Source organism: Thermobia domestica, chromosome 8 (assembly GCF_964235325.1).
Source record: "Thermobia domestica chromosome 8, izTheDome1.hap1.1, whole genome shotgun sequence".
In the NCBI taxonomy this organism is placed as follows: domain Eukaryota; kingdom Metazoa; phylum Arthropoda; class Insecta; order Zygentoma; family Lepismatidae; genus Thermobia; species Thermobia domestica.
In genome coordinates this window covers 88,481,000-88,553,088 of record NC_137461.1, presented here as the reverse complement: position 1 = coordinate 88,553,088, position 72,089 = coordinate 88,481,000, and the positions used below count along the sequence as shown (strand labels likewise).

The 72,089-nt window shown below is 36.9% G+C and overlaps 2 protein-coding genes and 1 pseudogene across 8 annotated transcripts in view; all 3 read left to right on the top strand.

Moving 5' to 3' along the window:
* LOC145693041 (glucose dehydrogenase [FAD, quinone] pseudogene) overlaps positions 1 to 7,902 on the top strand; it is a 16,909-nt pseudogene extending 9,007 nt beyond the window's left edge. The window contains exon 2 of the transcript XR_014132695.1: positions 5,428 to 7,902. The product of XR_014132695.1 is annotated as a glucose dehydrogenase [FAD, quinone] pseudogene (transcript). The remainder of the gene's footprint in view (positions 1 to 5,427) is intronic.
* Positions 7,903 to 13,190: 5,288 nt separating this feature from the next.
* On the top strand, positions 13,191 to 20,426 carry LOC145692203 (uncharacterized). The gene is made up of 2 exons (XM_081767502.1): positions 13,191 to 13,452; positions 16,417 to 20,426. Exons 1-2 carry the CDS (start codon positions 13,191 to 13,193, stop codon positions 20,424 to 20,426), a joined length of 4,272 nt encoding a protein of 1,423 aa, XP_081623628.1.
* A 1,660-nt stretch (positions 20,427 to 22,086) lies between these two features.
* On the top strand, positions 22,087 to 60,001 carry LOC145693040 (glucose dehydrogenase [FAD, quinone]-like). Of its 6 annotated transcripts, none has more exons than XM_081768712.1 (3): positions 22,087 to 22,211; positions 41,143 to 43,044; positions 57,211 to 57,350. In XM_081768712.1, exon 2 carries the CDS (start codon positions 41,181 to 41,183, stop codon positions 43,038 to 43,040), a length of 1,860 nt encoding a protein of 619 aa, XP_081624838.1. In that variant the 5' UTR covers positions 22,087 to 22,211; positions 41,143 to 41,180; the 3' UTR covers positions 43,041 to 43,044; positions 57,211 to 57,350. The 6 variants fall into 6 exon arrangements, with proteins under 6 accessions (XP_081624838.1, XP_081624837.1, XP_081624834.1 ...); XM_081768711.1 differs by having other exon boundaries at positions 57,208 to 57,347; XM_081768708.1 differs by lacking the exon at positions 22,087 to 22,211 and having other exon boundaries at positions 42,869 to 43,044; positions 57,211 to 60,001.
* Positions 60,002 to 72,089: the final 12,088 nt, after the last annotated feature.

Sequence of the window (72,089 nt, the reverse complement as noted above, 5' to 3'; positions counted from 1 at the left end):
ATTTCTCCTTGCCATCATCAGTGACCTAAAGGATGGGAAAACGACAGTATGCAGTTTTGAAGAATTAGGATTGGTTAATTAAACAACATTAAGGGGTTAAACAACCTTATTACGGTTCCATTATTTTCTAATGCTTTGATTTGTTAGTGAAAAAACACTACAAACACATCTAGAATACAAGCATTTCGTAATAAAAAAAATCTACCATTAAAAATAGTTTTCTTTTATTGTAATAGCCCTCAAAATAAATAAAATTGGTGAAGAAACTCAAAAAGTGTAACGTAACAAAGGGGTTCGGCCTTGCGTTACAAATTGTGACAAGGGGGACGAAGGGGGTAAAAATTGGTCAAAAATAGCGTTACATAATATGTGATGGCCTCTTACTCGATATTTGTCTAATAGAAGGAATTATGACCTCTTACAGAGACATTACTCAAATATAGATTTCTCACTTGGGAAAAAAAAGTAGTCTTTCATTGATTTTAAAACAAATTTTTAGACTTTCAAATTATGCTACGCAAGTGCTCGGAAGACTTATAGAATGGCTTTGTCCGTCTGCCATTTGTCTGTCGACAAGTATCAAAGCAAAAATAGTAAGAGATATCGAGTAGGGATGGGCACGTGCGAGTTTTCTTTGAAACTCGACTCGAAACAGACATCCTTGAGCTCGACTCGAGAACTCAGCTCGAAAAATTTCCTCCAACTCGACCCGAATTCGGATCGAGTTTCGAGTCGAGTCGAGCCAAAACGAGCCAATTCGAGCTAAACCTGTGTCTAGTTCCAAGTACTCTCTTCAAGTATCCTACATAGACAATATAATTATCAATGATACTACAACTTCTTATTATTAACTAACTAACTAACTCTATGGCCTATGGAACCCGGAGGTTCAATGCCGCGTTCACAAAAGCTCTCCATTGACTTCTATCCTTAGCTAACTCCATCCAGTTTCTACTTTGTATTCCAATCTCTGCGAGATCCATCTTAATATTGTCCTCCCATATGCGCCTAGGTCTTCCTAATGGTCGTTTTCTGATTGGTCTTCCAGTCAAGACCTTGACAGCGTTTCTACTTTCTTCCATTCTAGCTACATGACCCGCCCACCTAAGCCTCCTAGACTTGACGACCCTAACAATGTTGGGTAAACCATATAAATTACGTAGTTCCTCGTTATGAAGTTTCCGCCATTCCCCATTCCCGTTCCTCTTGGGTCCGAATATTCGTCTCAGGATCTTGTTCTCAAATATTTTGTCTATGTTCTTCCCTCAGAGTAAGTGACCATGTTTCGCAGCCATACAAAACAACAGGCATGATTATCGTTTTGTATATTTTAAGCTTCAAATTCCTCGACAGAATTCACGACGACAAGAGATTTTGAACCGGATAGTAACACGAATTCCCTGCTTTTAGTCGACATTTAATTTCTCCGTGAATATGATTTTCCTCTGTTAATATTGATCCTAAATATTTGAAACTATCCACTTTATCAAAAGTATTATTTAATATTTTAACGCATCCAGAATTTGCTGTATTCCGGTCCCGACGCACTTCCATGTATTTAGTTTTCTCTGCATTTACTTCTAAACCCATGTCCCTGCAAGCGTTTAATAAGATCTCTGCATTTCTTTCTATTGTTCTCCTATCATCGCCTATCATCGTCATTTACATCATCAGCATATGCCATAACCTGGTGAATACCGTTCAACTGTAGGCCCTGGTTCCTATCTTTGATCTTCCTTATAGCGTATTCCAGAACGAAGTTAAATAATAATGGCGACAACGCATATCCTTGTTTCAGGCCATTTTCGACGTGAAAGCTCGTGGACAAAAATTTTCCTACCCGGACTTTACTTTGGGATTCATTTAAACATATCTTAATTAATCTAATTAGCTTTCTCGGTATTCCAAGTTATGTAAGAACGTTGTATAATGTTTCTCTCCTAACCGAGTCGTACGCCTTTCTAAAATCAATAAATAGTTGATGTACCGGGGTATTGAATTCCCACTTTTTTTTTTCGAGTATTTGGCAAATGGTAAATATTTGGTCGATAGTTGATCGATTTCTTCTTATTATTATCTCGGATCGACAACTTATTATTATTATTAACAACAACACCGTGTATAACCATGAAAGGTAGGCAGTTTGCATTTGAATACTGAAAACTAGTTGGCTGTCGATCTTGATCGTCCAGAATTCCGCAGGGGGCAAGGACATCCATCCCGAGGTTCTGAGTTCAAGTTCGGGCTTGTCAAAAAAAAAAGTTATAGGGCGCCGGCCAAACATGTTCAAGACCGCTCGGCCCGGGTTTAGAATCGTCAACGGCTCGAGCAACTAAACTCACAGCTCATTTACTATCGAGCCGAACAAAGAAGTGACCTGAGCAAACAGCTCACCCAACCGAGTTAGCTCGAACCCATGGTTCTCCCGAACCCAGCCAGCTCGAGCTGATGGCTCGCGTGAGCCGAGTCGGTGGCTCATCCCAACCTAGAAGGCTCGAGCCATCGGCTCAATTGAGCCGAATCGATGTCTTGTCCCAACCGAGCCGGCTCGAGCAGTTCGCTCAGTTGAACCGAGCCGAGCCGGTTAGCATCACTACCCGGGTTGGACTTCTACTTGGGCTCAAAAATTTGACCGTGCATGTCTCAGCCTTGATGGTAAGAACTAATTGATGCTCACGCCATTTGAGGCTGTCTCGTTATAAAAATCTATTGTTATCTCGTTATCGAGACGAGACACAGTAAAAGTACCTCATAAGATGCACTAAAAGTACGAAATGAGATGCACCTCTATCGTGAGCAACACCAAAAGTATTCCACATTACTGCTTACATGTATCATGGCTTTTGCTTTCCAGTCTAATCAGACCATGATTTAAAAACGAGTTAAAACGAGCTAAACGAGTGTGCCATTTATCAAACTCGACTCAACTCGAAACTCGATCTCAAAATAGTGACTTGACTCGGAACTCGACTCGAAATTCGAGTCGAATCGAGTTTTAGCTCGACTCGTGCCCATCCCTAATATTGAGGTGCATTTTCTTGCAATCGATTCAGTATCCCAAGAATAGATTCCATCTCTTCCGTTAACTCTCTATTAAAATCGAAAGTGGTTCAAATTAGTCGCGTCCAGTTTCAATGTTTATCGCTATGAAACGAAAACTGCAACAGATAGCGGGGAGCGTCTGAAGGTGACGTACCATGATTACCTCGAACATTCTACCAAAACCGCAAGTGGTTCAAATTTAATATTACTTTCCGGTTCAATACTGATTTCCACAGAACAAAAAAACATATATCGAGGTGCGGTTTTCTACAACCGATTCATTAACCTCCTATTCAAAACGAAAGTGGTTCAAATTAGTAATTTCCTGTTTCAAACTTATCACTATATAACAAAAACGGTAATAGATAGCGGCAAGCGGTTTTCTGCAATCGATTCAGTGTCTCAAGAGAGCACATCGCCACAACTTGCAGCACTATCAGAACTAGAAGTAGTTGAAAATTTCTATTACTTCCGGTTTCAATACATTTTTCGTAGAGCAAAAACTGTGTGAGATCGAAAAGCAGTGTTTTGTAAAAGATTCAGCTTCCCAAGAGTAGGTTCTATAAGGTCCCAACCAAGCAAAGTGTTTCCTACTACGGTACGAATGTACAAATCTTAGAAATTTTACAAGTGTTTATTATATTACGGGCAAACTTTGGCCTCGCGCAAGACTATTTAGAGGACGACACAGTAGTAACAAACTGGAGTTCTCAGCAATAATTTGCCTTATAGACATTAATATTTTGTTTGTTTACTTGAGTGTGTATACGTATATCCCCCCAAAATGTACAATGTGCCTCATATTCACGTCGTTCATGTAGATCAGTGATTGTTAATTAATAACGCATTGTGGACGAGTACGAAATAAAAACCATGCTTGGCAGCCAGTTTCTTCCCTTCCTTCCGCCTCAGAAGCGATGGTTCACTGAATGAGCGTAAGTCAAACTTTTTCTGAATTTGTGTTCTATTCTAGGTATCCTGCTTCTTATTTCATGTGCCTAGGCCAATTAGACTCTGAGCTACGAACATTAAAAAGCAGCTAGGTAACAACAGTCGTATCGTGCAAAATTGATTTGGTAATATTTTTTTATTTATTTTTTTTTTTTTTAATCCTGGTTAAAAGTCAACTCCACTCCAGGTATATTATGATGGCCAGCTATCTTTTCCTGTTACATGTGGGAGTTAAAAAATGGAACAAATCACACTTTTTTCATTTTCCAATCACGGGTCGGGTGCAGCTCACCATTTCGTTCATCACTTATCAAGATAATCAGGTAGCAAGTTAAATAACATATGGACTCTCAAAATGATTAGAATATTTTGTAAAATCAGAAGTCACCGGAGAATGCTGATAGTATCGTTATACAAATACCATAGGCGAGATAAATAAATAATTAAAAAAAGTGAGTTTTGAGAGTAAGGATGATTATGCATCAGTTATTCAGACCGGATCGATCATCTGAATACGAAGCGCATATGTAATTTCCCACTGTGCAAACACAAACTGAATATGAAGAGCAGATTTTACTTGAAATTTTACGTGTGATATGTATAACAAAGTTATCTCATATTTAAAAGAAGTTCTGATCCCATTATTTAAGCTTGAATTAGTTGAGTTTATCATTTGCAATTAACTTTCATATTGTGCGCCTTAGATCACGGTGCCCAATACGTACACTTGAAAGATCTAATAACTGCAAATTTCCGCAAATAATGTACACTTCCATGACAACCTTATATGAGAAGTATTGCTCAAATAATGCAAGTCAAGCATTAGTCATACGTTACGAGGTTGACACACTGAAAACGAAGGAAAGAGATTTTTTTAAAGTTAGGAAATGTTCCGCACGTTATGTTACCGCTTTCACTGTAATACGAAAAATATATTTCACAGTGACAGTAAGGGATCACGACATATCTATGTGGATACTTTGAGAGTTTTCTCTTGGGTAATGAACAGAGTTATCTTTTCACGTAATATGGCTGATTCCTATCCCCACTGGCTGCTAAACTGTAAAGCAATAACTCGAAAAAAACTCGATTTTCAGAAGAGTTAAATTCCAAGTTAACAGTCTACTACCATCTTTGGTTGAGGGAATTGCTAACTTTTCTTAAACAAGTATGTATGTAATTTTATCCTATTTAATATATAATATGCTATCGATCTAAATAAAAGAAAAAAAAATAAGTATATTTCTACGACTAAGAACTATTACCATGCTTACCTCTCTGCTAAATAGCACACACTATGAACATTCTAAATAGGACTTTTAAATTTTTATTTTCTGTAACAGTAAGAATCTTTGAATCTCATTTCATCTGTATATAATTGTTTTTCTTTCTATTTCCCAAATCAAAATGCTGATAAAGTATTTTTTTTTTCAGGTTGGAACTTCAAATAATGGATTCTTGCCCTGCAGCTGCAACACAATGCCCAGGTCATGTAACTGGATTTAGTGCAATGCTATTCACTAATCTAATCGCAACACTTTCCAACAGTCAATGTAATATTGCAAATCCAGAGGAATATCCTCCAGATGTCCTTAATCTTCACCAAGAGTACGACTTCATTGTAGTAGGTGCTGGATCAGCTGGATCAGTGGTCGCTAGTAGATTATCTGAAGTGGAGGATTGGACAGTTCTTCTTCTGGAAGCAGGAGGAGATCCGCCAGTTACATCTGACATTCCACTCCTTTTCTATGCGCTTCAAAAGACTAATGTCGACTGGCAAGATCAAACTGAGCCCGATGGCAAATCGTGTTTAGGAATGATAGATCAACGTTGTAACTGGCCAAGTGGTAAAGTTTTGGGTGGGTCAAGTACTATAAATGCGATGCTGTATGTCCGTGGGAATAAACGCGATTACGACAACTGGGAAGCACTCGGTAACCCAGGATGGAATTACCAAGAAGTACTTAAATACTTCAAGAAATCTGAAGACATGAAAACACCTTCGAGGATTAATGACACGGTACATCACTCAACGGGAGGTTATTTAACAGTACAAGATTTTGGGTACCGATCAGCATTAATAGATGCAATTCTTGCGGGTGCTCAGGAATTGGGTTACGATAATAGAGATTTTAATAGTAAACACCAGACAGGTTTTACCTTATCGGATGGAACAATTAGAGATGGAACACGGTGTAACACTGCAAAAGCTTTCCTCAGTCCTATTAAATCTAGAAAGAATCTTCATGTATCTAAATTTTCACATGTAACTAAAGTACTAATAGATCCACAAACTAAGCAAGCGATTGGAATTGAATTTGAGAAAAATGGCCGTCGTAATGAAGTTAGGGTAAAGAATGAAATTATTCTATCCGCAGGAGCTGTTAATTCACCTCAAATTTTAATGTTAAGTGGCGTTGGTCCTAAACAGCATCTTGAGGAGATCAACATTCCCGTAGTACAAGATCTTAAAGTTGGAGAAAATCTACAGGATCATATACTGCCACTGATACCAACTTTTACGTTCACAAAAGATGCTATTCCACCACCCACGGCACTCCTCGATGCCGCATATGCGTTTCTACTGCATAGAACAGGTCCTTTAACTACGCTTCAAGAAACTCAAGTCACAGGATTTATTACAACTAAATATGCTCCGAAAGATTATCCAGATATTGAATTCCATATTTTTAAATTATTTGCCAACGAATCATTGATGACTGAAGTACTAATTAATGCATTTGGATTTCAACCGGAAACCGCGGATTCTATATTTGGAGATATTTCAAAAGGAGGGATACTTATGTTCGTTCCCGTTCTCCTTAGACCAAAGAGTAGAGGTAAAATATTATTAAGGAGCAACAATCCTTTAGATAAACCATTAATATATGCTAATTATTTCGACGAAGAGGATGATATTCTTACACTAGTTGAAGGTATTAAATTTGCCATTAAGCTCAGTGAAACTAAATCTCTACGAGACTACGGCGTTGAAATAAGCTCAAAAGTTTACCCTGGTTGTGAAACTCTAGAATATCGATCTGATGCTTACTGGGCTTGTGCTATTAAACATATAGCGTCAACATTATATCATCCCGCAGGGACGTGTAAAATGGGACCTGATTCTGATCAAAATGCTGTCGTAGATTCTCAGCTCAAAGTACGTGGTATAAAGGGACTGAGGGTGATCGATGCGTCCATTATGCCTAACATAGTTAGTGGAAACACAAATGCTCCTACGATTATGATTGGTGAGAAGGGTGCAGATATGATAAAGCGCGATTGGCAGAAAACAAGATAACATAATTTTGAACGGAGACCATAGTAGTGAAATATTGATCTCAATAGATGGTACACTTGGGGGCTAAGTGATGTCTACATTATATTGTTGGACACTATTAACGTACGAAATTAATTTAGGATAAATATGCTATTCATTATATATATCAGTCTTAATTGAATGATTAAAGTTAACTATGCCATTGGCAAAGGATGCGACATTATATCAGAATAATTCTTGTAGAAATTATATTATTTAAAACCATCCTCAAATATTACGTTTTTGCAATACATTTTGAGTATGTAAAGATATAGTAATAATCAGTAACTTACTAAATTGAATATTAGAAAAGACATTAAAAAAAGCTCTTTCTTTAGAATCGAGAAGTGTTTGCATCATTACGTCTTTTAAGAATATTATATAACTGTTAAGAATACTATAAAGAGTGCGACGGAAAAATAGTTGTTTGCTCGTGTGTATCTCAAACACTATACATTAATAATCAATGTTTTAGTGGGTGCGAATGTTATATATTATCTGTACATGCCGAAGAAGCAAAATAAAATGTATCACAACTTTATTCTTTATAAAATTTTAAAAATAATAATAAAAAAATGTTTCTGTTATAACTGTTACGAGTATTTATAGTAGTTGGTAAGACATAGACCAAATGTAAGGAAGACAGAGTTTCATGGAATGCATGCTATTGTAAAAGTGAGGGCACTCGGGTAGTTCAATGTTACACCGTCCTGTTTGGAAACTCAGATAGCTTATTCAGTGATACTAGAATGCACTGTACTGCAACAGCAAGCATGTTAAAGTGCATTCGAATATCTGTATGCTCCTGTATGTGCACCATTCACAGTACGGTGCACGTCCAGATAATTTCATACCTGAGCCTATCGAGTATGTCTAGCATAACAGTGCCAAATGTCTCGTTGATTCTTACATTCAGCTAGTTCACTTTTTTTTTCTTCAGGTGATCGGCGATCGGGCTATTTTAATTCATTAACAGCAACTTGGATTCTAAGAAGCCCCGATCTCACATCACTGGTCATTTTCCTCAGGGGTTTTATCGAAGGCATTGTGTACAGTGCTAAAACTAATAGTAGACCACATGAAAATTCTTTCTGTTAACATCTTAAGATTCTTCTACCCTGTCATCACTTAGAAAAGTGTTCCTTTCATCTCAGCATACGAACTACAATCATTGACTGCTGTCAATTCAGAATTACGAGAGCAAATATGTCGAGACACAATAATAATTAAAGTAGAAATCAGCATGGGAACAGCATAAAAGGCAACAGGATTTTGATGTACGTAATATTTGTGTAACCCTGTAATCAGTGTTGAATTCAGACATTTTCACCCGGGGAGGAATGTGAACTCCTCGGGGGGGAGGGTTGTTTTTCTGTATTTTTGCAAGAAAGCAGCATATTTAAACAATTCCATTCACATGTACATCTTACCTAATATTGAAACTAATTGCTGATAAATATTCAATGTGAGATTATATTTAAAAAAAAAAATCGTTTAATTTTATCTACAACATTAAATAGACTGGCAAAAATATTTTAGACTAAACTTTAGCTGCTATTTACAGTAGTTATTTTTATTATTATTTCCTATATTCAGTAGTTACTGTTTGTTACTATTGTAGAAGTTTTTTTAAAAAGATTTAAATTAACTCACATATGTTTTGGCCTAAAACAAACATACATAGGAATATCTTAACAACAAGTTATCATTCTTTCTCACACTTCTAATTCTAAATCGAGCATATTAGCCTTGGTTTCTTCACTGCATACACATCAGTTTAGTTAACGAAATCTTCAGTAGATTAGTGCTGTGTCGTGGAAAATCAGCCCTTGGGGCGAGAGTATACGACGGCACCCCCGTACATATGAGTGAGGTCGACAGACCAGCCGCGAAAGATGAGAAAATTTTTAAAAATAAACCCTACTCTTCCTTGATTTCGAGCACTTTTTATTACTTTTTTCCTTTCATTTTATATATGTGCAAATGACCACATGTGCACATGTGTTTCATTTCTCTCTTTTTTCTTTCCTTCTTTTCTTTTTCCCTCCCGAATTTTGCTCCCCTTACTTCGGCGCCCGGGGCCGTCGCCCTGCTTGCCCCTCCCGCATGGCACGGCAGTGAGCAGGATCTTCGTAACCTTCAATAGCAATCTTTCACTTATATATACTATTATATTGATAAATGCTATATAAATCTCTAACCCAGGAGGTATAACTGCTCCTCCCTGATCCCTCTGAATCTCACCCTTTAACTGACTTATTTTTAGTTAAAGAAAGATGTGTTTACATTAACAATCGTCAAACACATTTACGTCTGTTACTTCCGATGCGAGAAATGGGATTTAGGCGCTCTATTTCAAATAATGCACGAACTGTACATTTTGAAGAACTGAAGTCTGCTGGCATAAGAGATATGGAATGATCGAAAGATCTTCCCTATCTTTCCTTTCCTATCTCAACCTGTGCTAGTGCTACCTACTAATTAATATAAAATATATGGAAAGAGTATAGTACCTACTAAAATATAAACCTTTCTTCAACAGTTGACAATTTCATATTCTGCCAAACTCGGTCATAGCGTTAAGAAATACAGGTTTTATTGACTATTTGGTATTCTATCTTAGATGTTACATGTTTAATATTTATATAGAATCGGTCTGCGTCATTTATATGTATATTGAGAGATCGGATTTCATCTGCATGTGCACGGACAGAAAAGCAAATAATTGGTTGAAGTAATTTCTACATTTTGTGACTGAAATTTAGAATTTTCTCCGGGGGGAATAAATTTTATTCGGGGGGAGATTCCCCCGGGCTACCCCCTGAATTCATCCCTGCCTGTAATAGTAAATAATTTTAGAATCACATAAGAAACAATGTACGTACTAGAGTTTAATAAGAATAATTTTAATAATAGTAATGATTTTATCAATTCTAGAAATAAGAGATCAAATACGTGTGATCATATTCTACTCGAACTAAACACAACCGAATGTGCTTTACCATATCCTAACACCTCCAAAATTGGTAACTAACTAAGCATAATAAGGAATTTTTCAAATGAATGTGCAGTTAAATGAACAGTTAATGATGTTTCTCAGGCTACGACGTTAAACCAATGAATATCAATTGAAATAGAATATAGATTACGCCAGCGTTTCCCAACCTTTCTGAACTTGCGGCACATTATGGGTGTAACTTGAATTCTCCTGCACACACATAGATATTATTATTTGTAAATATAACATACCGTGGTAATTTTTTTCTGTGATTACTAATCTCTTTCTCACAGAGAAAAAAAAGGTCGATAACTGTTTTTCCCCTGTGGGAAATCATTATGCTTATTTTTTTTTATTCTTATTTAAAAATAGAAAACAATTGCAATGAAGTGTTAGACTCAGGTTTTTGAAAATACGCTTTCTTTTTCAAAAACTGTATTCAACCTTTCACTAAGAAGGAAGATCACTAAATAACGCAAGAACAAACAAATCTCTTTTACTTTTAAAACACAAATGTAGGTAATTTGTATGCATGTTTGTTTTGTTGAAAGAATTGATATTAAAAAAATAATAATGGAAAAATCTCTTTTATGGTATCCCTTTCCGATTTTTGTCAAGACATATTTCAAATGTGTCTGTAAAGGAACATGTACAGATGCTGTTAGGAATGACAAGGAGATTCATTCTCATATGTGAATGATGAGCTGTGTAGAAAGCGCAGGTTCAGCTAGTTAATTAATTACTTGAATTGGGTGCGAATCCCATACATCGAAGATGAAAAAAGAATAGAAAAATTAAATATTATCCACGTCTCTTTTATGACTGCTACAAATTGTTAGTAGACAAGATGTTGTACTATTAAGTAGTTCCATCATTTAGTAGAATACAATATCTAGAAGCATGCGCGCCCGAATAAATTTTTCTAGGGGGCTCATCTCACGGTTGCTATATTACGTTTGGTATTTTTTATTTGTATTGAGAAAATCTTAAGAAATTTAACGTTTTCGTGAGGCAGGGGGGCGATCCCCACCCTGCCTCAGCTTCGGGTGCCCATGTCTAGAAGGAAGAACAGACTTGTGCGCGCCTCAATACCAAAGTACTGTATATTTAACTACAGTCCATGGGTTTTCTGGGATACTTCCGTTTCCTCCCAAATTCTCATTCCACTAATTCTTCCATCATCATTAATTTGCCTTATTCATCGTTTACCTTTAGCCTAAAGAGCATATTCCCCGTGGAACGTTAAACTAAAAGATTTCTATAATTTAATTTCAATTTTAACTATAAACTGGGTTATATTAATATCTTGTTCATTCTAAGCTAGCACAACACGCAAGGTGTAGGTCAAATACAATATGTCCAAGGAACAGCAGTAAATAAGTTTTAAGATTGTTTATTGCATTAGAGATGAAATACTATATAGGCCTAACCATGACTTACAACACACTAATGTAGGTTTATTACAGCGGGTGTTGACTATGTCTTTACGATGGTTTCAACGGGATTAGAGGGAAAATAACCATCAAATTTCGCCTTAATATACTTTATATTTAATGCTTTTCGTGGAAATTAAAATTTATACGCAGCAGTTTAGAAGAATGATCTTAATCCACTTTTTTGCTGCAGAAGTACAAATTTGTACAAACAGCAGCAAAAATGAATTTAAATCCCCTACATGTTGTTTTGCTTCGTACGAGAAGACTAACTTTTAGAATTTATTACTAAAATAAATAACACTAAGAGAACTATGCGAAGCAAACGAAAGCTTTCAAGCAAGCATACTTTTATTAAGTAGCTTCTCGTTGTGATTGAGGGTTTAAAAGAAATCGGTTTTAAAGGAAGAGATGACAACTAACTGCGTTTTTATCATGTTATGTCGATTTAAATGCGCGTATCGTTATAGTAACAGAGGGGGGAGGGGTTCAAAATTTCTGCGGAAAAAAAAATTCAACCATTTACTTTTGACATTTCATGAATACAAAATGGGAAATTAAAATTCTACAGAAATTGCCCCCTCTCTCTGTTTGGGATTATTTGTGTGTTTAACAGTGTGTGTGCCTTTAGCTGGCAACAGTGTTCAAGTTGCTTAACGCTTTTCTATTGTTTGGTGTGGGTGTGAGTGTGGCAGCAAGAACATGCAGATTTGGTGGACCATATATTATGGTCGAAGATCAAACATTTTAGCACAAACAATAAGCCATCGTATTACAAACATTTACAACTAAAGACCTTGTGAATATGTTTATTCTCGTGTATTATTTTTGTGTGCAAACTGAAGGTGTAATCATTAAATACAGTGAATTTATATTTGGTTGCATTCATGTGGTGTACGAATCAAGCCTTACAGTCCACTAGTATGAATATTGTTTTTAGCATTGTTATTGTACTTTAGTGAAGTTACAAATATATTCATTCAAATTGTACATTTGGTCCTATCCGGGCCACATGAGTGCAAAGATTTCTGAGAATTGTTCTGTGCTGTTACAAGGCCCACACACGGTCCAAGGTTTGCGCAAACAAGGCTGTTTGTGCAAACAGTTTGACCGTGTGTGGCGATGTATGAACTGTTTGTGCAAACGTTTGTGCAAACATTTTCCACATCGAACTCGTTCGAAAATTGTTTACACGAACATGATGTTTGCGCAAACACGTGGACCGTGTATGGGCATGTTTGTGCAAACACGAGCTTTATTTCCGAGTAGAAAGCCTAGTGTACAGACGATTATTTCTTGCGCTATGGCGTCATTGAATAGGAATCAAGAATTCTGGCGAGAATTTATTGACCTTTATAGAAATTTACCTGAACTGAGGAAGGTAAAGAGTGAAGATTATAAAAACAGGAATTTGAAAAATGCGGCATATGAGAAGTTAGTGAATAAAATGAAGGAAATAGATCAAACGGCGGACAGAGAGTCAGTGAGGAATAAAATCAATTCACTTCGTTCTGTATACCGAAGAGAACTAAAGAAGATAAATGCAAGTACAAGATCTGGAAGTGGAACAGATGACGTGTATGTACCCTCGTTGTGGTATTTTTCCCATATGGACTTTCTGAGAGACCAGGAAATGCAATTATCCGGTATTTCGACCTTGGATGAAATAATTGATGTGGAAGAAACACTTTCATTTAATATAAGTAGTGGTAAATTTGTGCATATGTTATGATAGATATTTTCATTTGTGACCTTGTTCTCAACCAAAAAAAAAAAAAAAAAAAGACTTCATTCTTCACACCGCACCATTTTAAACGTGCATGTTGGTAACAACAGTCGCTGTGCTGCTAACTTCAATAGTTTCTGGAGTTCGCGCCTTCGCGGCCGTCGGTGGGGCCGAAGGGGGGGTGGGGGGTGGGATCAACACCGAAGCGCGGGAGTTCCAGCAATGACATGATTGATAATCTGCATGACATCACGTAACAGGCATTTTTCAGCGCCCAACGCCACCGATCATACCTCACTGAGCATAGCAGCACGCGGAGTTTTGTTGCATTCGTACAAAAGATTTTGTGTTCTAGTTGATAAGATTAAAAAAAAAAAAAAAAAAATCCTTGACTGAATGACTGCAGACCCATTTTGCAAGCAGCTTGTTACAAACAGTCGCTTTGTCATTTCATCAAGCAATGAGCTCACCAACACCAAGCGACAAATTTCGTCTAAATACTCTAGTACCCAATAACATCTGCCAGGGTGAAAAACTTGGTCAGACAAAGGTCATAAGCTGACATTGCCAGACTAAAGTCTAAATTAGAGCAATCTTACGAAAAAAAAAAAAAAAAAACTGTAGGGTAGGCAGTGGCGGAGCTACTGCCTCTGCAACGGCAGGGAGGCCCAAGACGTAAGGAGGCCCTGATTATATGTGTTTTATTTTAGTCAGACATGAAATCGCAATCAAGAAAAATAATTTTTGTTACTTCCGTTGAAAACTATACTTACTATTTTACCCTAAGATTATTGGTTTTGAGCGGGTATAACACCTGATTTTGTCATTCCTGATGTGATCAAAGTTGGGGAAAAAGATATATTTATTTTTCTGAGTAACTTTAGAACTACTTTCGGAACAGTTACAGTCCGTTTGGCTACAAGTCTGAAGTAAATTTAATATATTACAAAATTTATTTGAAATCAAATTAGATTTCACAACAGTATATGCGTATGTAACTCGTAATCAAAAGATCATTAGGAAAATAAGCAACATAATATTTTTCCAGAACTGTCACTGTCAATCAGCCGTGTACACATACATATCCTCGTTGAATTATAACAGTGTAACAATCATGAAAACTCCATTCACATATATTATATTCAGTTTTAAACAATTAGTAAATAATCCTAATTCAAAGTAGCGGTAATATTCTGATTATTACATGTAGTTACTCGTGTTTACATGGTGTCATTCATTGCCTGACTTTGAATGTCTGTGCTGGAAAGAAACATGAAATGCTTAAATTATTTTATAGGTCCTAATAAGTCCTGGCAAGATTTTTCTGTATCTGTGTGTGTGGGGGGGGGGGAGGGCTGATTTTGAAGTTCCGCCACTGAGAGTAGGTGTTATTTATATAGCCTACTATACATTAACGTTAAACAAGCTGCTTCAGTGGACATGCTTACGCGATTAAACTCAAAATTGAACTGAAGTTTGTGCAAACAGTTGTATCGTGTGTGGCCGAGTGTTTGCGCAAACACGATGTTTGCACAAACATGATGTTTGCGCAAACCGTGGACCGTGAGTGGGCCCTGTTATGAAGAGAAATGTGTTTGTGTCGGCCTATATGTGGTGCTATCACGTACGTTGGACAATCAGCACGTTTTCTGTGTAGGCGGACAGCTGTTATACCAGGACCACGCTTCTGGAGTATATTTCATAGGTAAAAGAAAACAAAAAACATCATCATCAGGTCAGTAGTTTTTTATTCTTCATATTTCTGCGTAGCATTTAATCATGAGTGAATCACATCAGCGTCTTTTAAGGCAAAGATCTGCATACAGAGGCCAGTTAACTAGAATAAACACTTTTGTTCAGGCCTTTGATCCAAATGAAGGCAATATAGAAGAAATACGTGCACGCTTAAAACATCTAAATAACGTCTGGTCAAAGTTGCAGGAGGTGCAAGATACTATTGAAATTGATCAAATCGAACCCGAAGCGGAAGCAGTAAACGCTCGTGCAGAAATTGAAAATGTGTATTTTTCTTTAGAGGCTCAAATGCAAGCACTTGTTTTAAAGCATGGAAATAAAGAATCAGCTGTTAATAATAACACTAGCAGTAGCGCACAAGTTAAATTACCGGTCATACAGTTGCCTGCATTTGACGGGAACTGTAAACATTGGTTATCATATAAGGACACTTTTATATCTCTTATTCACGAGAATAAAGACATTTCCACAGTACAGAAGTTTCAGTACCTCCGAACTTCTCTTAATGGCGAAGCGTTAAACCTAATTGAAAATTTACCTATTACCGAAACAAATTATTCAGTAGCATGGCAATTACTCGTTGACAGGTATTCAAATAAAAAGCTAATTGCTTCTTCTTACATTCACGAAGTACTACAAATCAAGCCAGTGTATAAAGAAAATGTAAGTGAACTTCGCGCTTTTATAAATACAGCTACTAGCAATATAAATGCGCTACAAGCACTTGAGCCAAACGTAAACCTCACAGACGTAATTTTGACCCAACACTTTGTATCAAAATTAGACGCAACTACTAGAAAGTCATGGGAGCTTCAAAATACGAATTCTAATTTTCCTGCTTTATCAGAATTCTTTTCGTTTCTCGAGAAACGTTGTCAGGTGCTTGAGAACATGAGAACTAGTATTGATGGTGTGAAGCAGGGTAGTAGCGTACAAAACAAGCAAGTAAAAGGTATTCAGTCATCAAAGACTTATTTATCAACATTTTCAAATGCATGCGAATTTTGTAATAACCAGCATCCCTTATATTCTTGTTCGTCCTTTGTTAATGCGGCACACAGCCAAAAATTGGAGTGCATTCGTAAAAATAAATTATGCATGAATTGTTTGAAAAGTAATCATTTTTTGAAGAATTGTAAATCGAGAGGTTGTAAAAAGTGTTCCAAAAAGCACAATACATTATTGCATGTAGACGTATCAAAGGACAAATCAGTGCGGTTTCCATGTGTAAGCAGTGCCGCGGTGCAAGAGCGTAGTAACAACTCAGATTCTAGTGAAAATTTAGGGCAAGTGTCATATTGTGCATTAAAGGCTGGGCCTAACGCAAGAGTGTTGTTATCTACTGCAATAGTAAAAGTAAGGGATAATAAGGGAAATTTGATTCCTTGTCGCGCGCTTCTAGACAGTGCTAGTCAGACCAATTTCGTAACAGAGAATTTGGTGCAACAATTGAACATCAAACGGTATAGACAGTATACTCCAATTCAAGGTATAAATCAAGCAATTTCTAATACAAAGTACTCTGTAGATATTTGTGTCCATTCATGTGTTAACACATTTTCATTGAATATAAGTTGTTCAGTTCTCCCTTACATTACAAGTAAGCTACCGGAGGAAAGAATTAATTATGACGATTGGAACATTCCCAAGGACACTGTTCTAGCAGATCCTACTTTTAATACGCCTGGAGACATAGATATTCTGTTAGGTGCGGAAGTATTCTACATAATTATGAAGTCAGGACACAAAACACGGCCAGGTGATTTTCCAGTGCTTCAGGAGACAGAATTGGGATGGATCGTGGCAGGACGCATTCCTCAAGAACGTGACCCCCATATTCCATTAACAACATGTTTTGTGAAGACAAACATAGATGTACAGCAACAACTTCAAAAATTCTGGGAACTAGAAGAAATTACTGTTACACCTAGATCAAGCGAAGAGCTTGCATGTGAGCGACATTTCGTTCAGAATACAACAAGAGATCATACAGGGCGTTTCATTGTACGATTGCCTTTGCTTGAAGACCGTACAGTTTTAGGCGATTCTTATCAGCAGGCATTGGTTAGATTAAAGCAATTGGAAAGAAGATTCGATCAACACCCGGATTTTGAAGCTAAATATACAGAATTCATGCAAGAATATGAAGATCTTGGTCACATGGTAAGGATAGATGAGCGTAAAAAGGAGGACGTCAGCGTTGCATACTATTTGCCACATCATGCAGTTTTTAAGCCTACAAGCTCTACAACGAAGCTCCGTGTGGTGTTTGATGCTTCAGCAAAATCTGACAGCGGAAAAAGCCTCAACGACATTCTCTTAGTTGGTCCTACAATACAGCAAGATTTGTTTTCTATCATTTTGCGCTTTAGAACTCATTCGATAGTATTCACTGCAGATATCGCTAAGATGTATCGCATGGTCAATGTTCATCCAGAAGACACGCCATTACAACGTATATTATGGAGAAGATCTAGAAATGAACCGATTCAAGTTTTTGAGTTGAAAACACTGACGTATGGTACGGTATGTGCTTCATTTGTGGCCACAAGATGCCTACAGCAATTAGCAGACGAAGAAGAGCATAATTACCCTGTAGCAGCAGAAATATTACGTCGAGATTTCTATATTGACGATGTTTGTAGTGGCATGAGCAACATACAGCAAGCTCTAGAGGTCCAGAAGCAATTGATAGAGTTACTGGGAAAGGGAGGTTTTACACTTAGGAAATGGAGTTCGAATGATCCAAGGTTATTAGAATCCATCTCGCCAGAGCTTCGAGAAGTGCAACGTCCTATCCAGTTCCACGAAGGCCAAGGCGTCAAGGCATTAGGATTGTCATGGCATCCAGACAAGGATGTATTTCTCGTTGAAAGCAAGACGTCAACAATGAAGGTTCAAGAGTGCATTACTAAACGCCAGATTGCTTCCATCATTGCCACTATATTCGATCCATTAGGAATAATTTCACCAGTTGTCATTTCATACAAAATATTTTTGCAAGAATTGTGGCGGCAAAAGGTTCAATGGGACGACAGTATACCAATGGAATTAGCAAAGAGATGGACTCAATTGTACAAGCAACTTCCATTAATCAATCAGATTAAATTTGATAGATATGTACTCGTTCAAGGAGACATATCGGAGATTCAGATCCATGGTTTTTCAGATGCTTCTCAAAGAGCATATGGAGCTTGTATTTATATGCGATCGATCAATCAACAAGGAGAAATATCAGTTAAGTTATTATGTGCTAAATCACGTGTGGCCCCAGTCAAGAAAATCACTCTCCCACGTCTGGAGTTATGTGCAGCAGTTGTTTTGGCAAAATTAGTTCACAAGATTTTACCGAATTTAAAATTGAACATAAGTAGCGTCCATTTATGGACCGACTCCCAAATCGTGTTGGCATGGCTAGCTTCTCCGTGTAATAAATGGAAACCTTTCGTGGCCAACAGAGTAGCTCAAATTCAAGACTTAACTGACGTTAGCTGTTGGAAACATGTAACTTCTTCAGACAACCCTGGAGATTTGATTTCAAGAGGAATAGATGCAGTTTCCATAAAGGACAATTCATTATGGTGGCACGGTCCACAATGGCTTTCTAGTTTAGAATCTAATTGGTCAGTGACAAGTAAGGATTCATTGCAACCAGATCAAGTTCCAGAGAGTAAGGGAACCATAACATTGACAGTCACTTTAGACAATTGGTGCAATGAAACCATAACAAGATTCTCAAAATTGTCAAGGTTAGTTAGGACAATAGCGTATTGTAGACGTTTTGTTCATAACATTAGACACAAGCAAAACAAACTAACAGAAGGTCTTTCAGTACAAGAACTCCACACAGCGCTCCGTGTTTGCATCAAATGGACACAAGAAATTGGGTTTCACAGCGAATTGCAGCATCTTCGTAATGGAAACATTGTTCCGTCAAGAAGTAAATTGAACAATTTACATCCATTTTTAGATAGTGAAGGCATGATCCGAGTTGGAGGAAGATTGGAGAATAGTCAGCTTCCGTTTGACGCCAAACATCAAATAGTTCTGCCTTCAAATCAACACTTGACAAAACTTATAGTTGAAGCTGAACACTTAAGATTACTTCATGCTGGACCCCAATTATTAATATCATCACTACGCCAGAAATATTGGATCATCAGGTGCAAACAGGTGGTAAAACAAGTGATCCATCATTGCTTCACGTGTTTCAAGTTAAAGGCCAGTGGTTCAAAACAACTTATGGGACAGTTGCCAGCAGCTCGTGTGCAGCAAGCCAGACCATTCCTAAACGTAGGCGTGGACTACGCTGGAGCGTTTTACATAAAATCAGGAGCAGTTAGAAATAGATCTGTACGTAAGGCATATGTTGCGTTATTTGTTTGTTTATCCACCAAGGCAATACATCTGGAATTGGTAACAGATCTTAGTGCGCAGTCATTCATAGCAGCTTTACGCAGATTCATAGCCAGACGAGGAAGATGTCTCAACATATACAGCGACAATGGCACAAATTTCGTTGGAGCCAACAATGAATTGAAAGAATTGTATCAGCTGTTTTCATCAGATCCTTTTAGTTCTCAAGTTCATGATTTTACATCGAACGAAGGAATTCAGTGGCACTTCATACCACCAAATTCGCCGCATTTTGGAGGACTATGGGAAGCCGGTATAAAATCAATGAAATACCATCTAGTTCGTATTACAAAGGGTGCAGTGTTAACATATGAAGAGTTTGTAACATTACTCACACAGATTGAGGCCTGTCTCAACTCTCGACCACTTACAGTGCTATCAAGTGAGCCTAACGACATCAGTGTTCTCACCCCTGGACATTTCTTAATTGGAGAAACACTTACAGCTTTACCAGAGCCTAACCTCACCGATCTACCACACAACCGCTTATCTCGTTGGCAGAAGATACAACTAAAACAACACATTTGGAAGAGATGGTCCCGAGATTATTTACATTGTCTTCAACAACGATCTAAGACAACTTCACCGCAACACAATCTCAAGGTCGGAGATGTAGTTTTGCTGATTGAAGACAACGTTCCTGCATTGCAGTGGAAATTGGGCATCATTGAAAAAGTGTTCCCAGGAAAGGATTTCTTAGTTCGTGTAGTGACGGTTCGTACTACAACTGGAACATATAAACGTTCCATCAAGAAACTAGTTGCATTACCATATAACAAGGATTAGAATTGAGATTTGAGTAATAAAAAATAAGTACAGTTGTAACATTGCTTCAAGTTTTGTGTTCGTTTCGTTTTTTTGTGTATCATTTTGTTTTATTTGGTCAGACCTTAGCTGACCAACAGGGGGGAGTATGTTTGGGATTATTTGTGTGTTTAACAGTGTGTGTGCCTTTAGCTGGCAACAGTGTTCAAGTTGCTTAACGCTTTTCTATTGTTTGGTGTGGGTGTGAGTGTGGCAGCAAGAACATGCAGATTTGGTGGACCATATATTATGGTCGAAGATCAAACATTTTAGCACAAACAATAAGCCATCGTATTACAAACATTTACAACTAAAGACCTTGTGAATATGTTTATTCTCGTGTATTATTTTTGTGTGCAAACTGAAGGTGTAATCATTAAATACAGTGAATTTATATTTGGTTGCATTCATGTGGTGTACGAATCAAGCCTTACAGTCCACTAGTATGAATATTGTTTTTAGCATTGTTATTGTACTTTAGTGAAGTTACAAATATATTCATTCAAATTGTACACTCTCTTTAGAAGAAGAAAACAGATCATCCTTCTTTTAATAGGAGTTCATATGCCGAACTTTATCTTCCTAACTTGAACGCCTCCTGAGACACACTATTTTTAGATTAAATTTTGGACCCTTAGGATCCGCACTTTATACAAACTGACATGATGAAAGACCAACTCAAGGGAGATATTAATTCAAAAATTCATTTTAAACGGTTCAACTGTTTTCTCATGATGCGACCACGAACAATATAATTTTTATTTGTATAAAGGTGATCAAGAAAGTTCTGTCGTTTTTTGTAGAGGTCTGTGTTTCATTGACCCTCACACCGTGAGTTAAATGCGAATGGAAATAAGGCGAAGACCAGTTGTTGGTGTGGCTATATCCAAGATAGTACTATCTGGTTGTGGCAGTTCACTTACTACGTGAACTTGCGTAACGACAGAGTGAACATGGGACCTCCACAGAGTCATAAGGGCGTGTATACTGTACGAATTCAAACTGGGGTCAAACGACGCTGCAGCGGGACGGAAGATATCCCAGGCCTTTGGTGATAGTGTCGTGACTACGGTGGTTTAACAAGTTTAAGTACGGTGACGAAACACTCGCAGACGCACCACGTGCCGGAAGACGATTGTAGTGTTGGAAGAAGATTGAGAAGATAAAATAGACGGAGAGAATAACAAACGAAAATGTTTTAAAGCAGGCAGGAGAAAAAGAGGACGCTTTCAACTAACACATTCATAGGAAGGCCAATTAGACTGGGCAAATCTTGAAAAGGAATTATCTTTTTTATAATGCCATAAAGGAAAAGGTGGAAAGAAAGTTTGGAATAAAAAGAACAATCAATGGTTTGAAAAATAGAAGAAAATATTGGGAGTTAAAGCTGAGACCTCAAAGGTCAGAAAAACATGGAAGAAACATTTTCAGATCGTAACTTAAGATTTTATTTAAAAAATATATATATTAGTTCCGGGACCTACCGACAGGCAGAATATTTAATAATATATCAATATATTTCGATATAGTGCATGAATCAATGTCAATTTCTTCCACGGATGGTTTATGCACGATGATAACGTAGCTATCAATCAAATTAAACAAAGGTCATATGACTTTATGTCAAAAGTTTATCAAATGATTACAAACATACACAGTCAACAGCTGGAATCGTCCAGTTTTTATTTGGTTGTCATTAGGAGGACTTACGAATAGTGTTTCTCCTATTTATTATCGATATTGTTACGTCAACTTTATATTACTCAGGTACGTACAGTATATTACCCAAGAGGATTTTGTTGGCATTAGATTTTTAACACTTCCGTTAGCTATGGTAGTAATCTCGTAATATACAATATGAATACAGATATCCATATTATATACTTTAGCCTACAATCACTGAGTCACCAATACATAGACCATAGTAAATACTTTGACGAACAGCTATCATTAATTATCCTGAGTTTATTTATTTAATGTTCATATAATATAAACATGTGTCCAATAACTAAATTTTGCTGCAAAGGGTAGTGGTAGGTTCATTTTCAGGTCAGTGAGTGCTGGGGTGACAACATCATACATGTCTGGGATGTTTACGAAGTTATTCTACAATATTTCGTCACACACTCATGTTGTTACTGGATGAATCACGTATTTCCGTCACTTCAAATAATAACAAAAGCGCAAGATTCCCAAAGCCCCATTATCGATTCCAAGCAGACTAACTGTTAGGTAAAGAAAACACAGTCGATATTTCATAATTCATTTATTTTCATGCAATATATGTTTATAATCTTCCTTACTTGTAAGGAAAATCAAAGAGCTAAATGGCACTTACCAGGTTATGGATGATGTAAATCTGATAGAGGACGATATGAGGACAATAGGGAAAAAAAGGGTTTTATTAAACGCCTAGGAGGATATGGCTATAGAAGTAAATGCAGAGAAAACTCAATACATGGAAGTTCGCCGTGACTAAAATACCGCAAATTATGAATACGTTAAAATATCGTATAGGCTAATATACTACTTTCGAGTTCGACAAAGTGGACACTTTCAAATATCTAGAGTCAACATTATCAGACCAAACCATATCCACGAAGAAATTAAACGTCGACTGAAAGCAGGAAATTCGTGTTGTTATTCAGTCCAAAATTTTTGTCTTAGCGAATACTGTCGAAGAATATATATATATATATAAAGCGATAGTTATGCCTATTGTACTGTATGAATGCAAAGCATGGTCGCTTAATTTATGAGAAGAAAGCAGACTGAAAGTATTTGAAAATAAAATCTTACGACGAATATTCGGACCCAATACGGATAGGAATGGCTGAAAGTTCATAACAAGAAACTGCATAATTTATACTATTTACCTTTACGGTCATAAGTTTAGACTGCTCAGGTGGGCCTCCTACCACGTACCTAGAATGAAGAAAAATAGAAAAGCTTTCAAAATTTGAACTTGAGAGCCAATCGGAAAAAAGATCAATTAAGAAGACCTTGATTAGGAGGACAATATTAAGATGGATCTCACAAAATAGTTAAAGTAGAAACTAGTTTCAGTTTGCTAAGGACAGAAGCCAATCGAGAGCCTTAGTGAAGGCGGCAATAAGCCTCCGGATTCCATAGGCCATAGCATTTTTTGTTATTATTATTATTATTTATCTTCCTTACTTTCGATCTATTCATTTTTTAGTTTTCTATTCCGGAAATGCAGACAAAATTAACAATTTTATTAGTATGACATATCTCTTTGGAACCTACCGGTGGAAAATGATTCTGGTTGCATTTCAGTCTTTCATCATCGTTCAACTGCAATTAGCCTTATGCTTTAGATTCAAAATATAATTTTGTTTAAGAAGTTCCAAAGTATGCTGCAATTTCCGAATGGAATAGCGCTGTTATTTCCTAGTGGATACCATTGTTTCTTTATGCTTTATATAATATAAAATATACGTCCTGGTCGCTGCCATTTGCCTTAAAACATTTCAATGAAAGTGTAACGATAAAAAAATAGATCCTCTATTTTTGACATAAATATTAAAATACCCTACTCCCACAGAATACGTCTTTAATCAAATAGATATAAATAAAGACCCAACTTGAAGCCGGAGGCGGATCCAGGACCGACTTCTGGGGGGCCGGTGGGTTGTCAAACTGCTACTTTTAAGGGCTCTAAACTTTGGGATGGGTTTTATTTATATATATAAAATAAGAAAGTTTCCTCTTCTGGGGGGGGGGGGGGGCAATCGCCCATCCTGGATCTGCCCCTGCTTGAAGCAGGTACTATCTTCAAAAGTCATTTCAAACGGGTTAAACGTTTTCAAGATCCGGAAAACTATGAATTCGACACAAGTCCCAGTCATTTTCGACATTCTGTTTTTCATCTACCCACCCTACCTTCACTAAATGTGGATGATCTTGCACTTGAACGGCATTGGGAGCGTCATTATTCATTTCGACGAGACCGAAAACTATGGATTCGAGATTAATATCGGTCATTTTCAATTATTTTTACATGTACAATTTCAACCTCCAGGGTGCTAATGGAGGTTGAACTTGAACCTCAATGGCATTTGGAATGTCAATCTTTATGTAAATGACCCTGAAAACCATGGATTCAATACAATATCGGTCATTTTTTACAAATCATTTTTACGTCTGCCCCTCGCACTCTTCCTAGGAGTGCTCAGGGGTTTTTGCATCAACTGGGGACTGAACTCGGACTTAAACGGCATCAGGACTGTCATCAATTAACGTAGCAACCACGAAAATTATTGATTCGACAACTAATATCGACCGTTTTCGAACATTTTGTCTTCCGCTCCCCTCCCTTGGAGTGCTAGGGGGTCACTCGAACTAGGAGCTGACCTTGAAATTATCGCGCATCGAAACTATCACCAATCAACTTAGGGACCCCACAAACTATGGATTTGACACTAATATCGGTCATTTTCAATAATTTTTATATGTCACCGTCTCCTCCTCAGGAATACTAAGGGGGACTCAATTTGGATTTAAATGGCATCGAAAGCGTCACTGTTAATCTCAGTAACCCCGAAAACTACGGATTCGATACTAATATCGTCCATTTTCGATCATTTATACATGTCACCCTAGGTGTGATAGGAGGCTGAAATTGGACTTAAAGGGCATTACAACTGTCACCAATAAGCTCATGGGCCCCCAAAACTATGGATTCGACACTATGGATTCATTTTTGATCATTTTATAGTCTCCCCTCCTTCCTGTTCCCTACCAACAAGGAAGGTCTTACCAACCAAGATAGTACTCTTTTCCAGACTGTAGATTATACGTGTACCAAGTTTGGTTACAATTCCTCCAGGCATTACAGAGTTATGCTGGAATATACATGCACACACACACATACATACATACATACATACACGCATTTTTAAATATTACTAGCTGAAATGCTCGTTCTTCGAACAGGAAGAATAGGTTTATGGGAAATGTTTATACTCTAGAACATTTACTTCAATGAAAGTGTAATGATAAAAAAAAAAAAAAAACCAGAAGATACTCCACTTTTGGCATACATATTAAAACATCTTACCCCCCCCACACACACACACAATATATATATATATATATATATATATATATATATATATATATATATATATATCCAATCAGATTGATATAACAACTCACCTTGAAGTGTATATTATGTATCTTCCAAAAGCCATTTCAAGCGGATCAGACGTTTTTCCGACCCTGAAAACTATGAATTCCACAGAAATCTCAGTTATTTTTGACACTTTATTTTTCACCTCCCCACCCTATCCTCTGCAGATGGGGATAAACTTCGACTTAAACGGCATTAGGAGTGTCAATGTTCATTTCAGTGACCCCGAAAACTACGGACTCGATTCTAATATTGGTCATTTATTTGTATGTCGTAATTTCACCTGTCCCAGGATGCTAATGGAGACTGAACTTCAACCTTTATGGCATCTGGAGTGTCACTCTTTATCTAATAGACCCCAAAAACTATGAATTCAACACTAATATCGGTCGTTCATTCTCATTTTTATGTCTATCCTCCTACTAACCCTAGGTGTGGTCAGGGCGTCTTGCTCCTATTGGAGGCAGACCTTGGATTTAAGGTTGGTGTAAAGGGGCAAGCTTTGCCGATAGATGTCATACAGTCTTCGTATCCATCTTATGTAGTTTTTACCTTTCACGAAAATTCACGATTTCTCTTACAAGTTTCAGCCTAGAGACTTCAAATTTTTAGAGAAGGAACTTCATAACCTATAAAATACAACAATCCGTGCCGATTTTTTAATTTAAAATTTTCGTTATTGTTGAAACAGTTATATTGTTGAAGGTTTGGATATCCATTTCAACTATCAAGCCATTTCAACAATGAAGAAAATTCTAAATAAAAAAATCGGCACGGATTTTTGCAAGGATCTTATAAAATAGAGGATCTGCCCATATAGGCTATATCTTCATCCTATTAAATAATGAAGCCAAAAAAACAACCGAGAATCGGCACGTCTGATTGGCTACTCTCGTTTCCGCCATCGTCTGATTGGCTACTTTCGTCTCCGCCATGTTTGTTGGCTCAAAACTTTGAGATCCTATTGAGTGGAGTGGGCAGAGTAGGGGTGGCGAAACTGTGACACATGGCTTCAAGATTTAGTTGTAAGGGCAGATCCTCTATTTTATAAGATCCTTGGATTTTTCCCTTCGATAGGTTATAAAGCTCCTTCTTTAAAAATTTGAAGTCTCTAGGTTGAAATTTGTAAGAGAAATCGTAAATTTTCGTGAAAGGTAAAAAAATACATGAGAGAGATACGAAGACTGTAGTGACATCTATCGGCAAAACTTGTCCCTTTAAACCAACCTTAAACGGCATCAGGACTACCACCAATTAACGTAGCGACGCTGAAAACTAATGATTCGACACTAATGTCGGTCGTTTTCGATATTTTTACATGTAATCATTTCACCGCCCATGTGCTAATGAGGGCTTAAATCGGAATTAAACGGCAACAGAAGCGTCCCATTTATCTAAGCATCCCCGAAAACTATGGATTCGATGCTAATAACGGTTGTTTTCAATCATTTTATGTCTCCCCTTCCACTCCCCCTAGGAATGCTTGAAAGCTTACCGTAACTGGGGCTGACTTTGAACTTAAAGGGCACAGAAACCGTAACAACTAGCTTATGGACCCTGAAAACAATTGATTCGACACTAATGTAAGTAGTTTTCAATTATTTTAACATGTCCCCATCCCTTCCTCAGGAGTACTAATGGGGACTGAATTTGGGTTTGAATGGCATAGGAATTGTCATCGTTAATTCTGAAAACTACGGATTCGACACTAATATCGTCTGTTTTCGATCATTTTTATGTGTCACGCCCCATACTCGTCTAGGTGTGCCAGCGGATCTTACATTCACTGCGGGCTGAAAGTGGACTTAAACGGCATCGGAAATGTCACTAGCTTATGGATCCAAAAAACTATGATTTCAAAACTAAAGTCAGTGATTTCCGATCATTTTATGTCTCCCTTTCCACTCCTCCCGTAGTTGTGGTAGGAGTCCTACCTCGATAGTACTCTTTCCCAGACTAAGTAATATGTGTACCAAGTTTAGTTAAAATTGCTCCTGGCGTTCCAGAGTTACGCTAGAACATACATAAACATACCTTTATATCTATCTATCTATGTATCCATCCCAAGGGCATCATTTAGGGGGGAAGGGGGCAATTGCCCCCCTGAATTTGAGATTTATTTAGAGATTTTATCTGAAAAGCCAAGCAAAATCTGAAATAACGCTCCTGATCCATCTCTCTCTCTCTCTCTCTCTCTCTATATATATATATATATATATATATATATATATATATATATATATATATATATATATATATATATATATATATATATATATATATATATATATATGGTGGCTTCCATTTCAATTCAGGCAGAGCATGTACCATCACCATCTCAGATATTGTTGAAACTTTTTTTATAGCAACTAGACATGTTTTTAAGAGACCCATATTTTTTTGTTTTGTCGAAAAAAAATTTCCCGCCAAGTAATGGGCCATCAAAGACGGGTAGTACAATTTATGAATTGTAGAAGACATGGAAAATGGTCAACTTCGGAGCCTCACCATTCGGCTATGGAGACAGGTAGAGTTATAATTCTTGTTGTGGTATGTACATAGGGATATAAATAAACTATATTTTATTATAATTTGGTTTGCGCATGCGTATCTTTTTGTACATAAATTAACAAAGGAACGTCAATTTATCTGAAAAGTCGAAGTTTGCGAATTTTTTTCGAGCACTTCCGGTTCGAATTTTAAAATTCTGTTTTCGCAGTTGGTAAGACCTGATTACCCGCTTTCCGAAAAAAAAATTGTATCGCTTGTGTGTACAGCCGTTTTGTCGCAAAAAACTCGAGAAATTGTAAAATTTTCAAAAATCGCCATTTTTGGGCGCCATTTTCTCGAAAACACCATCTTTTAAAATTCTGAAATTTTGTCAGATGGTTCAAATTTACATGAATAATAAACACACCAAATACCATTCTCGACCAATGCTTCATGAATTAACTACAGCCTTTTAAAGTTAGCGAAGTTTCGTTAACTTTGATGTCACAGTTAGCAACACTGGGGACAATAAATGTGCAATGATTTGATTATGTTTGTGGTTCACATTCATTAAATGAAGAATAAAAGGTTTTCTTGACTGTTTTTTTCATTATTTTGATCAAGAAGGCTCTCTGAAATAGTAAAATGAGCCTCCCCCCTACTCTTCCGTTTTCTTAAACCGAAATAATCTGAGGTGGAAATTACGATTACGAAACACATAAATTTTAAGTTTACTTGAAATGGCCATCCAAAAGCCTGAACTATTACCTCAGTGATGATTTGGAATGCTCCAGACAAAGTCTCAATTAAGTGCGATGTCATTACAGTGATCGAAAAATGACAAAAAGTTTAAAAAATCGAAACGTTTTCTTACGCGTTCTAAAGAAATTTACTGACTTTTTAAACAGAACAATCCCAACATAAGAATGGGTCACTCAGAATTTTACAGTATTCGACTAAAGTGAGTCAGTCCGCAACCTGCGAGGGAAGTGTGTATGTGTGTGTGTGTGAATTGTGCAAATTTTAAGTTAGCTGCTACTGTGTTGCTACAAATCAAAGGTGCAGCCTGTATTGAAGCTGTCATGAGTGACCTATTTCCTTTGGTAGTATGATCCGTAGAAAATGACAACTGTCTTCTTCAAGAATGTGGTGAATGTCCTGGAGTGGAATGAATAAGTGTGGAGTCTTTAATTATTGATCCTGATGAAAATGAAAGTGTTACGTATGCCATATGGGAAAACAATCTCGTTAAAAGACTGTGCCACTTTCTGTTTTCGTATTGTACATTGCTGGTTTAACTGTAAGAATTGTAATTCATGACTACATCAAGAAAATCCAAAGAGAATTAATTGCTACCGAAAAGCACCGTATAAAATTTCAAGATACAAATTCTATTTTACTTCATGTGAACTTCGCTGAAAACTGGACTGTTATTCTACAAAGTGAAATTCAGAGTTATCACCGGAATATGAAACAACTGACAGTTTTGTTGTAATAAACGACGATAAAGCACACGGTTCGGCTCATGTACTCATAGCCATAGACAAGATTCTAAAAATACTCGAAGAAAAGCGAAAATATATTTTATAAAAAGGTTTGAATACGTGAAAATTAGTGTCTACAATTTCCCAAACCGTGTCAGTGATTTCTGATGGTGCTGCATCCCACTTTAAAAATCGCTTTCAGATGTTCGAGATGCAGAGAGGTCCGATAAAGCAGTGGTTTTGCAGTGAAACCGGCCATGCAAGAGTTTCTGCGACGGAATTGAGGGGGGAGGTGTAAAGAATGTGGCAACGCGGCATAACCTTAAGCAAAAACAGATACACAATATTAAAACCGCAGAAGAGAAAATGAAATAAAATCTTTAAGTTTTACGTCCCACGCTTATGCCGGTTAGGCTAAAGAAGACGGTGATTATGAGAAATAAATGAAATGGTGGAATGCAGAAAGTGGGAGGAAACGGGATAACCCCGAGAAAACCCACGAGCACGGTGTTTGTCCACCACAAAGCCCACACGGCACGAACTAGGATCGAACCAGGGACCACAAGCACCGGAGGTGAACGCTCTACCACTGAGCCACCGCGCCCCCACTAAAACCGCAGAAGAATTCTTGAGTATAGTGCAAGTACAAACTCCGGTATTACTCTCGTTTTGTTGCCTGGAACTGAATTCGACGACTTCCGGAATAAAAAAAAAGGGAAAGTATGCGACCGGTAACTGGTATTCAACGAAGTCATCTTTGGCTTTCGGAAAATGGCAGTAACGGGTCATCATGAACTAACTTCATGCTTCCGCTAAAATCGAACTTCTGCAATTCAAAGTGTAGATTTAAGAAATCTGCAAAAAGGAACTTTTGTTACACTCATATATGTATGATAACCAGCGGTGCGTAGCAGAAATATTATGAATAAATCTTGAATTACGTGAAGTTGAAGTGTTGTTTATGATTCTACATGGGCCTTCAGCATTTGTGACTATCGACAATGTGCTACGCAAGGGGGGATCCAGGACGGACTTCTGGAAGGGGGGGGGGTAATACTGCTACTTAGAGGTACTTTTAAGAGCTCCAAACTCTGAAATCGGTTTTATTTATATATAAAATAAAAAAAAGTGAGTGAGCCAACACCTATTGGAGCACCTGCACGGTTACATGCTATTAGCGAAGACACCAACCAAGCAAATGATTGGTCAATGTAAATAATAATAATAATAATAATAATAATAATAATAATAATAATAATAATAATAATAATAATAATAATAATAATAATAATAATAATAATAAATATCAGTGAAATTTTGTTTCCGAAGACCATTTTAAGTAAGTGAACTTGAAATTTGTGCGTTTCGTAATCGTAATTTCCACTTCAGATTATTTCGGTTTAAGAAAACGGAAGAGTAGGGGGAGGCTCATTTTACTATTTCAGAGAGCCTTCTTGATCAAAATGATGGAAAAAAACAGTCAAGAAAACCTTTTATTCTTCATTTAATGAATGTGAACCACAAACATCATCAAATCATTGCACTTTTATTGTTCCCTAGTGTTGCTAACTGTGACATCAAAGTTAACGAAACTTCGCTAACTTTAAAAGGCTGCAGTTAATTCATGAAGCATTGGTCGAGAATGATATTTGGTGTGTTTATTATTCATGTAAATTTGAACCATCTGACAAAATTTCAGAATTTTAAAAGATGGTGTTTTCGAGAAAATGGCGCCCAAAAATGGCGATTTTTGAAAATTTTACAATTTCTCGAGTTTTTTGCGACAAAACGGTTGTACACACAAGCGATACAAATTTTTTTTCGGAAAGCGGGTAATCAGGTCTTACCAACTGCGAAAACAGAATTTTAAAATTCGAACCGGAAGTGCTCGAAAAAATTCGCAAACTTCGACTTTTCAGATAAATTGACGTTCCTTTGTTAATTTATGTACAAAAAGATACGCATGCGCAAACCAAATTATAATAAAATATAGTTTATTTATATCCCTATGTACATACCACAACAAGAATTATAACTCTACCTGTCTCCATAGCCGAATGGTGAGGCTCCGAAGTTGACCATTTTCCATGTCTTCTACAATTCATAAATTGTACTACCCGTCTTTGATGGCCCATTACTTGGCGGGAAATTTTTTTTCGACAAAACAAAAAAAATATGGGTCTCTTAAAAACATGTCTAGTTGCTATAAAAAAAGTTTCAACAACATCTGAGATGGTGATGGTACAATTTTATATTTTTTTGCCTGAGTTGAAATGGAAGGCACCATATATATATATATATATATATATATATATATATATATATATATATATATATATATATATATATACTCTGTTATTATCAGAGTTACAACAAAACGTAAGAGGGGAAATAATCGCCAAATATGTTGTTTTAAATCTAAAGTGAAGGAAGCAGACGAGCTGTTTGGGCTGTACACTCTTTATGCATCCAACGTTAAATGAAAACGCAACTTTCACATTTGCCGGGTGGATAAATTTTGTAAGAGTATGATGAATGGGGTGATGTTTGACATGGGTGCTGGCCACCGATACGTTAGCGTAAAAGACAGTAACTTCATTCACTTATGTTGTGGGTCCAGGTAAATGGCAACGTTGCATTTTTATTTAACATTGGGTGCACAAAGAGTGTACAGCTTAAACGGCTTGACGGTATAAAAAAAAATCCTTCACTTTAGATTGACATCATATTTGGAGACGGTTTCCCCTTCTTACATTTCGTTATAACTCTGATAATAAGAGAGTTACCCTATGTCAAGAGATCTTTGAGACTATATATATATATATATATATATATATATATATATATATATATATATATATATATATGGATAGATAGGTGGCCCGAGTTATATTACAAAATCCTCTAAAAGCCATAAAACTGCTCATACTCAATGACGGTTACCAGTATAAATATTTATAGTACTATTTTTAACTACTCCCCTTTCTCCAGTGTATTAAGAGTCCACCAGGAAAAATTTGGAATCATTATTGACATAGCTCACTACCAATTTCAGTATTTCAAACAACATGAAATTTTGATTCAAGATTGCTTTAGGTATTTACTAGGGTTGCACATGAGATAAGACGAGACAGAATTTCCGTAACAAGGTATGGAACGAGACATTGAGCTCTATCTACAGAAACAAGATACACTTTCAGACAAGGGTGCTGATCCGGGGGTCTGAAGGGCTCCTTAAAGTCTGCTTGATCCCCTCCAGAATCGGGATATATTTGCTTTAATATATGACAACGAAATAGGCCTTAATATCTCCTTAACACACACACACACACAGTTACATGGAAATCGACACTGCTGCTTTCACGACATATTTCTGATATGAGACATCTTCAACCCTTAGTCTACTAGGGAACTCTAGTGTTTACAATTTTTAATATGGCCGCATCTCCGTCAGGCTACATGAACGCTGTTATAAAATTGATGCAGTTTTTATTCTTGTTAATCGTTGTAATTCTTCCACGGACAGGAAAGGCATTATCAAACCTCATACACGATTTTAACAGGAAAAGTAGGTACTAATACATATGCTAAGATAATAATCTAACATGTCAAACTTCCTATTCAGAGTGTAAATATAAAACCCATGTCATATACATTGTATACGTATACAAAGCCTAAGACTCATATGTGAAAATAATTAAGGATTGTTCCAAGTAAATCTCATATAGTTATTCACGTAAAATGTTTGTTCATTTATTTAATACAAAACCAAGTACGCATTGTTATATCTGAATGCGCAACTTTTCGCAATTTGTACACAAAATTGCACGGAAAAAGTGCTCCAAAAGATCTTAAAGATGACTGACTGTTTTCTAAATGTTTCAGAAGCTGTTGAACTAACATACATCACATCACATCACAATTTTTAATATGGCCGCATCTCCGTCAGACTACATGATCACATGGATACACATACAAAACATTTTCCTTGTTTGTCAGTTACGAAATTCAGTATGATTGATAAGGCTAAGATAAAAATTAAATTATTACGTATAATTATTTATTTAATTAATTGATAAGTGCGTGCTGTATGGCTAAACTCGTTTTTGTTTGTATAGAAATGCAATTGAAAAATAACGTTGTGCAATTATTGACTAGACGTTTTCAAGTACTTTTCCCCTAATCACTTTTACAGCCACCGCAACCCAAATGATATCATGTCAATTTCTGACCGCATGTCTTCTTTTGATATTTCATAACGCATACACAAATTATCTTCACAATATATTAATATCAAGTATTTAAATACACTAAAAGCATACGCATCTTTTTCCTGAGAGACCCATGTTCGATTCCCGGCGGGACGTAATGTAGACTGGATCCCACGTTAAGCTGTAGGTCCACATCTCATATAGCCTCGCTGCTGAAAGGGACGCTAAAATCAGCTAAACTAAATATACTAAATCTGCTAATCATTATTATTCTTGCATGAATAGGGAAGATATTATCAAATCTGGCATAGGTTTTTGACAGGAAATGTAGATATACGAATAATGCACACTGGTGGAATAATTGTTGAATTAGATAAACATTTTACCCAGAAAATATATTTCTGAATGGAATTTGTTACTTTCCCTTTAAAGAAAAAGTGAGAGAGAAATTTGAAACTGTCATAAATTTAAGAATTTTGTGAGTGATCTGTCTCCTAATATTCCTAAAGTACATCCTTAGAAATGTTTTCATTTCAACATTTTGAACGACACACTGGATTAACGTTGCATTTGAAGTAGCACACTTAAAATGCGGGAAGTATTGCCTGGAAGGGGTTGTAATTCATCTCACTCATCTTAGACCGCGTTTCCATTTTACATGAATCTAGTAGCTGTCGTAAGAAATCTTTCAACCCGATCTTTCTATTTACTGTTTACACATTACAACTGTCTGAAAGCAAGAAAGATAACTCCACCCATGCAGCACTGCAAACAGCGCAATTACATAGCAGGCATATGCCTATGCCTATCATGTTCCCTCAGGTGCATGGGAATCAGTGTTGGGTAAGTTACTTGTAAAAATGTAACGCGTTATAAGTTACTTTACTTTCTCTTAAAATGTAACGCGTTACTTTTAGGTCTGAAACTTTAAAAATGTGAAAAAAAATGACTTCAATTTTCCGTGCTACTATTACTACCGCTATTATTATTATTATTATTATTATTATTATTATTATTATTATTATTATTATTATTATTGCACGTTCTGAATCGCTTTATGTAAATGCAAGAACAAATTTTTACTTGATATATGAACATTTTCATATAATGTAACATTGATAAAATGCCGTACTGCGTTACTCGTAGGGATGGACAAGAGCGAGTTCGAGCGAGTTTTCTTTGACACTCGATTCGACTAGAAACAGACATCTTTGAGCTCGACCCGAGAACTCGACTCGAAATATTTCCTCCAACTCGACTCGAATTGGGGTCGAGTTTCGAGTCGACTCGAGCCAAATCCGCTGTGTAGTTTCGAGTACATTCTTCAAGTATATTACATAGACAGTATAATTATTATCAATGACACTACTACTACTACAACTTATATTATTATTATTATTATTATTATTATTATTATTATTATTAATAATAATAATAATAATAATAATAATAATAATAATAATAATAATAATAATAATAATAATATAACAACACTGTACATAAAAAGAAAGATAGGCAGTTTGTATTTGAATACTAAAAAACTAGTTGATTGCCAACCTCGGTAGTCGTGAAGTTTAGGAGTCAAGGACATTGTTCAAAAGCTTCTGAATTTGGGTTGAGGGTCTAGGTTGAGAATTCGGGCTCGAGCCAAACACTGTTAAAAGTTAGAGGGCACTGGCCAAATATCTTCAAAACTGCTTGGCCCGGGTTTAGAATTGTCAACGACTCGAGCAGCTCGGCTCACAGCTCATTCACTATCGACCCGAACCGAGCCAATAGCTCACCCAACCGATTCGGCTAGAGCCCTCAGCTTAGTTGAGCCGAACCGAGCAAATGGCTCATCCCTACCAAGCCAGCTCGAGCCGATGGTTCACCCCAAGTGAGCCGGCTCGAGCCATCTTCTCAGTTGAGCCGAGCCGAGCTGAGATTGTTATTAAAAAAATCTCTTGTGGTCTTGCTATCGAGACGAGACGAGATGCGAGCCGTATCCCCTCTCGTGACTAACACTAAAAGTATTCCATATTACTGTTTAGCTTACATTTCTCATGGCTTTCGTTTTCCAGTGTAATCAGGTCATGATTTCAAGACGACTTAAAACGAACGAGCCATTTATCAAACTCGACTGGACTCGAAACTTGACGCGAAAAACTGAATCGGCTCGGAACTCGACTCGAGGATATTACCCTTGACTTGACTCGAAACTCGATTTGAATTCGAGTCGAGTCGAGTTTTAGCTTGACTCGTGCTCATCCCTATACGTTAGAAAAAATGGTTGCTTATTATTATTCTTTTAAACTAATTATATAATAACTAGCAGCGTTCACCCCGCTTCGCTGCGGTCACCCCGGAACGCAATAAACTTTGTTACTTAGATAATTTTTACTTTTTCGCTTTCAAGTGATATGATAAAAACCATAGTAGATTGCAGTAAATGTTAACATTATATCGCCTGTCATTTATGTTAACCCGCCGAGTGACACGGTCATGCGGGTTGCATATAAATACGTTTATTTTTACCTATGATGAACTAACAAAGGATTTGTACGTTATGGACACTTGAATGGTCAATTATCTCAAGACACTGGTAATTAAAAATTAAAGTGATATGATAAAAACCATCTAGGGTCCAAATCCTAATAACCCCCCAAAAATAAAAGAAATTGGTTCAGCCGTATTAGCGTGATGAGGGAACAAAGGATTTGTACGTTCTCTTTTATATATATAGAAGATAAGATAACAATGTTGTTATGTAAAATTAAAAATAAAGAATATACAGAAACATTACACTACTCTAAAATCAACGGAACTCTAGAATAAGCAAACTGATCTGAAAGAAGTCCAATATTACATACCATCAGCAAACTATTTTCTAGTAATAAAGTAGGCCTGCTCATCAGAACACAGTTTATTCATATTAACACTTTACTGTAAATCGTTAATTATGGCACCCTAGTTGTTGATAAATATTTTCCGCCGGGACACTTCAGACACTTTATTTTTAAATTCTGTCCCCCATCATCCTCAGCTCTTAAGAAAAAAGTATTCTTTCAAATGTTCGAACAGTAAAATATTTTCGTTCTCCGTCTTTATAAAAAACAACACCAATCAAAGTAAAATAGACTACCGGTATCATTGCACTCCTAGTTCACTCACTGAATGTATTGATTTGGAGTTGTCAAAATCTAAAACAAAATCTTCCAGGTGCTTGCAATCAGTACACGTGATTTCCCTAAGGCTGTCCTCATCTTCCAAAAACAGCAAGTGGCACTACGAACTTATCTGTTTTTTTGCGTGTCGGTGACTGTCGGTCACTGACATACGTAATTCATGTTCGATTGTTTCTTTCTGACAAATTCAGTTACAGGAAAGAAACATTTGTTTCCGAAAAGATACATATATTGTAGTTACTAATCCGAAATGTAACGCGAGAAAAGTAACGCAAACTAGGTACGTTACTTAAAAATTTGTAACGCGTTACCGTGACAGTTACTTTGGAAAAAATGTAACGCGTTACTAGGAAACGTTACTTAAAAAGTAACGCGTTACAAGTAACGCGTTACTTGCGTTACGTTACTTCCCAACATTGATGGGAATGTGTCTAGTATGTGCCTTATGTACCTCTGAGAGAAAAATCATATGGATGACAAGTGATAGTCACAGTCTATGTCCACCCCTAGCCACATGCCTGACATGTACACTCATGTCCAAAATTATTGTCGCATGTCTATACATATGTTGTAGAAATATAATTTGATAACGAATTCGCCCGGTATTTCTTATAATGTTTGTATGTGTATAATCGGCAAAGACATGTATGGGGCAAATTTCATGTCAAAAGAGCAGTAAATAAGAACAATAAAACGAAAATAAAACTTTCTTTTTCATTTAGCAACATTTTGTTTTACTCATTCTAATTTTCGTATTTACAATTCTTTTCCTATGAAGTTTACCACATATATACATTTCCCGATTATACACATAGTATCAGTATTAAAAGTATCCTGCAAAATCATTATCAAATTATATTCTTACAAGACGACAGTTATAGATATGCGACAATCATTTTGGACATGAGTGTACCTGGGGAACGTGCCCATTATGTTCTGGGTATGTTCCCCATGCCGTAAGCGTCAATGAACCACAAATATGATTACTCACCCAAAATATGATAAATCGCCTATATGCGTAATGTGTTTATATAAAGGTTAGTCTAAAAAACATTTTAAACAAGTAAATAAAAAATGTTCCTCATGAGGGCGCAAACCACCAACCTTTGGATTACTAGCCGCGTGCTCTTTCGACTTGGCCACGGAGGCGATGTAGAGATTGCCGCTTGTAGAGGGCTAAATTATTGAGGTCGCTTGAATTTGGCTAATCAGAGTGCTCCTTTAACCGCGTATATTCGACGATAACAGTTTGCGATCAGAAAAAAAAAATCTGCTCGTCATGTAATTTTATAACAAAATGACGAATGTCTATTTACTTTCTTCCATATTCACTTTCAAGTGATCGGCGACAGTTGCCATGTAATAAAGCTGATGCGTTTGTTGCTTCTAGTACTTATGTACTAGAAGCAACAAATGCATCAAATGTGGGATATAAATTTAGAACACCTAAATGGCGCATGCCTGCCTAGCACATCTTGTGCTGTTAGGGTATCTGAAACAGTATGTACCTGAAAGGCGTACCTAGAACATGACAGATATAAAAACGAGTGACGACATAAAAAACAAATGACTGTTAAGAGTGCGAAACTGAGCCAGGTATATAAATGCTTTATTTGTGGTACATAGTTGCAAATATCAATTAGGTGAAACAAGTACCTAAAACTGAAGGTAGTTGAAGTACATACTTAGCACATGAATATCATATGTGCCAAGTGTCGGGTATCTAAAAAGTAGCTTGGATACCTAAATGGCACATGCCTAGCACATCTTGTGGTTAGGGCTAGTGGACAAATAGTCAATCTCCTCATTAAAAACGCGTATTTTGGCGCGCTGTGTCTCCCTGTCCAAAAGATTCCGTTGTTTCGGAAGCAGTGAAACTGTTTTTCTTTCTTCATGTCAGTAGCAAGTAAGTAGCAAGCAAGACGACCCAGAAAGTTGCACGTGGTTTAACTCCTTGCAAGATGGAAAAAAAATGTTGTATGTCCCTTTCAAGACTATGTTTATATGGAAAAACATTACAGGGTTTCAAGATTTTTTTTTTTTTTTTTTAATGACAGCAACAAGATTCAAGTAAAATGGAAACGCGGTATTAAGCAATAAATAAGTCTTACCTTTTAGTTTAACTTCTCAAAATTATGCTCCAAGGCTAACAGAGATAGTAATGTTGATAATGAATGAAATGGTGTAATACAAACTGAGAGAAAACGGGAGTACCTGCTTCCAAAAAAAAAAAAAAAAAAAAAAACGCACAAGTTGTTTGTTCACCGCAAATCCCACCTGGCGCGAACTGATTTTGAACCAAGAACCCCTAGTACCAGAAGTGAATGTTCTACAATAAATATCAAGAGACAATATTATTATCAGAAGGTCAAGGAACAAATGCGGGTTGACAATCTTATATACGTGTCAAAGAGTTTAGAGGAAACCTACAGAATTGCCACTGAAGAGCCTCCAGCTTGAATAGCCGCTCATAAAAAAGAAAACTGTTAAAAGGTATCATTAAAGTAACGATAAATTCATCGTCACACGCCACTAGACTACAAAGAAAACAAGCTTACTTACTTATCAAGTTTTAATACTTGAGCCTACGAGACTTATATTGAAATCATTTACGATCAATAATATTGAAAAAGGAAGTGGAAAGAAGCTAGTTAGAGGCTATATATAGAAACTCCATCTAAGCATACACCTGGTCGAACTGAGGGAAATTCTGAAAAAAAGAAAGTCAGCAAGTCAGCTCATCGAATTCGAACCCAGCACTCCTGATTGTGGAACCCGAACATAAACAACTGACCTACTACTCCCACTTGGTTCCGAACACTCCAGAGAAGGAAAGGAGTCTTCAATACATCAGACAATGCGGATCATATTAAAGATTTCAGGGACACTTGTGGGCCACTTAGATATGTTGCGATTAGGGTGCTTACAAGACGAGACAGAGCTCTTCAATAGAAACACACACTTTCCGACATAAGATATTTCCATGACACTTTTTCGAGACGAGACAGCCTTAACGCTTGTATCCTAAGCAACCCTAACTGCGATATTTATCCTTAATTGCGTTTTCACATTAACAAGTTAGTTTTTTTGTAAAAGGCGTAGGCAATAGCAGAGTTCTGTAGGCGAACTATGACCCCGTCGACAACACGTTCGAGACCCCCTGCTCTAGAAATTCTAAGGAGTCTATTTCAGAACTGCAGTTTCCTGAGTGCTGTTAACAGCTACACTTGCACAGAACACTTTTCACTAGTTTCATATTGAATGCAGTTCCACTTCGAATGCAACTTTATTTCCCGAAACTGGATGATATTCACATATTTTTAGGTGACAACGTAAATACTATCTTTGAACTCAACATATAGACCTCTAAGATATCACTTCGACACAATGTTATACAAGAGCTCCTTCGTGGCTAAGCGGTTAGCGCACGCGTCTTTGGCGTGGAAGACGCGGGTTCGATTCCCGGCGGGAGCTCATATGGTTAGGATTCCAAGTTAATCACTAGGTCCACGTCTCATATAGCCTCGCTGCTGAACGGGACGTTAAACTCAATATCAATTCAACTCAACAATGTTATACAGTCTATCAAATCGACTTGCAGAAAGTACTCCCACTTTCCACATAAAAAATGTAGGTATGTCCGTTTTAGGTTGGCATTATTAAATGATCGCTCTGACAAAGGTGCCGATCCGGGGAGTCCGGGAGGGACCGGGTTCCCACCAATGCTCATGTGGGTCCACTATGTACTTTTATGTATAGACCTATGTATTTTTATTGTTACATGTATTGTTATATGTATTCTTTTTTATGAATATAGAATATTTAGCATAACTTGAATTCAATTTGTCTCAAAATCCTCATATGTGCCTTCTTAGACTGTCTCCAACCTAACACACATTTGAATTCCCTCTCGCCCAAAGTTACATAGGAATCGGCACCCTTGCGCTTTGATATTTAAAATAAGGCATTACACTTTTTTTTTTTTTTTTTTTTTAAGAACGTTTTTACCTTAATCATTTAAACTTAAATGTTTCCATTTAAACAATTAATCGCTGACTTTTCGTAGTACACAATCGATCAATTTGGCTCTATTCCCAATGGAAATCAAGTCCAATTCATATTATTTATAGCTGCGACACGCTTGTCCAACGCAAAACTACATAAATTACAATTAGTGTTTATTTTATTTTCCAGAAATTGGAGAAATCTCAGGATAAGGCTGAAAACCAATAATGGAACACTGTGGAACAACTTCATTTCAACACCCATGCCCAGAACATATATCCGGTTTCAGTGGAATCTTGTTCATGAATCTTATACAAACAATAATGAAAGAACAGTGTGATCTTTCGGAACAACTTCCGCGTTTCAATGATGCCACTTTCAATGAAGAATATGATTTTATAATAATTGGTGCTGGTGCTGCAGGTTCAGTGATGGCGAGTAGACTTTCAGAAATTGAAGATTGGACAATCTTAGTGTTGGAAGCAGGTGGAGATCCTCCATTGGAAACAGAGATACCGAACAACTGTATGCAACTTATAGATTCGGATTTGGACTGGCAATTTAGATCGGAACCTAATGTGAAAGCTTGTTCCGCAAACATAGGTAATAGGTGTAAGTTTTCGAGTGGCAAAGTGATTGGGGGATCGAGTACCATTAACTTCATGATGTATATCAGGGGGAACAGATATGACTACGATCACTGGGAGTCTCTTGGAAACAAAGGTTGGAATTACGAAAGTGTTCTTGAGTATTTTAAAAAATCTGAGGATATTAGAATTCCTTATCTACGGGATTCATATTATCATTCAACCGGAGGATATCTAACCGTGGAAGAGGTACCAAGTGTTCATCCTGTAGAATTAGCACTTTTAAATGCAGCTAAAGAACTTGGCTACGATATGAGAGACGTAAATGGTGAATCACAAAAAGGTTTTAGTACGTTTCATGCTAACACGAGAGATGGAAGGCGATGCAGTACAGCGAAGGCCTATCTAAGTCCAGCAAGTGAAAGGAAAAATTTACATATTGTGAAGTACGCAACGGCTCAGCAGATATTAATAGATTCAAACACTAAATCAGTCTACGGAGTCAAATTTATGAAAGATGGAAAAATTCATCAAGTCACATCAAGAAAAGAAATAATATTATCAGCTGGAGCCTTATCATCACCAAAACTACTTATGTTGTCTAGTATAGGACCTGAAGATCACTTAGAAGAAATGGACATTCCAGTTATTCAAGACCTAAAGGTTGGCTACAATTTTCAGAACCACCAAGCCATGTATGGCCCATCTCTATGTTTCGGTACAAATACCTTTTCGAACTTGTCAGAACTAGATAAGTATTACGAATTCCTAGTTTACAAAACCGGATATCTCACTAAAGCAGCTCCAAATCCAACGGGTTTTATCAATACACGCTTTGCTGAGAAAAGCATTGATAATCCTGATGTTCAAATAATGTTTTTAGGATTTCCAAGTAATGGACTTTCAATTAAAAGAACGGCAATTGAGAAACTAGGACTCGCAGACCATTTATATAAATCGGTATTAAGACCCGACTTAAACAAAGAAATGATTGTTCCTTGGTTCCTTCTTTCCCGACCAAGCACAAGGGGAAGAATAATGCTGAAAAGTTCAGACCCCATGGATCACCCTTTAATTTATCCTGACTACATGGACAATCCTCAAGATATGCAAAGGCTCCTGGATGCCACTCAATTTATTTTAAATATGACTAAAACTGAATCTCTTAATGAATATGGAGTGCATTTATGTGCAGATGTAATGGAAGGGTGTTCACCACTGACTTTCGATTCTGAGGAATACTGGGAGTGCGCAGGAAAAAAATCGCTTTTCTCTGTTTTCCATCCGTCGAGCACATGCAAGATGGGTCCTTCCTCGGACCCTGAAGCAGTGGTGGATCCTGAACTTAAAGTGCACGGTGTCAAACGACTGCGGGTCATAGATGCTTCGATCATGCCTACTATAGTGAGTGGGAATCTGCATGTACCTGTCATTATGATTGCTGAGAAGGGAGCAGATCTAGTGAAATCGTCATGGAGCATGTCACAGGACGAATTATAGACGCGTAAGTAACAATTAGGTTATTGCTTTTCCTTTCAAAGGATTTTGAAATATCAAATAAATGGCTGCTGCCAAAATTTAGCCGATGTGTGCTGCCAATATATCTTAATACAAGGTAACCAAGAAATTTTGTGCCGTTCAAGAGCAGAGTTAAAGAAAGAGCAATACAGTGGACAGTGCGTACCTTTAGATTTCGAAGTAATCTCCATAAGGATCCAACACCTTGGCGAAAGTTCCTGCAGTTACATAATACCCGGGTGATCAAAACTCGGCGGTCGTGGTTGCAAGGAATTAGTGAGCGCGTTCCGCAGGTGTTCGTCATTTGCGAAGGATCTCCCACGATGGTGATTGTCGTGGAAATGAAACACGTGGTAATCTGTTGGCGCAAGATCCCATGAATATGCTGCATGGGACAGTGTCTCCCAGCCAAATTGCTGAAAGGTCCCTCGGGTCCTCTTTGCCGCATATTGCTAGGCAATGTCGCGCAATAACAGCACAACTTTGCCATTCACCAATACCGGATCTTTCTGCTGCAATGGACGGTGCACCCTTTGCAACTACTGAAAGTACAGGTCAGTAGTGATGGTCTGACCAAGGTGAAAGGAGCTCATAATGCACCATACCATAAAGAAAGCATGAACCTTTCGTGGATGTAGAAGTAGTCTTGAGGTATGAGGAACAGGGCCACGTAGAGACAGCAAATATCTGTTAAGCTCGGAACTGTCATAGACAACCCACTTTTCGTCACCAGGGAGCACGCGATCAAAAATGTGTGTGTTCAGGTGCCGAGTGAGAAAGGACAAACAGGCTGTCACTCGTTCTTCCTTGCTGCTGCCGACAATGTGTGGGATACCAACTTGCTTGACTTGTATGACTTCTCTATCCCATGAAGGTGGAGTCTGACTGTTTCAGTGGAACCTTTCTGCGTATTCAGCACACACTAGATCACTGTCCTCGATCGCTGATTTCAGGGCCTCGTTATCCAACACATGTGGTCCTCCACTGCGAGATTCATCTGAAAGGCTCACACGTCCCGAATGGAATTTCTGGAATGGCGGTGCGTTTGTTCACGGTAATCTCCCCAAATACCTGACATACGTGTCGATTTAAGCAGCAGCTGACAGGGTCACTTAAAAGTCATACAACAAACACACGTGAACAAGCTGTTTCGATACCTCAATTTCTCTTTCGATACTGGACGAGCTATGACTGCTGAATATGCGAACGTGTCTGTATTACTGAAGGTCGATGGTAGGGATGGCTAAAATTTTCCGGAATCGGAAATTTCACTTTCCGGATTTCGGGAAAAATCCAATATTCGAAAAGATCCGGATTTCGGAAAAACATGATATACGAAAAATCCGGATTTCGAAAAATTTCCTAATTCGAAAAATCAGAAATTAAGAAAAATTCGGAATTCGCAAAAATTCTGGAATTTTTCCCAAATCGGAATTTTCTAAAATCGGATTCCGGAAAGTAAAAGTTCTGGAATTAGTCATCCCTAGTTGATGATCAGACTAACTTCCGATCGCTTGGCAGGCATGTGCGTCATTTCGTTTCCTCTCTGTGAGCGCATGATTAATGGGAGGTTAAAACGGCAAGAACTTTTTTGGTTACCTTGTATTAATTCTGTAAATATTTGTAAAACTGATCTATATAAACTAGCAAAATGTTTTTTTTTATATATATATATAGTTTTATAAACAAACTAGCATTTGGCTAGCTGGGGGCTCCGTCCCCGGACCCTCGCTTTAGCTCGGTCTACGGCCTTGCATCTCTTTATGTATCAGCCTTTCATCAATAGTGAATTTCGTTCATTTACTCTTCATATTACCTGAATTTGTCCACCTGGGGGCTTCGCACCCACACCTCCACCTTTGCTCGGCCTATGGCCTTGCACCTCTTAAACACACAATTCTACCGAATTTTATGTTTGTATTCCAATTACAAGTACCTAAAATATGGCATTGTAAGACAAAAAAAAATTCATTTAAATAACATAGGGATTTCTTCATCCCCCTTTAGACCTCTAAAAAATTAAAAATAATTGGCTTTTGGCAACTTTTCTGTAGGTTAGTCCCGAAAAACTACAATCATGTCAAATATAACCATAGTAGCCCTATAGAAAGTGCCCAATAATTTTGGGGTGTAAAAGGTGTTCCATATAAATAACATGGGAAAGATTTTTTCAGTTCGCCATAAAAGCACTCTGAATTTGAATTTTTTTATTTTTACTGATTTACTTAGGTAATGATAACGAAAACGTATAAGCATACCGGATATCAAGTTTTTATTCTAATTCCAAGTACCTAAAACATGAGATTATAGGTCCAGAAAAAGACCCATTTATATATCATGGGGGAATTCTTTATTCCCCTTTAGACTCCCTAAAACTTAAAACTATTCACTTTTGGCAATTTTCCTGTCAGTTAGACCGAGAAAGCTACAATGACGTCAAAATTCAACTTTCCACGTCAACCGGAAGTACCCTTTTAATTTATGCCAGTTCATGTAGTTATAGTTAGGATTCTAGGGTTGGTGTTGCACATGCTGTATTGGTACGCATTTATTTATTTATTTATTTATTTATTATCTTTTAAATATAATGTTTGGAATTCATGCCTACAAATTCCAAGTGCAGTTGACATACTGACAAAAATAAATTAAGAAATTAGTTTCAGCATGAAGAAAGAGTTTAACTTTTGATACATCGAAGTTTATTTCTTATATATTTTTCATTTATTTTTAAGCCTCAATATCTCCACCCTGCGCGCGATGGGGGGCTTGCGTACTCTAATGATCCCAAGAGCTATGCCGGAGATAGCTTCGCTATCAGAGGGCTTCCCATGCCGGACAGGTCTTTAGGAGTAGGAGTCAGACGAAGAGAGATATTATGGTAGTGGGCAGTAGCTCTACCATTACCACACTGAGGCTGAAGATGATTGGCATCGGCAAGGCTCATATGTGGACAAAAACAGGCAGGGACAGGATGTCCTCTATGGCTGTTTCACTGCGGGGTGGAAGGACCTGGGACATCACCACTTTACTCAGTCCCTAGAAAACAACATGGAAAGAGAAATAAGATAATGTAATATTACGGAATACGACACTACTGTTACACAGAGGGTCGTCCCCGCCAGTGGAGGGAAACACAGCAAGGCCTCCTCAGTCGTCATCAAACGACATCCCTGCAGGATAGGAACCTGGAATGTGCGATCACTGTTACAGTGTGGAAAACTGGAAAACCTGAAGAAATAAATGGAACGCATGAAGATAGATATCTTGGGAATCAGCGAAGTTAGATGGCCTGATGAAGGAGACATGTGGAGCGGAGACTAGAATTATTTACTCAGGAGCTGTAAACGGTACAGCAAAAGTCGGTTTTGTTTTGAATAAGAAGATAAGACAAAAAGTTATAGGCAGTTGGAAATACAATAAAAGGATAATAATGTTGAAGATAGCAACCGAACCGAGAAATATGACAATAATCCAAGTGTATATGCCTACATCAAGCTACACAGATGAGAAAGTAGAAGAAATCTATGAGCAAATAGAAGAAGTATTGATGAAAGTTGAAGATCAGGACAATTTAATCATCATGGGTGACTGGAACGCAGTAGTCGGCGAAGGCAAAGAAGATAATGTAACTGGGAATTTCGGCCTAGGAGAAAGGAATGCGAGAGATACACAATTAATTGAGTTCTGCAAAAGCCATAATCTGACTGTACCAAACACTCTCTTCGAACAACTACTAATATGATGATACACATGGACAAGACCAGTAAACAAAGAAATATATCAAATAGATTATATACTGGTCAGACAAGCTTTTTGAAATCAAGTGAAGAACAGTAAGAGTTACCCAGGACCAGACGTTGCCTCAGACCATTATTTAGTTCTGATGAAGAGCGAACTCCGACTAAAGAGGAAACGAGTGGTAGCACCAAACAAAAGATGGAACACAATCAAGCTAAGAAGAGATGAAAACATGAAAAGGGAATTTGCAAATGCGACAAAGAGACGTCTACGGTAGCTTTAGCAGGTGATGACATCGACTCGAAATGGGAAGCCATGAAAGCAGGGATTACAAAACCTGCCGACGAGCACATAGAAAGAGAAACGAGAACCCCCTGGATAACAGCAGAAATATTGGAAATGATGGAGAAAAGAAGACAGTTTAAGATAACAAACAAAGAAGAGGAATACAGAAGGTGCAGAATTCACATCAACAGAGAAGTAAAGAAAGCCAGAGAAAACTGGATAAACAATTTATGCAAAGGAAAATGTACTCAAAGGCAATACAGAAACGGCATATAGAAAGGTTAGAAACAGTTCGGTGAGAAAAAGAAACGCACAGACATTATCATAGACAAGTAAAGAACAACGCTAATAGAAGAGGAGCAGATAACAAGAAGATGGAAGGAATACATTGAAGAACTCTACAAAGGAGACAAAATGAACGAAGAAGAGATAGAGAAGGAAGAAGACGTCGATGAAAATGAATTAGGACCATCAATTTTACAGTGCGAATTTGACAATGCTTTGGAGAAAATGCAACATGGTAAAGCCCCAGGAATAGATCAAATATCAACGGAAGTGATTAAGAATCTCGGAATAGCAACAAAGAAGAAACTATTTAATCTTATTAATGAAATGTACATCTCGGGAAAAATACCAAGAGACTTCGAGAAAAGCATATTGGTACCTATCCAAAGAAGAAAGGCGCACGGAAATGCGAAGAACACAGAACGTTAAGTTTGCTTTCCCATGCATCAAAAATACTGTGCAAAATTATCGCACAACGAATAGAGGGGAAGATCGAAGAACGGTTATTGGAGGACCAGTTTGGATTTAGGAGGAAAAGAGGAACAAGGGAAGCAATACTGAGTCTACGGTTGATCATGGAACAGCACATCAGAATAAACAAACCAATTGTAATAGCATTTGTAGATATAGAGAAAGCTTTTGACAACGTAGATTGGAATATCATGTTTAAAACATTGAAGAATCTGAAAGTAGATTACAGAGACAGAAGAATAATAAACCAACTTTATAGGAACCAGACAGCTGTTATAGAAAGAGATCAGAAGGAAGCAAGAATAAGTAAAGGAGTGAGGCAATGATGTGGACTTTCACCTCTCCTGTTCAACGTCTATATAGAAGAAGCTATGAAAGAATTCTTGAATAAAAACGAGAAAGGCGTAAAAGTAAATGGTCAGGTGTTCAGCACAATAAGGTTTGCTGATGACATAGCATTGATAGCGGAGAACGAGGAGGACATGCACGAAGCACTTTCCAACTTGAACGATCAACTTAAAAAAAAAAAACGCAAAATGAAGATAAATAAGAAGAAAACGAAAGTGATAAAGTGCTCAAGAGCAGGACAGGAAGGGGCAAACTTATGGCTAGATGGAGCGAAAATCGAAGACGTTAAGACGTTCCCCTATTTAGGAAGTCTAATATCCTCGAACGGAAGAAGTGAAAAAGACCTAAGTTCCAGAATAGCACAGGCTAAACAAGCATTCAATAGGAAAAGAGGATTACTAACATCAAGAAATGTGTCACTGGACTTTCGAAAACGATTTATTAAGACACTGGTATGGAGCGTGGCGCTGTACGGATCAGAGACGTGGACATTGAGAAAAGCTGAAATATCCTAGCTGGAAGCATTTGAAATATGGTGTTGCCGCAGAATGCTGCGCATATCATGGACCGAAAGGAAAAGGAATGAAGACGTATTAAAGGAAGCTAATGAAGGACGACAGATCATGAAGATAAATAAGAAAAAGAAGAAACAGCATGCTTGGCCATCTTATTCGATACTCCGATTGGATCATGTGCTGATAGAGGGAAAGGCAGAAGGAAAACTAGGAAGAGGAAGACCATGGATAGAATATCTAGATGCAGTTACGAAGGAGAGGCCTTATCAAATTATAAAACAGCTCTCCCAAGCGAGAGAAAAGTTTTAAAATTTCCATGTTGCCCACCAACCTATGGTTGAGGTGAACAAGAAGAATGCATTAGTGATTAATACATGAAGCAAGGATATTTATACGTTTCTTTCAAGTTGATGAAATAAACAGCGAGTATCTCCTGAAATCCTTTAACTGTTTTGTAAATTAGGAACACCTCACTAGATGGCATTAGCTTCTTATGTACCGTTTGCTGCATTTACGAGAAGAGTCCTCTGTTATCCAGAAAAGAAGTTACGTGGGTCTCCATGGTTATCTTTCCCCACCGTAACTTTACTTTTTTCCTCACAGAAGAAATAAAAAGTTGAGAACGCTAAATTATTGCTGGAAATGGAGGAGGGAGGGAATTGCAGGAATTCTGACTTGCAAATTGCTGTTTTTCGAAAGGGAATACTATTATGGCAGTCAGCGGCGCAAATCTGTCTTCAGCATTGGGGGGGATACGTAATACTTTTTTTTTTTTTTTTAAGCGATGCTCAAAATATTTGTGAAGTTGAAAAGCAATCCTGTGGAGGATCAGGGAGCAGAGTTGTCTTCAACATTGGGAGGCGGGCAGATTTGAGGCTTATTCTGGGGGTACATCAATCCATCAATTTCATCTCACTTTCCTTTGTGGTAATCGGACACAAATCATCACATTTTTTTCCCCAAAAGCATATTTGAAATCGGATTATTGAGGGGCAGTCCCCCCAGTTCCAAGATTCAAGGGGACATGTCGCCCTCATCCCTCCGGGATTTGCGCCAGTGATGGCAGTTACTGGTTTTGTTCAGTACAGTACATGATAGCTGGATACGCCATCGGCGCAGCAGAACCAGGTTCAATTCCCAGTGGAAACCCAATTGGTTAAGATCTCACGTTAAATCTCTTCTCGGTAATTCGCACCCTGCAGCCATTAATAAGGGCGTCTTCGAGCACATAACTTCAACTATAAACTTCGAAGAGGAGACTTAATTCGCGAATTTTTTTACGTCTAAGAAAATATGAAAAAGTAGTGTTTGATCGGAAAGTTTACTATTGAGGAAATAGGGTACTAAACAATTGTATGTCTTAAAACACCAGTAGAAATAGGAACATAATCTCTAAATGAAAAGCATGAAGGAAACGTAACAAGTGATAGATGAACTACGATGAGGAATAGTGTTATCGCAAAAATGTCATAAAATTTAATGAAATACTACAGAAGTAATATATCGCTTATTTTTAGCTTTGAATGTAATCTATAACTTTAAGAGAAAAATAATCTAAAGAAAGAAAGAAAGAAAGAAAGAAAAAAGAAAGAAAGAAAAAGAAAGAAAGAAAGAAAAAAGAAAGAAAGAAAGAAAAAGAGAAAGAAAGAAAGAGACAGACACACATACACACACACACAAAATCTGGAGCGCTTTGCAATAGAACAGCATGTAGTCATAGGCGCTCCATTCCAACTCGTACAGAAAACAGACGACGATCATGTGCTACAAAGCGCTCCGTAACTACCAATTGGTAACTACGAATCTCAAGACAACAGATGAAAATCGTGTAATTTACCAACTTACTAGATGATAAATGGCGGGCATTTCAAAAGTTCCATTCTTTGTGAGATACCCTATATTAAACCTACTTGTTGAACTGCAATTTCTTGTTTTAGATAGCCATTTAAACATATAGTAACAAAGAAACCAGACTGATTGTTATCAAAATTTGACTAAAACATACAATGACTTTTGCAACAACCTATAGAAGCAAATTTTTAACTTGTTTAAATGTTTTGTTACTGTATGTACTTATTGTCAGTTGTTTTTCTCAAAGATTGAGCTTTATAGCTAATTTTTATTCTATACACTTATCTTATCTATTGTTACATGGATAACAAAAATTCAGTTTATGATTAATTTGTTAAGACCACTAAAGAAACTTTGAACACATACAGTATATACCATATAACAGGAACTCAAAGTACACATATTTAGAGGTCTCGTGTTTGTCAGTTAAGTATGTTATCACATACATGATAATACACACACGTATTTATATATATAAGTTACGTAATTTGTATTAGTATTCGAAGGCAAATACTAAGTGCACGAATTGGTAGCCCTATCGATTTTTTTTTTCCACGAATGATATATCTACAGAAAATGATGTATGCAACTTTTATATTACAACCAAGGTCATAATACTTGATCTTAACAGCTTATCAATGGAAATGAGTAGGTATAGGAGAACTGATGAGATCGCCTAGTTCGTATTTGCTAGACTTGAGACTGACCAAGAATAGCGTTCACTGGTGATATTTTGGTGTATTATTTGTATATAATTCGGTAAGTGACTAATCAAAGAGGTTTTCCAAATACTAGTTAGCTCATAATAATAATAACAGTAATATATTATAATTTAGTGTTAACTGAAGTTTAATTACAAAACATGAGAACAGTTTAATAAGTAAAAACAGTTTGTATTTTGTACAGAGACGCAAACCACAAATACACATATGTCTATATATGATTTCTACCTAATTAGCGTACTTTTAATGCATTTTTCCAATCGATGATTACGCTTCTCCATTCAAAATCATATGGTAGTACAGTTGTATAGTGCTCACCTTTGGTGTGTGGGGTCCTGGTTCGATCCTAGATCCCCGTAACTAAGCTTTGTGCTAGACAAACACCGTATGCGTAAGTTTCATCAGGGTTCTCCCGTTTTCTCACATTTTCTACATTCCACCACTATCATTCACCTCATTATCACTCTCTCCCTTAGCTTCAGAACATTATTGTCAGACATTAAGCTAAGAAAAAGATATAATATTTTGGTAAGTGCTAATAATGAGGCAGCTAAAAGTATCACCTGAAATAGCGAAGAAACTAGAAACACTAACGATGTAAGGTTTGCGAGAAACAATAATAGCAGTAGGGGCTCGTAAAATGGATGTATGGGGTAGTTCGAAAAAGAGCGACAAATGGGGCATCTGGAGCAAAGTTACATTTTGTTAAATGGAACGATATCCATAATATAAATAATATAAAAGAGCACACGCAGAGAAAAACAACGCCTTTGGTCCCATGTGTGTACTGCACATAGAAACGAAGATATGGTCATGTGAATAGGTGTAAACAAAATAACAAGTGGCCTACTTGACCGTCAGTACTTCCAGTAGTGCATGGTTTTGCGAGTACCACCAGACATAATTCCAGTAGTGTATTATTTTGTAAGTACAACCAGACATAATCCCAACAGAAATTTTCTGTATGATGTGAACACATGATATTCCATGATTCTTTAATTTTTTGGGGGGTGTTCGTACTCATATTCACAAACCTAAGCGCTCCAATCCCCTACATAATGACTAGCTTCAAACCAATACTAATACTTTCAGGGATGGTATCGAGACGAGACTGAATACAGTATCGGTCTCGTCTCATCGATAAACAACGGTCTCAGTCTTGGTTTCGCCTCGAGTCGAAAATCGTCGTCTATTTGGTCTAGTCTCGATCAACAGATGCTTGTTCGGTCACGATTGGGGCTTGGTGCCTCAATGAGTGTTATTTACCAAGTTTATCTGCAGCTAATCAAACCTTGGATACAACCCGACTAATGATTCAGATATCCCACTTTAAGTAACAGATATTGACTCATATACTGTTGGCAACGAAAAGAAACAGTAAACTGTACCGTAATTGATCAACTCCCATTATAGTTCAATTCCTGCCTCTTGAATGAGTGTTATTCGATACTACATGCTAGGTAAAGCAGTAGATAACACCAAAACTCTAATTAATCGAATTTAAGTGCAATTTTACGAATTTTCATTTATTAGCTATTTTCTTTGACTGCTCTAGTTACAAGAGACTTATCTTACTACTAGAACAATAAATTAGTACTACAATATGTTTTATTTCAAAGGGATGTCTTATCATGCAATGAAAATTTATTGTATAAGTTGTTATTATTAAAATAATATAATATATATGGGGCGCGGTAGCTCAGTGGTAGAGCGTTCACCTCTGGTGCATGGGGTTCCGGGTTGAAACCATGTTCTCACCAAGTGAACTTTGTGGTGGACAAACACCGTGTGCGTGGGTTTCCTCAGGGTTCTCCCATTTTCTTCATTCCACCATTTCATTCATTTGTCATCATCGGTGTCCCGACAAAACGTACCAGCGACAAAACGTACCACTTGAATTTTCGCGACAAAACGTACCACTTTTGACGACCTGTCATAAATGACAACCTGTCATGGATTAATTAAAGCATTTCTGATATTTACTCTACGACAAAACGTACCACTTATATAAATTACAACCTGTCTTGGACTAATTAAAACATTTCGGATATTTAATCCGCGACAAAAAGTACCATTTCAAGTATTTTTTTTCAGCGTGTTCACAGATTATTCTCCAGATCGAACAAACTTCTCTTAAAGGCTCTGTACGTGACAAATGTAACATTAAACACGTTTATCAGCGAGTAAGAGAATACGAGTCTTCCAAAATACATTAGACAAATGTGGGTGCTTACATATCTAACAAAAGAGAACATAATGTTAAGAAACTACTTCCTCATGAACAGGTAAAACAACGGCAGTATAAGGTTGAGAAGAACAGACAGGTAATGTATCGAGTTGTCAAAGTGTAGAAATTCATTGGCAAAAGAGGGCTCATTTACAGAGGAAATGTAGCAGCCTATAAACTGAAAGACACAGCTATAGATCATGGAAAATTTTTGGGTATTATTCCTTTCTTAAGCAAATTCGATCTTCCGCTGAAAAGTAATTTAGATAAGGTCACCGAGAAGAGTCATATACGAGGAAGTAAGCAAGATAGTGGTCGCATAACTTTTACTAAACACGGTGAATTTTGTTTTGAATGCTATCAACACACTTATCAGAGAAGATATTTCGAAAGAAGTCTCTCAAGCTTCAATATTTTCTGTTCTATTAGACACTACTCAAGATATAGTAGTTTCAGGCCAGTGCTCTGTTGTTTTACGGTATGTTGTTAAAATGGTTGTTAAACAAAGTATTGTTGTCATTGTAAAATGTATATCTAACACAGGCCAGTGTCCTTGCGGTTTACTGCTGGAAATTCTGCAGAAGTTGAACCTTGATATTAAGAAGTGTATTGGAAATTCAATCGATGGCTCAAGAACATGCAAGGACAATATTCGGATTTTTTTCAATTTACCTATCATCAGTTACACTGTGATTCAGTTGTTGAGTTTAACGGCCCTTTTAGCAGCGAGGCTATATGAGACGGGACATACTGATTTACGGGAAATCCGAAGCACATGAGCTCCCGCCAGGAATCGAACCCAGGTCTCCCACGACAAAGGCGCATACGCTAACCGCTTAACCACTAAGAAACTAGTTACACGTGTGGTGTTACGCTCATATACTCAATCATGTCATAGTGATCTGACAAAAAAATGCATTGATTCTGTGTCATTGTTCTGCTGAATGACTGTGCGATATTTATGCGTGAGTCTTATCAGCGAATGGACAATTGGAAGATCAAATGTTAACAAAGGCGTCTTACAGTTATTGCGGAAACAAGATGGTAGAAAACACACTGTTTTTCAGAAAAAGTTTGGTTATTTTTCGAACCCAGAAAGTGCTTTGTATATAGAGTTGACCATAATAAAGAAAATTGCTTCTACAGAAAATATCAAACCAAAAGCTAGCTGTAAAGCGAAAGGATATATAAAAGATCTTCTCAAGTTCAAAACAACTCGGACAGCACAAATGTTCCTTAAGATATTTCAAGTGACGACCTCTCTTGTCAAACTATCTGCAAATAGAGGGTGCTGCTAGTGTAGTCCTATTGGATGGTGCAGACTACTCCGTTCCAAGTGAAAGAGTAGAGAGATGATTTTAAATCCGTTAAGAATGCAGCATTAAGCTTTGCAGAATGGGCCAATAACAAATTTGAAGACTTAGAACGTGATTTCTTTTTTTCTTTTTTTTTTTTTTTTCTATTGACCTGTCGACAATTCGCCTTCAGAAATGGACAAAGATTTTCCTGTGAATATGAAGATGAAGCTACTTCTATCCAATGACCAGATATTGCATCGAAGCATTCAACACAATATTAGACATGGTAGTTTCGAGCATTTCTTCAAGATTCAAGAAGCAATGTACTTTATGGATTATTTGGACCCTAGACACTTCAACCAAGTAACAGAACTTCCAGACGTGCCTTTCGATAAACTTAAATATTTTCTGAAAAACTTCAGTAAAGTTTCCAAGGATACTATAAATGTATTCTCTTGGACTTTTGAAGGACGTGGATATCCTTGAAAGTCAGTCTTGATGACGAGCACAACCGAGAAAAAATGACTGTCCTGATGGTGCAAGTGATTCAGAATTAGGAGAAAATACATTTGTTTACAAGGAAAGCGAATGCAAAACGTGTTGCAAAATTGTCCAATGTCCTGCTTTTTAATTTTGCAGAATTGTAAATTTTGCAGTAATACTTATCCAGGTTTCCAGCATACAAATTTTTATTGACTTTGCCCGTAACTCAGGTAACATGTAAAATAATTTTTTTCAAAACTTAAATAAACTGAAATACATTAAAAATAGGCTAACGAGTACCATGTCTCAGGAACATTTGAAAGCATTTATGTTGATGTCTATTGAAAAAGATTTATTAAAAAATATTTCGAATACAAAAGTGATAGATACAGTAGCATCAAAAACTAGCACACTAAAACATCTGCTAATTTTGTAATATAGTATACGTTCTCCTTGAACTTCATATAATATTTTGAACAATTCAGAATAATATACTGATGAAAGAATATCAGGTTTTAATAGTCAATTGTTAATACTATTGACTTACTGTAGAAAGAAAACTGTGCAACTTGATTTGTGACATTGAGATGCTGGTGGCCCTTGTGGGAGAAAGCGCCCGCGCCCCTCTAATAATACCTATCCGTCCCTGGTCCAAAGCCTGGATAAAGTGTGGTGGAAATCAGCAAATATTCAAATATTGCATATGCAAGATTCTTGCTGGTCTGGCGAGAATCTAGCACATATGGTCTTGGTGTTGCGAGAATCTTGCAGGCATGGTCGTAGTCTTGGTCTTGCAACGGTACTTTTCTCACCACCAATCTGTTCAACTTTTAACCTTATTTTGGCCGATATATATATATACTTATATGCTGTCCTATCAAGTGGTACGTTTTGTCGCCTGTCATTATTTGATGACTGATTGGAAGACTCTTCGCAAGTAGCCCTCCAGGCAAGTGGTACGTTTTGTCGCTTGTCATTATTTAAAGTGTTTTTAGAAAACCCTTCATAAGCATCCCTCAGGGTAAGTGGTACGTTTTGTCGGTGGTACGTTTTGTCGCTAGTACGTTTTGTCGCGTATTCGTCATCATCACCATCTTCTTTAGCCTAGCCGGCATAACCTTGGGACGTAAAACTAAAAAAAAAAAAAAAAAAATCATTTCAATATAACATATTCATCACCATAGCATAGTTTATTTTGCCATTATTGACAGGTCACTACCGCAACTGAGAAGCTTCCATGTTCCATGGACTTCCCCTAATACCTTCGTCTTCATGTACGACCCTTCTGTTTTGATATCGTCCATTAATTGTAGTCTCCTTCGCCCTTAATTGTAGTCTCTTTCCTTTCACAATACCCTCATGATACAGTTCCTTCTTAGCCAACGTCCCAACCAGTTTCTCTTCTCTTCTCAATACTATCTAAAATTGATCTTTTCTCACCCACCATTTCCAAGACCCTCTCGTTCGTTTTCCGCTCGACCCAGCTAATTCTTTCCATTCTTCTAAACACCCGCATTTAGAAAGCTTCCACTCGTTTTCCATCCTTTTGCGTAATGTCTATGTTTCGGACTCTCACGCACAATACTGATATAGCATATTAGTATTTCGAAAATATAATCTACTATAACTATTTAAAATATCATTAAAATTAAAGAAAAATACTGAACCATGATTATTTTTATCCTAATCGCTTTAAAATAAAAACTACCTATAATACAGTTCACAAATCAAATAATTTCAAACAACTAATGAACAGATCTCCCGAGTAGGTAAGTCATTCTTTAGCTGGTACGTCCATGTGAAAAGCATAGCTCTAACGTAAGTTTGATTTTCGTTGGACTCCAGTCTACATTAATTAAGGTACAATTTGCTTGCCGCACAAAAAATTAAAGAAATCACAATTAATATATCTATTTTATTTTTCAGCAGAAATCTCACAATAAGACTGAAAACTAACATGGAACACTGTGGAACACCTTCATTTACACACCCATGCCCAGAACATATATCTGGTTTCAGTGGAATCTTGTTCATGAATCTTATACAAACAATAATGAAAGAACAGTGTGAACTTTCGGAGCAACTTCCGCATTTCAATGATGCCACTTTCAATGAAGAATATGATTTTATTATAATTGGTGCTGGTGCTGCAGGTTCGGTGGTGGCCAGTAGACTTTCCGAAATTGAAGATTGGACAATCTTAGTGTTGGAAGCAGGTGGAGATCCTCCATTAGAGACAGAAATTCCAAGCAACAGTATACAATTTATAGATTCAGACTTTGATTGGCAATTTAGATCGGAGCCCAACGTGAAAGCTTGTTCCGCAAACGTAGGTAACAGGTGTAAGTTTCCGGCTGGGAAAGTGGTTGGAGGGACAAGCACTATTAACTTCATGATGTATATTAGGGGAAACAGATATGACTACGACCACTGGGAGTCTCTTGGAAACAAAGGTTGGAATTACGAAAGTGTTCTTGAGTATTTTAAAAAATCTGAGGATATTAGAATTCCTAATCTACGGGATTCATACTATCATTCAACCGGAGGTTATCTAACCGTGGAGGAGGTACCAAGTGTTCATCCTGTAGAATTAGCACTTTTAAATGCAGCTAAAGAACTTGGCTACGATATGAGAGACGTAAATGGTGAATCACAAAAAGGTTTTAGTACGTTTCATGCTAACACGAGAGATGGAAGGCGATGCAGTACAGCGAAGGCCTATCTAAGTCCAGCAAGTGAAAGGAAAAATTTACATATTGTGAAGTATGCAACGGCTCAGCAGATATTAATAGATTCAAACACTAAATCAGTCTACGGAGTCAAATTTATGAAAGATGGAAAAATTCACCAAGTCACATCAAGAAAAGAAATAATATTATCAGCTGGAGCCTTATCGTCACCAAAACTGCTTATGTTGTCTGGTATAGGACCTAAAGATCACTTAGAAGAAATGGGTATACCCATTATCCATGATTTGAAAGTTGGTTACAATTTACAAAACCACCAAGGTATGGTTGGTCCATCTCTATGTTTCAATACAAATGCATTTGTTGGCTTGTCAGAATTAGATAAGTATTACGAATTTTTAGTTCACAAAACCGGACATCTTACTAAAGCAATTCCAAATCCAACGGGTTTTATCAACACACGCTTTGCTGAGAAAAATATTAATAATCCTGATGTTCAAATAATATTTTTTGCATTTCCAGGTAATGACCCTTCTATTAAAGAAACGGTATTCGAGAAACTAGGGCTCGGAAAACATTTATATAACGCGGCATTAAGACCTGATCTAGACAAAGAAATGTTTGTTCCTTGGTTCCTTCTTTCCCGACCAAGCACAAGGGGAAGAATAATGCTGAAAAGTTCAGACCCCATGGATCACCCTTTAATTTATCCTGACTACATGGACAATCCTCAAGATATGCAAAGGCTCCTGGACGCCACTCAATTTATTTTAAATATGACTAAAACTGAAGCTCTTAATGAATATGGAGTGCATTTATGTGCGGCTGTAATGGAAGGGTGTTCAACATTGACTTTCGGTTCCGAAGAATACTGGGAGTGTGCAGGGAAACGATCACTTCTTTCTGTTTTCCATCAAACGAGTACATGCAAGATGGGTCCTTCCTCAGACCCTGAAGCAGTGGTGGATCCTGAACTTAAAGTGCACGGTGTTAAAGGACTGCGGGTCATAGATGCTTCGATCATGCCTACTATAGTGAGTGGGAATCTGCATGTACCTGTCATTATGATCGCCGAGAAAGGTGCAGATCTGGTAAAGTTTTCATGGGACAAATTTGCGGTACACGAAGAGTTATGAAGGTGTAACAAGTGACTGAACTACTCTTTGCTGATTCTATTAACGTGCAAAATCCTGACTTCTTTAACTATGTTAAAGAAAATGTTATATGTGCGAGTGTGCGATAGATTTATACTGCCATTAGGGTATTTTTTTTTTTTTTCGTTTCCCTTGAAAGTAACTTTCAGTTCAAACTGATAGTTTGAAAATGTGTATAATAAAGGTATATAAGCATAGAAAGTAATTCTTGAGCACCATAATGTTGTTCTACACATAAAAAGATAGTTGATAGAATATAATGTTGGACTTCTCTAATATACTTCAAGTGTACAACAAATCTGATTTTAAATGAAACAAGTCATATTCTATGAAATTTAATTATACTGCACTATTTTGTAAGTATTTTTACATTTTCATCAATGGACTTTAATTTCGCTATATATTTTGATGTGCACATTACCTAAATTACAACGTCAGTAATTCCTAAATTATAATAAGTTTGTACAAAAAAAAGCATGCTTTTCTTTATCGCCGATACTAGTAATCTCGTTTTGATTAGCAGACAGTTGAACATACAGGTTTTTGTCATGACGGAAATGTAGTAACTGAAATTTGATTCGAAAAATTTGTAAAGAAAATCTTGAGAATAGTATTTCTGCTGTGAGTCTTGTGTTTTGTCTTTCTTTAAACTTTTTTCTACGTTTCATACATGTCATGGTCTTCATGTTTTTCTTCATTTAATAACAATAGAGTAACGGGAAGTGAAGTGAATCGGTTCAGACATTCACCATTCTAATGAATTAACGTAAGTTGGAAATGTCAGAAATAGAAATACAATATATTGATTGAATCTTCAACATTAACGGTTAAAATTCATATGACATAAAACAATAAACAATTGTGTGTGTTTTTATTCAATGTGAAGCTATAATAATAATCCTTACTATAAAAGGAAAAGTTCTCACTCTCTGAGTGCCACTAATTCCTTATAGTTAACACATGCCACTCCGCTACGTTCGCTGCCTACCTGCTCACCTATCTTTATTTAAAAATAGATAATGATTATGCTGAATATGGACATGCTTTGCTGTTTCTTATTAAGACAAGAAGTTGTGTTAAATATAAGGTTGTAATTATTTATATAAAATCCACAAGAATTTATTCCATGCCGCACACAATATAATTTAGTAACTAAGCAACATGAACTAAGTGTATAAATCAGACATACAGTAGTATAGGTATGTATCACAGACAGTATAGTTATTATTGTTTACCTTAAGGACAGGGCAATATTTAACAAGCTTTACTGCCAACCCATATGAAAGATATTAACAAACAGGCCATAACCACATTTAGCTTTAATATTTGTGTAACCTTAAGTTACTTGGTGGACAAATTAAAAAAATAAATTTAAAAAATACAACCTTTAATCATTTACGATTTTAACCTATAGCGTACAACGAGCCAAAGTCTTAGGGGAACAACTAATACCAATAATCAGCGTAATAATAATATTTTTCTTTTCAATTTGACTTCCAAGACATCTTTAATAATTAACTTTTACTATAATTTTGCAAATACGGTTGATCGAATGATACCAAATTTGAAGTGATAGCGTTTTACATAAAATTCACATGTTTTTTTTTTTTTTTTTCGTTGAGCTTGCTGTTTTAAATTTTTAAATTTGCACGATGATCATCAGGGAAAATAATAAATATATAGGTGAATGTTTGTCTGGTATACAAATCCACACCACCAAATAGTTTGAAATGAATTTTAGAACATAGTACTTACCTTGAAATGGATTTTTTTTTATCATGTCACCTCGATTAAAATGCATCTTCTAAGAGGAAAGAAATTCAAAATTTATGCAAAAAAAAAAAAAAAGAGTATCTCAGGAGCATCTCAAGTTCGGAATACGAAACTAGATATTTGAACTTCTCAATGCAGTGGCACCATCAGGGCCATATTTACCACATAGCCCGTGACTAGTGGTGCAACTCATCATAGGCCAGAATCTAATAAGCAGAAGTTTAATAATAATAATAATAATAATAATAATAATAATAATAATAATAATAATAATAATAATAATAATAATAATAATAATAATAATAATAATAATAATAAAGTCAGAGTAAACGTCCTCCAAGCAATAATTCCTTTAGTGAATAATTGACTTAGATGGTTGAAATTCAGTGCAATTTTGCAGTAAGCAGTTGCGTAAGGGCGGGAGTGTAACGCTTTTGTGGTAGCGCGCAGCGCTCCTGCGTAATGGCCCTCACAATACGCTATCACCCAAGCCTTCTACGGTAGTAACCTTGGCTATCACCATATAAAAATTCATTAAAATTTTTAAAAAATGTTGAACCAAAGATGTCCATAAAGTAAGTTTTTTTTTTTTTATGTTAGTTGTGTAAACGAAAACTTTTGTACGTCGGAATGTGAGGTGGCAATAACTTTTGGTCTAGAGGTCGCAAAACATTTAATCCAGTCCTGAATACCATATATTTAAGAATTGTACTCCAAAAGTGAACGTCAAATCCATTAAGCTTGGTAATTAAGCAGCGGACGTTACAACACAGAATGGGAAACATTACTTTTTTTTAAAAAAAAAGATAATAATAACAGCACGTACGAGAAAGAAAATAAGAAATTAAAATGGTTCCTTATATTGTTGGACATCCTCCTAAACGAATGATTTCTAAAGGAAACGACTGTTGTCAAGTTCAGATCTGGGAGCAGAAATACGATTTCTCCATGGTATCTCCATGTTTATCTACTACCACACTTTACCGTTTTTTGCCAATCACAGTCTTCTTGATTTGTGCAAGTGACTGACTACGTGCCACTCAAATGCAATAAGAAGAAGCGGGAAATCGAAGAACAGGCAGGCAGCGATGGTTCTTTCTTTGAACACTGTCCAATTCCAAAAAAAAAAAAAAAAAAAAAAAAAAAAAAAAAAAAAACACTGAGCTAAGAAAACATTCCATTCAAGTCAGCGACTTTCTTCATTATTCATCAGTTTATACAAACATTTTTGGTGCTACGGAGTTTATTTCATAGTGGACACATTTCCAAAGAATTAGCAGGTAAGGCATATATTGTATTTTTTAAATTAAGAGTTGGGTTAAAAAAACCAACATGTAGAAAAACAAAGGTAAAAAAAATCTCCAGAATTATGTACGGAAGCAGCGTAGGATTTACAAGGATAAATGTATAAAAAGGGAAGGGTCCACAAAGCAGGGGGTTATGATGATATTTAAGAAATTAGAGAAAAAGCTTTCAAAAAATCCAACCACTACTCTTTCCGTCTATAAATTGAACCGTGAATAGAAGGGAACGATCATTAATCACAGCTATAGACAATTTGAAGAGACTATCTGAGAACTTTTGAATAAAAATCTGAGAAGGTAGTAACACACAAAATTAAGCAGAATAAACAAGGCTTATATATTGCTTTAATATGTAGTTCAATTTTGACATATAACATTAATTAAGGTTTCTAAACATTTTTAACATTACACGGATATACCCTCTAGGCTAAAAGAAAAAATGAAATGAAATCTTTGAGTTTTACGCCCCACATTTATGCCGGCAAGGCTAAATGAGACGGTGATTATGAGAAATGAATGGAGTGGTGGAATGAATAAAGTGGAAGGAAACGGGAGAGACCCGACAAAACCCACGAACACAGTGTTTGTCCAGCACAAGTTCCACTTGGCGCGAGCTGGAATCAAACTAGGGACCCCACGCACCAGGGGTGAACGCTCTACTACTGAGCAATGCTGTTAAATGCAGTAGTGCATGGCATTAGTTGAAATAAGAGTATGTGGAAAGAGAATTGAACTTCTAGATCGTGATTTTGTTCTGGTGAGCCCTGTTAGCCAAGGTTACTAGATGCAAGCCAATGCGATTTCAATTCACAGCAGAGATGAAACCGAAAATCACATTCACTAAAGGTGAATTAAGGATCCTAACCTTTCGAATACTTGAGAATAGTGTCGACATTTTGATCACATAAAATGTTTCATTTATTTATACATTTATTTTGTTTGTTTGTTTGTGTTTTAGTGGATTAGCTGCCTCAAATGGCATAGCGCTGACATCCGCTGTAAAGATACCAGACTATGTGATAGGCGAATACATAGTATCGATTTTGTACGTTTTTTTTTTTTTTTTTTTTTTTAACGTACATCCTCCTTCTTACAATTATTCCATTTGGCCTTATAATTTTCTTTAATTTAAGAGGGAATCGTCAATTTTAACACGTTTGATAGCTGTAATATATGTATGTAAGGAATGTGGCCTTAGTACGAGGTTCAACTACTTTTACACGGGTTTTGGTTATCATGATAACCAAGAGTAAAGACTTAAGGGGAATTTATATTCTAGCTAAGTATAAACTCGTCAGTGACCCGGGAGCATATAAAACCTATGACCCATGATTGAACGGACTCAGATTACCTAGAAACAAGCAGACATCATCATGCATATGAAAAAGTATGTATGAAACTCTTAAAGTGATCCTAATAACCATGGTCCTCTGCTTTCTCTTCTGTGTGTCAAGGCACTACATGAAACAGGAATAAAGATATACCAAAGAGTAAAGAGCATGATAATCACTGAAAAAATGCTAATGCAGGGTTCCTACTGATCTGGAGATCTTCCTGACTTTCCCTGACTTTTGGTAGGAAATTCACTTGCTTTCATGGCAGGTGTCGGATGACGCTGACATATAAATAAAGAATAAATAACGGTGAATATGTATATATGAGAACATTTATTCTATAAAGACAAATAGTAATAAATTACTCGTACGTACAGCAATAAAAAAACAAAAAAAAAAAAAATCAAACGGGTATCATAAGGTTGGTTCAGCTGAAATTGGTATACAATTAATGTTAGGAAAAAAACGTATTTTATAAAATTCCCTGACTTTCCCTAACTTTTAGTCTTTTTTCCCTGAGTTTCCCTGATCTGCACCATTTTCTGTGACTTTCCTGACTAGTAGGAACCCTGTGAGAGATATCAATGCTTAACCTAGCCAATCTGTAAAACTTGTCGTGCATATCAGTGATTCCTACCTTTCTTGACTGACAACACACTTTACTGAAAGCTCACATCATCGCAACACAATTATTTGATTTCTTTAAAATTAATTGTAATATAAATTAGAGGTTGCTATGAAATAATTATTCTATTTAGTACTGACCACTGTTGCTACCACCAGAAGCGTTGACTGGTAGAGTCTGTCTCGACATTAATTTTAACTAATTCTTAAACGCTTCATGATTTTTAAGTTCTAAAATTTGGCGACACATCATTTGGGACCCACTGATGTCTAGTTCGAGAGAGAAGTTGTTGAGACGAAACAGTACTTTATTAAATCTTTAAGTGTAGTCTGTGTTCAAAACCAGTTAAGTATTTTTTAGTATACGAAGATGAATAAACATCAAATTATACTGACATGTTACCTTGATTAAGAAATGTCATACAGGGAATGAAACACATGAATATTCGACCTCGAGTAATGGACGCCAATAACCTATTAGAAACTGTGCAGTAATGCTGCAAAGTTGATATTATATCGGCTATTTCCGGCTCTTCGGATCTGAAAAGTGAAATCCGGACGAAAGTCCTGATCCAAGTCATCAACTGGTTGACCAAGTGAGCAAGGTCTCAGATTTTTATGCTGTTGACTCATGTTCGCGCCAGAATCCAGATAGTTTGTGACTGTGAAAAAAAAAAAAAAATGAATTCGAGATTCCTCTACATATCTATGGATTGTTTAATGTTTTTGCATCTGTTCGTCCGTTGGTTGGTTAGTTTGGATTTCAACGTCTCTTTCATTACCAAACTCGGGGGGCGCGGTGGCTCAGTGGTAGAGCGTTCACCTCTGGTGCTTGGGGTCCCGGGTTCGATCCCAGCCAAGTGAACTTTGTGGTGGACAAACACCATGCTCGTGGGTTTTCTCGGGGTTGTCCCGTTTCCTCCCACTTTCTTCATTCCACCATTTCACTCATCTCTCATAATCATCGTCTCCTTTAGCCTAGCCGGCATAACCGTGGGACGTAAAACTCAAAGATTTCATTTCATTTCATTTCATTACCAAACTCACATGAAACAAGCTTAATATAGGATTCAAGCCGCATAAGCTTTCACCGGGACTTGAACCCTGATTATTTGTAATTAAATTGCGCATGATAGCCACATAGCCACGACGATACTCCATTTATGTTCTTTATTACTATTATTATTATTATTATTATTATTATATGGGCTGCTATTACAGCTACAAAAAAGGGTAACTCAGCTGCAAGTCGAAAATCGTTATTTTCTTTAAATAACTGTAAAAATTTTGTTTAAAATATATCCACGAAAGCCAATATTAACATACCAACAGCATGCCATTCGTTCCTCATAAAAAAAATCCGGAAGGGCACAAGTTAGGGTAAATTTTCTTCAGACAATTTCCTCAAAAACGGCTCAAGGATTTTGCGATATCCTTGAGATAACTTATAGTATAAAACTAGATGTACTCTTTTAAAACTCAAGGTTTATTTTATACTGGTGGAGGTGAATTCTTTCAGAACGATATTCCTAAAATCAGATTGGGCGAATTTAATCATCCTGTGTTGCACTGAGAATCCTACAATATCAATAGTTTCTCTTGAGGTTTCTTTGGAATATTTTCTGAAACACAGCTCATGCGATTTTGTCCATATTTCAAATATAAAAGAAAATTCTCTTGGAAAATTCAGAAGAGGTAATTTACTGATAGCGTGAATTTTTGTCGAACATTTTTCTTCGAAAAGTGTACTAGAAATTTTGTTTGCGTTTCATAAATAAATATTCAATCAACCACTCTATTATATAGAGTAATTATTTTTTCTCACAAAGTTTCAGAGAGAAGATTACAGTGTAGCTACAGTACATTCACAAGGGGACAACAGTAGTGTGTGTGATGTTATAAAAAGGGACAAGATAATTTGATAACATTTATGAGAAAATCAGACCCACTGAATAGTGTCCGTTTATGTAACTGAAAATGATGCCAATAGACATTATCTGTTTGGATACGAACCTGAAATTAAGAATTCACTGAATTCTTGGCAAAACATGATATAGTTGTTATTGTGATATGTTAGACTGCCTTACTTACTGTTGTTAATTCTACAGAAGAAAAATCTTCATATTCAAACCATTTGATTTTCTGTTGACAACATGTTGGAAGTTCATTTAGAACTAATATGTCCATTATCACTATCAATCCAGTATTACTCTGCATTACTCCAAATTAAAATTTCTTGGTCGGTCTGACACACTTGATTGATATTAGCGTTGAGTATTGAGCCCATCGGCCTTAAATGTCATTCCTTCTGATTTTCTAAATAAGAATTTGATAGCTCACAAATTGTGGGAGTTGATAACCAAAAATCATATGCCTTCATGAGAGTCATTTTCGTCCATTTATTTATGGATAAGTTTTACATCAACAACAGGTTTTAAAAAGTTACCAGTATTATAGTATATATTTATTTGCAGCTCTAAAATACTTTATCGCTATAAATCTGAACAAAACATTGTATCATTCTTTTAATTGTTATCAGTATTAAATGTAGTATTAAATTACCTATATCCCAGTCTACTTTCACTAAACATTAAAAAGGAAAAACGCTGCATCAACTTACAATTTATACTTCTCTATAAAAAGCAAAATAAATAATATAACCACGAAAACAAATTACACAAAATAAATATACAATGTCAGAGAACTTCTAAAAGATAAAAGCGAAATCCCTTTCATAAACGAAAATTAATTTTTCAACAGTATGAGTTGCTTGTTTTTAACGAAGAATTGTGCACATCAGATATAAATAAGCGCATTAATTTTCGTGCAGACAGAAAAAAAAAAAAAAAAGCGAGCGAAACAAAAGGAGAAAGTAAACTTGAGATATGCCTAGTATTTCTCTCTAACTTAACCGATCTTGGCTATGCACTATATATTCATTTGGTCATTACACAAAGGTACAGTGCGTGTCCACTTAAAATAGGCGTCAAGTTAGAGAAATGGACGCTTTAATCGGTTATTTTGCTTTAAAAAAAAATCGAAAGATAATGAAATGTTTATAGACTCATTTATTTTGAGTGTTACAGCTCATAGTTGCAGCCTTTCTCCCCCGTAAAAATAAATGATACTGTTATGCCCCAGGGGCGTCATTTCAGACTTCGCTTGAGGGGGGGCAAGAGCAACACAGACACAAGAATTTCACGTTTTGTACTAGTATATTAGTAGACAATCGATTAAAGTATATGTATTCCTTAAACTCTTGGGAGGAGGCAACTGCCCCTCCTGCCCCCCTAAATGACGCCACTATTACGCCCTTGTGGTTATTATTTGAAAGAGTAAAACATTCCTGGATTTAAAGCATTTCATAACACAAAACAGATCTAAAATGATTGTGGAGTACAGAAGTTCTTATTTAAATCTGTACTTATTTTTATCTTTGCCAGAAGCCTGAACTTTGGAACTTTTCCTTTCGTAATCTACAAATTCTCTGCAAGTGTTATTAAAATGCATAGTAATTTGTAATTCAAGATTCATTAAATCTAAACTAGGAATTAGGAATATTTCTGAGTTTTCGACCTATGGGCATTTTAGCCTGTCCAGTGATGGAATGAGCCACGAAAATCGTGAGCCGTAACCCGGAAGATCTAGAGGTAGTCAAACCCATGACCGGAGTGACCCGGTATGATCGGGAGACGAAACGTCATCATACACATAGGGAACATTTGTGAGACTACTAATGCAACTCTTCATAAACATAAGTCTTTCCTCTCTCATTGCTTTTCACTAAATACAATTTTTATTCTTGCTTGCTGTTTCCATCCGTGTGTGTCACGTAAATGATAACTTACAAAGTTTACTAAAGTACTAACGTGTCAAAATCACAGAAAAGATAAGTTATATGTTTCTCCTATGAGATATCAAAGTTTAATCGACCTGTAAAACTTATTTAGAATATAAAAGATACTGCTGCTGAGTTCAAACAGTGTTTTCGTTAATTCTTTTATATAGAGTACGTTCAAAAACTACGATGGGAAGACAAATAAACGTAAAATTATATTTGGAAGATTCAAGACGTGGTATCTTTATTAAGAATGTCACCCTAAGAATCAAACACATGAATGTTCGAACCTAACCAGTGAGCACCATTAATCAACTTTGCAGCAATGCTACACAGCTAATATCACTGTTCGACATTTTTTTTTTCCTGGTACTTGGAAATGTGTGTCTTATGTAATTTGGTGTGCTGAATCCGGATATATCAGAAATTGGGTGTCAGGGATAGTTGTCGGGTTATGGCAATCAATGTCGGACGTCAATAAGGCGCTCGGAACGACCGATCTACATTAATTCGTTTGTTTGTCTCCCACGCTACAGCACGCATTTTTCAGACTTTTAATTTAACATTTTGAGGTAGTGTCACGAGACACACGAAACTTGCTATGTAGATTTTTGCGGTGATCCGACGGAAAATTGCAAAATGGCGTCCAGTTGTCCTCCAGGTCTCGTTCTCCAATAATTTACAATCAAGCTCATCTTATTGACTTAGTCCGTGACCTGGGTTTATCTAAATACAAAACAGAACTTCTAGCATCAGGGCTGCGGGAACGCAATCTACTGCAACCAGGTACAAATATAACGAGCTTCAGTGAACAGTTGTCTTTCTGCAACGACATAAACGATTTAATGGCAGCTCTAACCATACACTACGGCCCAACAGAACTGGCAACTCTTCATCGATATGCAAGACTAGAATGAATTGGTACTTCTCCATAATGGCAATACTACCTTCAATTTTAGTTGCGCATGCTTCGATGGGGAAAGAATCACATGATCTTTTACAGTATGTTACTTTCCATCCAATATAATCCATAAATGGAAGATTTGTTGTGACTTAAAGGTTGTTGCAATTATTTCGGGAATGCAACAAGGGAACATATGCTTGCTTTCTTTATGAATGGCATAGTCGTCAATGAGATGCCCGTTACATAAGAAAGGAATGGCCTGAAAGGAAGTGGACAGTTGCAGAAAAAATGTGCAGCGCCGAAATTTATTTGCTCACAAAGGACTGTTTAAGCAGTTGTGAAGGTGATAGATAAAAGTGGCAAGGATTTTGAATATCTGTTCTCCAAACTTCCCATAGTCCAGCGAAGATAGAGAAAGGCGTGTTTGTGGGTCCACAAATCCGTGAACTAATACATACTGTGTTCGAAGCCAGATTAACGGATAAAGAAAAACGTACACGGATTGGTTTCAAGAACGTTACATGCCACTTCCTGGGAAAGAAACGGGCACACAAGTACAGACACTTTGCAACAGAAATGATCAACGCGTATCAATCCTTAGGGTGCAACATGTCCGTGAAAGTACACTTTATTCATTCTCATCTAAAATTCTTCCCAGATAATTACAATGACTTTTCGGATGAATATAGTGAGAGGTTCCATAAGGACATACAAACATTAGATGAACGTTATCGAGGAAGTGGGTGCCTTGACTGCTGGACTATTGCCAGGGACTGTACTGCAAACATACCACACACAAGCGGCTATCATAAGTCACTTCCTGAATTACAGTTACAGTTATTTTCACTTTGAAATCAGCAAATAACATGTCTGCATTGTTTACATGGTGATTATAGTGCTTATAGTGTTTAGTGATTATAGTGCTTATGTATTTATAGTGCTTTGTGTATTAATTTCATACGCAATAAGTCAATTGTATTTTGTATTACCAGATGTATTATAATTTCTACTACAGTACAGATAATAAAACATATATCACAAAATATTTCGATAATTTGTCGAACAGTGTTATTTGGCCGGGCTGATTGGGTCAATGGGTCAGACCGGGACTGAGAAGTGAAACCCAGAATCGGACAAAAGTCGTCACTCAGGTGATTCGGTGACTCATGGTCCATTCCATCACTGAACTCGTCGCATGTGAGGATAACGTCCCTCGGTGATCACAATATCTGGGGAAAATGGGGAAGGAAGAAAGGAATTGAGAACGAAGGAAGCGGTCTGGAACCTCAATGTTTGATATTATCCCGGCATTTACCAGGTGTGAATAAGGAAATTCCAGGAAAAACCTAACTCAGGATAGCTGGTCTAGAAAAGCTTTCACACCTTTCCGGCCAAATCGAACCCGGGACCATTTACACCAAAGGAAAGAGCATTAGCAGCTTCGGAGCCACAAATCTAAATTACATCGACTCCTATCATCAGACCAAAATATTTCGAAAACTATCCTTGACAGAGCAAAACAAATTGCAGATTCGCATTTAGGGGGTCCGTTGACATAAAAATCAGCTATTGCAACCCCAGAAAAAAGAAAAAAAAAATTGAATTTTGTCGAACAGTGTTATTTGGCCGGGCTGATTGGGTCAATGGGTCAGACCGGGACTGAGAAATGAAACCCAGACTCGGACAAAAGTCGTCACTCAGGTGATTCGGTGACTCATGGTCCATTCCATCACTGAACTCGTCGCATGTAAGGATAACGTCCCTCGGTGATCACAATATCTGGGGAAAATGGGGAAGGAAGAAAGGAATTGGGAACGAAGGAAGCGGTCTGGGACCTCAATGTTTGATATTATCCCGGCATTTACCAGGTGTGAATAAGGAAATTCCAGGAAAAACCTAACTCAGGATAGCTGGTCTAGAAAAGCTTTCACACCTCTCCGGCCAAATCGAACCCGGGACCATTTGCACCAAAGGAAAGAGCATTAGCAACTTCGGAGCCACAAATCTAAATTACATCGACTCCTATCATCAGACCATTTGTTGTTCACGTACGAAAAAAATACGTTCTGTGTGAGTATTAGATGTGAAATACTCAAAACGAAAACCGAATATTGTTCTTAAGTGAGTATTAATTCTTATCTATGGTGCTTCGGTCATTATATACAGGTTTTGTTCCAGAAGTAACGGGTCAGGATTTCTTTTCACTGTTTACTGATCAGATTGGTACAATCGCTTAAAAATCTTCAAAGTATGACCCTCCTTATCAATACATTTTTACCAGCGAAATTTCCATGCGTTGTATGTCCCCTGAAAGTCCCCAATGGGGTTGTCCTTTAAAAACCTCATCGAAATCGTTTTGATGTCAATGGTGTCCAAATGTCGTTTTTTTTTTTTTTTTTTTTTTTTTTTTTTTTTTTTTTTTTTAACTTTCGGAAACAGAAAGAAGTCTGCTGAATACAAGTCGGGACTGTAGGGCGGTAGTTGAACCGTTGTAACCTCGAGCTAGAGTAGGTAATCGCGCACGTCAAAGTGAGTGTGGCTGGGAGCGTTACCATGGTGAAGTTTCCACAAATCTTTGATTTTGCTCCTGATGCGGTTGATTCTATTGAGGACTTCCACGTAAAATTTGGCGTTGACGGTATGCCCATGTGGTGCAAACTCAGAATGGGCTATCTGTTTAGCATCAAAAAAGATAATGAGCATTTCTTTGGTTTTCGATTTGCTCCTTCTTACCTCTTTTTGGGAGGGGAGGGGCGAGAGAACTGTGCCATGTGTCATTCAGCGCTCTGTCTTTTCGTTGCAAGATCATATTCAAAGATCTATGTATCGTCACCGGTTATTACATTGTCCAAAAAACTAGGATCTTCTTCATAACACTGTGCAAGTTTTTCATCAATAGCCACTCGATTGCTTTTTTGATCGTCGGTAAGAACTCTTGGAACAAGCTTCGGGCACACTTTCCACATCTGGAACTCTTTGGTCACAATTCAGTGAAAATAACACTTTTCGAAGTGTTAAGTGTCTCACGTAACAATCGAACACGAATTCTTCAGTCAGAACTTAATACTTCGCGTACTCAGGCCAGAATGTCGTCATAACGCCATGTTGCAGGGTGCCCATCGGTAACATTCTCTCGGCCTTCTCTAACATTTTGTGTCACCTATCCGACTGGGATTTGGTCAAAAAATCA

Coding starts and splice junctions, on each gene's coding strand:
- LOC145692203 (XM_081767502.1), top strand. CDS start 13,191: ATGAAGGAAATAGATCAAACGGCGGACAGAGAGTCAGTGAGGAATAAA. Junction 13,453..16,416: donor TTCATTTAATATAAGTAGTG/GTAAATTTGTGC, acceptor TATTGCATGTAG/ACGTATCAAAGGACAAATCA.
- LOC145693040 (XM_081768707.1), top strand. CDS start 43,013: ATGGAGCATGTCACAGGACGAATTATAGACGC. Junction 43,045..57,207: donor ACAGGACGAATTATAGACGC/GTAAGTAACAAT, acceptor TTTATTTTTCAG/CAGAAATCTCACAATAAGAC.